The sequence below is a fragment of the Chenopodium album genome, chromosome 10 (genome assembly GCF_948465745.1).
Source record: "Chenopodium album chromosome 10, dcCheAlbu1.1, whole genome shotgun sequence".
Classification (NCBI taxonomy): Eukaryota; Viridiplantae; Streptophyta; class Magnoliopsida; order Caryophyllales; family Amaranthaceae; genus Chenopodium; species Chenopodium album.
In genome coordinates, this window is record NC_137843.1 from 33,140,666 (window position 1) to 33,212,754 (window position 72,089).

The 72,089-nt window shown below is 38.5% G+C and overlaps 1 protein-coding gene, 1 long non-coding RNA gene and 2 other non-coding genes across 4 annotated transcripts; 3 read left to right on the top strand and 1 right to left on the bottom strand.

Moving 5' to 3' along the window:
• Nucleotides 1-12,643: 12,643 nt before the first annotated feature.
• LOC145565905 (small nucleolar RNA R71) lies at nt 12,644-12,749 on the top strand. Its single transcript, XR_014095261.1, has one exon. It is a non-coding gene; the product is annotated as a small nucleolar RNA R71 (small nucleolar RNA).
• A 7,066-nt stretch (nt 12,750-19,815) lies between these two features.
• On the top strand, nt 19,816-22,863 carry LOC145563889 (uncharacterized). Its single transcript, XR_014094660.1, has 5 exons — nt 19,816-20,148; nt 21,936-22,035; nt 22,166-22,205; nt 22,295-22,384; nt 22,601-22,863. It is a non-coding gene; the product is annotated as an uncharacterized LOC145563889 (long non-coding RNA).
• Nucleotides 22,864-25,199: 2,336 nt separating this feature from the next.
• On the top strand, nt 25,200-55,438 carry LOC145563890 (uncharacterized). The gene is made up of 10 exons (XM_081624289.1): nt 25,200-25,616; nt 27,088-27,144; nt 30,217-30,294; nt 33,301-33,354; nt 35,088-35,167; nt 42,050-42,149; nt 42,235-42,297; nt 54,291-54,414; nt 55,064-55,124; nt 55,341-55,438. Exons 1-8 carry the CDS (start codon nt 25,380-25,382, stop codon nt 54,312-54,314), a joined length of 693 nt encoding a protein of 230 aa, XP_081480415.1. The 5' UTR covers nt 25,200-25,379; the 3' UTR covers nt 54,315-54,414; nt 55,064-55,124; nt 55,341-55,438.
• Nucleotides 55,439-67,344: 11,906 nt separating this feature from the next.
• On the bottom strand, nt 67,345-67,451 carry LOC145565896 (small nucleolar RNA R71). The gene has a single exon (XR_014095254.1). It is a non-coding gene; the product is annotated as a small nucleolar RNA R71 (small nucleolar RNA).
• Between the last annotated feature and the right edge of the window lie 4,638 nt (nt 67,452-72,089).

Consider the following 72,089-nt stretch of genomic DNA (forward strand, 5'->3'; position numbering starts at 1 on the left):
TGCCCACTCCTGCTTGCCTCAGAAAGAAGCGGAATCGAAAGTGTTGAGGAGGAGCGCCCGCTCCTCCTAGGGTGCACACCCGCTCCCATGTTCTTCGATGAAGGGCAGATTCTACTTGTTTTGGGAGGAGCGCCCGCTCCTCCCTAGTTCAGTGTTGTGGCAGAATGTAGCTAAGTAGGGAGGAGCGCCCGCTCCAAGGAGGGTGCACACCCGCTCCTCACTGCTTCAGAAAGGAGGCAGAAAGTTGGGACATGGTTGGAGCGCCCGCTCCTGGAGAGGTGATGCCCGCTCCTACAGGAGCGGGCTCTCCGTTCTTTGCTTCTTTGCCTTGAACTTCATTTCGGGCTTTGATTATTTATCAAAGTGAGTCATAAAACCTGCAAATCATGGACTAACACAAACAAAGAGTGGGAAAGACCAAGACACAACATTTATATACAATACAGGTTAGAAAGAGGGGAAAAGACTACAAAACCGGGTTTAAATCAACACAATAAGTGGTCAAATAAACCACTTATCAAATCCCCCCAAGCTAGCCAAATGCTTGTCCTCGAGAAATTCACGTTGCCCAAAAACAAACTAAAAGATTAATTTGTTCAAAGAAAAGCACATGAATAGATAAAAGAATCCTTAAGCAATAAAACTTGAGCATGAGGTATATGCCTAAGATCAACCGCGGTCACGACTAGGCAAGGCCTAGCTAACCTTCCCGAAAATACTCAACCTAGGCCTATTTAACACATCTTACCACGTCCCCATCACAAAGTTCAAATCCCCCCTAATGGTAATGTCTCATGACTCCTCGAAGGAGCCGGAAAAACATAGATAAAGTGGGTTTTAAAACACTCCACATCACAATGAAAAAGTACCCTCTCCATATGCTTGTGAATCAACTCCCTCCACCGCTAAAGGCTTCAACTACACTTTTTAACAATACACAAAATTATGAAGGTCTTGACACCAAGTTAAGGCACAAAAGTAAACTAAAAGACCTTGTATTTGACTCCAAGCTAAAATGCAACCTATTAGGAACAACTCTAACTTTGATTTCCCGAATACAAACTTTGACTATACAAAAATACACCCCCAAGCTTGTTTATTTGCTTGGGTGATGACTAATCATCACAACTTCCTGATTTTCTTTTTTTTCTTTTTTTTTTCTTTTTGTTTTTTTACAACAAATACAAGATACAAAACCAAACAATATTTACAATGAATCAAGGAAAATACACTTGATAAAACTTAAAACCGAAAGCCTTAACTTGGACTATGCTTATACACCTTATCGATCACCCTTCATAAGTAACAAGAGTAGTTTAAGCCGCGATCTTAGGAGTTGAAACTCAAGTTCTTGATCTAGGTACTAATTCAAAGAGGATCCTTGCCACTCATTGAAAATGTTGATGGCTTGAAAACATAAAACCTTACTTTTTGGGATAAATGTGGATCAAATACTACCTTTCGAGGTTCAAATTCCTTTAAGATAGGCGACACCATCTTACCACAAACCTAGACTTTAAGTCTCGTACATTCGGTAAGGTTATTCTCACACTAGCCTAAACTAGCCAATTCTATGTTCAACCAAGGGTATCTAAACCATGCTTGAAATTTTATTACAAAAAGAAAGCAAGTATCTACCACATACAATCCAATATCATCATTGCAAACCGATCAAAGATAAAAAAAAATAAAAAAAAAAATAAAAAATTTGTTTTTCAAAGCACATTTTTCCATTTTTTTTTTTTTTTTAAGAATAAGAAAGTTGAAAATGGGGGATAAGAAAACTAATTAAAGAATTTGGATATTAGGGGTTTGGATGTTATGGATTTGGATATTAGAGGGGTAACAAGATTTGAAGAAGATAAGAAGTTTGGATATTAGGGGAAGAAACCAATATCATCAATCATCAAAGCATCATCAAATAGACCACAAGCAAGCTAATCATACCATTCATTCAACCATCACAATAGCCAATCAATAAATATACCAAAGCTAATCATAGAAAGAAGATGCTCCAAAGCACACATATAGTGGAGAAGTGAGACAAATATATCAATATGCAATCGTTCTAGCCTAGGCGTGCCATATCATCATGAATAGAACAACAACCAACCTAAAATAGGCACGCAATCTAGAACATAAAACAACATGAATCCTACAACAAGTCCCAAAGGCTAAGCTAAGTCTTTCATGCCAAACATTCCACATACAAACTCAAACTTCTCCATACATTGCACAAAAAAGGATTACATGAAAGCACAAATCCTATCAACACCGAAAACTACCCTAGACACAAGGACCTCAAGACCTCCCCCAAGCTAGACATTTGATTACCGTTCCCACAAAAAAATGGACACAATGAGAAACATCTCCCCCTCCCCCAAGCTAAAACTCGACACCGGCCTTGGTGTTACAAATGACGGGAAGGAATAGAAGGGAACGGCAAAAACAAATGTCTAATGGCTACTCCCAATCATCCTCTCTTGGCGGCGATGGCATGTAATTGGAGTTTGGGTCTACATCGCCGGAATAGGAGGGTTGATCCACGTATGGAGGGATATCATAGTTGGGGCTACTTTAGTAGTAACCGAAATCTGGTGCACTACTAGTGCCCCAACCACCATCATACCCGGGTAAAAACCCGAAGTATCCCCTTAAGAGGTGGTTATCGATCTCATCGGGAGCCATATTACCACATGTCTCGGGAACATGGTAATAAGAAGGGTCCCCCCTAAAATCACAACCCTCGGGTTGTGTATAATCGTAGGGAGGGAAGGATTATAACTCCGAAATGGAGCTTCGAGATCCTTGCCAATAAGTGTAGGTGGGTTGGTTGTTGTTCCAACCCGCAACCGACCCCTCTTGAACGGGGCGGTGAGGATAGTTGACATAGGGGAGAAAGTCTCCCCTCTCAACTTGGTTTTGATAGGAAAATTGGGAAACATAGCTTTGGTATTCATTTTCTTGTAAAATTCTTTGGTTGGAAAGATTGAGATGGTGAAAGGCCGATTCAAGGTTAAAGGATGAAGAAGAAGAGGAGGGGCCGCCCATTAAGGTAGGAATGGTAGAAATCCTATGGCGGCGAGGTTGAGATGGTTGGTCAAAGTCGGGAACATTCGCGGGGAGTGGCTCAGTTGGCACTAGCCAAGTGTTCCCCGCAGTGTTCATTTTCGCCGCATTAGGGAGAATGCAACGGTGTTTACCCTTGACCAACCAAGAGTAAGTGGTCACATTGCCACGGAGTTCCACAAGCATATGCATTGAGGAAAGTCCGGGAATGTCAAGGACATTGGACCCGTTCACCGAGGTCAATTGGTCAACCCAATTGGTAAATCCCAATGCCTTGGCAATTATTGTGATCATCCCACCACATTTTATCTCCCCTCTCAACTCTGTACTCCTCTTAATTTCAAGGCACCTATTGATAAACAAGTACCCCATATTGACATTACCCTCAAGGTACCTCTCAAATCGGGAAGCTATAAAGAGGCATTTGATCTCCTCTTTATTTAGCTTCCCAAGGTCTTGCTTCGAGAAACAAGCGTACCCCATAATTCTCATGAATATACGGAGTACGGGGTGGATAATGCGGCTAGCATGGCTAGACCGGGTGGTGAAATTAGGGTACCCCGCAATAGTGTTCCACTAATTTTGCTCCTCGTAGATAGAGAGGTAGAAACTGTCGAGGTTGTCAATTTGATTATACACGGGCCACTCAAATATTTCATTAAGGTGAGTTAAGGTTAAAGTCTTTTCTTGATTGAAAAGTTTAAACTTAATTTCGCAATCAAGAGGATCTCCTTCACCATTGATTCGACGCATGGTTAGGGTTAAAAGGAACTCGAGAATGAGCAATTCGTAGTTTAGCTCCCTCTTCTTGAGGAAGTTAAACCATCCGAAATTCTCGGCCACTCGCCGAATTCCGTCATCTATACTTAAAAGTTGGCAAGCTTCTTGGTCATAAAATCTCGTTGGAATAATTATTCGTTTTGAAAGCTCGGCGTAATAATTTTTGAATTTTTCGGGGATTTTAATGGAAAGAGGACCATTGCCTTGGTTTTGTGTTTGGTTTTGGTTTTGGTTTTTGTTTTGGTTTGCAGTGGATCGGTTTTCGGTTATTTGGATGTCGGAAGTCTTTCTCTTCTTTCCTCCAGCACCTCCAAATAATCTAAGAACCATTTTGACAAATGTGAGAAAAGGTTTAAAAAGGGTCACTCAACACACCTCACACAAACACCAAAGTTCACCACTCACAACCTCCTTAACTTCAAACCCCCGATTAAAACCAAGTACCTGCTTTAACAATTTCAAGTATATAATCCAACACAATCCACAAAGATTTCAACACAAAACTCTCAATCAACACACAAAAATTCCAATCCACAAAAATCACAATTTTCAAACACCAAACCTAGCAAATCATATTCAAATTTCCACAAGCTTCAATCAAATTTCACTTTAAATGCAATAATCCTCAAATTCTCAACAAATCATGAAGTAAACCACACAAATCATCAAAAATAACTAAGAATAATAAAATTTGAAGAAAAACCACTAGGGTTTAAGAGGGAAAGTGAAGTAAGGAAGAGAATTCTACCAACTAGAGTATGAAAATACTTTAAAACTTCCAAGTTTTGCTCGATTCTTTTTTCCTTTGCTCCAATTTCTTGAAAAATCCAAGCTTTGGATTTTCAATGGTGGTGCTCTAGGGTTTGAAATTTTCGTGCTTGAATTTGTGTAAATTTTGTGTTGTTGGAAAGAGAATTTAGGGGAGAAGAGGATTTTGTGAATTTTTAGTGAAAAATATTGAGATTTGATGATAATATTGAAGAGAGAAGTTGGAGAATATGAGGGTTTTTAAAGAGAAAAGGAGATGGGAAAGAGGATAGAGGGTATGAAAGTTTGAATGAGTGGTAAGAAATGGGAGAAAAGGGGTAAAAAGAGGTAAGAAGATTCTCTATTTTTTTTACCCGGATAGGCAGAAGCAGGCGTGCAGGGAGTGAGGAGCGCCCGCTCCTGGCCTTTGAAAACCATTCTGATTCCCAGTACCAGATAAGAGCGGGCGCGCAGGTGTTGAGGAGCTCCTGCTCCTGACCTTTCAATTAGGCTCTGCCTTGCTTTCCCACTTAGGAGCAGGCGTGCAAGTGTTGAGGAGCGCCTGCTCCTAGCTTTAACTTTCACTTTGTTTTGTGAAACCTAGGACGGAGCGGGCGGGCAGAGGTTATGGAGCGCCCTCTCTAAAATTGAGTGAAGTTTCTGCCTCTAAAATGAATTTCTAAAAGCGGGCGCACGGTGATGTAGGAGCGCCCGCTCCTAGCGTAAGCTTTGTCTTCTGTTTTGGCAGCCCGGACTGGAGCGGGCGTGTAGGTTCCCAGGAGCTCCCGCTCTAAAAATTGAATTTAGCTACAGCTTTTGCTGGAGCGGGTGTGCTTATAATTAGAGCGCCCGCTCCGAGTCATGAACTTACAACCTACTTCAAAGACTCAGGCAGGAGCGGGCGTGCAGCTCTGGTGGAGCGCCCGCTCCTAATCCCTCTGAAGTTCTTGTCTTGACTTCCCACATTTGGAGTGGGCGCACAATGCTTCTGGAGCGCCCGCTCCTTCCAATACCTGACGATTTTGTTTTTTACGGAGCAGGAGGAGCAGCATACAGGTTCTTTGGAGCTCCCGTTGATCCTTACTGACTTGAAGCTTTCTGTTTTTTACTTTAAGAATGGAGCGGGCGTGCGTAGTAGGAGGAGCGCCAGCTCCAAGCTATTGACAGCTTTAATGATTCCTTTTCTTTGCTTCTTTTTGCTCCAAATACCTATAACAAGCCACTAAAACATAAGTTCAACCAAATTTTTAGCCAAATCAGATATAACCTACTCTCTTCTCCATTTGCTCACTCACTCAAATTTTTTTTATTTCTCACTCTCTTTCTTTTCTTTTTTTTTTATTTTTTTTTTTTTTACTCGGGTTGCCTCCCGGAAGCGCTTCTTTAACATCAATAGCTTGACGACCTCCACACTCAAGAGGTAAGATTACATTATAAAGATTCAACTAAACCAACATGAGCACCCTCATAGTAGAGCTTAAGGCGATACCCATTGGCCTTAAATGATTTCAATCCGTCCAATTCCGTAATTTTCACGGCTTCATGGAGAAACACTTCTTTAACAACAAAAGGACCACTCCACCTTGATAAAAGTTTTCCGAGGAAAAATTTCATCCTAGAATTGTAGAGAAGTGCCTTTTCGCCTACAAGAAATGTTTTCTTTTCAATATTACGATCATGGCACTCTTTTGTGCGAGTCTTGTAGTTGCTAGCACACTCGTAGGCCTCCAATCGAAGCTCTTCAAGCTCATGTAAATCAAGCCATCTTTGCTCTCCTACACTAGCTAAATTGAAGTTAATCTTCTTAATGGCCCATTGAGTTCGGTGTTCAAGCTCCACCGAAAGATGACAAGATTTTTCATATACTAGGCGATATGGAGTTGTGTCTATTGGGGTTTAGTATGCCGTTCTATATGCCCATAAAGCATCATCAAGCTTTTCCAACCAATCTTTCCTATTTCTTGCAACCGTCTTCTCAAGGATTAACTTGATTTGACGGTTGGACACTTCCGCTTGTCCACTAGTTTGTGGATGGTAGGTAAGACCGAACCTTTGATGAACTCCATGTTTTCTTAGCATCTTTTAGAAAGCACTATGCACGAAATGCGAACCGTTGTCACTTACCATAGCTCTAGGAATTCCAAATCTTGGAAATATGACTTTCTTGAACAATTTCATGACTACCTTATGGTCATTTGTCGGGGAGGCAATGGCCTCAACCCATTTTGAAACGTAGTCAATCGCCACAAGTATATATTGATTCCCATAAGAAGAAGGGAATGGTCCCATAAAATCAATACCCCATACATCAAATACCTCTATCTCAAGTATCGGTTGTTGAGGCATCTCGTTCTGCTTGGATATGTTGCCGGTTTGTTAACACCAGTCACAAGTCTTCACAAACCCCCAAGCATCCTTAAAGATATGAGGCCACCACAAACCGCTATGAAAGACTTTCAAAGCTATTTTGTTTGCTCTCATATGACCTCCACAAGGATCGGAATGGCACATCTTGAGCACACTTTGCACTTCTTCATCCGGAACACACCTTTGGAGAAAAGCATCTACTCCTCTTTTGTAGAGAATGGGGTCATCCCACACATAATGCCTTGATTCCCTTTTAAGCTTCTTCCTTTGATTCCTGGAGAAATCGGGAGGAAACTCCCCACATGCCAAGTAGTTCACCAAGTCGGCAAACCAAGGAAGCTCTTTTTCATTCAAGATATAAAGCACATCATCTTAATTCATCACATATGGGAATTTCATCATCACTTGCTTGCACATTCTCTAGACGGGAAAGATGATTTTTGGCCCCTTTTTTATCATTAATTTCAACATCAAATTTTTGAAGAGAAAGGACCCAACGAAGAAGACAAGGCTTGGACTCTTTCTTTGCACAAGGTACCTAATAGCCGCATGGTCGGTGTAGGCAATAGTTTTGGAACCAATGAGATAGTTCCAAAACTTCTCAAAAGCATGTACCACGGCAAGAAACTCTTTCTCCGTTGTGGTGTAGTTCCGTTGAGCTTCATTCAAGGTCTTACATATGTAATAGGTGACGTGAAGCTTCTTGTCTATTCTTTGCCCCAACACTCCTCCAATTGCAACATCACTAGCATCGCACATAAGTTCAAACGGCAATTCCCATCTTGGCCCTTGCACAATCGGAGAAGATATCAAAGCCTCCTTCAATTTGTTGAAAGCTTAAAGACACTTTTCATCAAAAATAAAGTTGGCATCCTTTTGAAGAAGAGCATTTAGGGGTCTAGCAATGAGTGAGAAATCCTTGATGAATGATGCGTGCCATTTATGGCACTCTTAGGCTAGATTTTCTTCTTATTTTTATACTCGTTTTTAGTCTTTTATGTCGTGTTTTTAGGGAATAATGCTTGATTTGCGTGTTTGTGTGTTAGTTTAGAGAAATGCGTGCTTTTAATTGTTTTCTTATTATTTTATTCATTTCTCGACTATTTCTCTCACTTCTCCGTTTCTTTGACTTGTTTTGTAGGTGTGTCAAGTTTCCCGGGATTTAATTATCAAGGAGGAAGCTCGAGCGCATTCAAGGAGGTTGATGGAGCTAAGTTCGGGAATCCAAACATGCAATTCAAGCTAGCTCCGCAAGCACAAGGACCTTGGAAGCAATGCTTTGGCTTGGAATGTTCAAGTGCTTGGAAGATAAAGGAGCTGCCCTTCTCACGAGCATCACCTCAAGTGCACCAATGATACGGATGCTCGGGAGCACGGAGATTGCTCAAGCAAGCGAAGGAAGCAAGGCCACGAGCACCAAGCAGGGGTGCGCGTGCGCGGCATAGTGGTGCGTGCACGCAGACCAAGCTATGCGTGCGCGCGGAGTGGTGCGTGCGCGCAGACCCAGCTGTGTGCGCGCGCGGCCTGGGTGGTGCATGGGCACAGATCTTCTGTGGCCTGTTGTGCATGCGCACAAAAAGGTGGTGCGTGCGCACGGTTTGCCCTGTTTCCCCTCGCTCGTATTTAAGAGAAAGTGAGGGATTTCAATGGTGGTTTAAGAGATTGAAGATCTAATGGTGACAATTGTATTGAAAATCTTCTTAATCAATCAATTAGCATTTCTCACTCTATCTCATCCTTATTGCTTTGTTCAATTTCATGTTTGTTTGGTTTAATCTTGATGTTTGATTCTTGATAGTGTAATTGTTCTTGAAATTTTGTTGATTCTTGATTTCCTTAGTTGTTTGTTGATAGATAATGATTCTTGAGTAGTTGTTTGGCTAGGAATTGGGTGAAACTTGTATGATTGATTAATTGTGATTAATTTGGGAATTGTGTTGATTGATTGTTGAGATTAAAGTGATTAATGAAGGTTTGCATGTGTGTAATTCGATTAGGCCTTGAGAATTATGCTAGATTGCATTGTAATTGCTAATGACACAACTAATTGATTTAGGAATTGCAATTATCGATTGGTTTGGATTGTGATTCTCTTAGTTTGTTATTCATGGTGAACCCTAGCTTAACGATTAGGAAATAGCTCTTTGATTCCAATTGATAGCTCTTATCATTAGTCTTCACAACCTTTGATTGGCATGATCTTCCCAAGTTGTTGCAATTATCATGATTACTTGTTGATCCCCATTCCTAGTGTTTTATTTGTTTGATTGTTAGTTTATTAGTTGTTACTATTCCTTCTTCACCTTCGACTTTGACCTAGCTTAGGCGCATAATTGAGAGTGCTTGAACATTACCGTTCCTTTGGGTTCGACCCTTGACTTACCTCTATACTCATTTTTAGGTTTGTTAAGTGTTTATAAATTTAGTTTGACTTAGGGAGGATTAGTAAACGACCTAGTTTTCCCCTAGTCAATGAATCTCCTATAGAACCCGGCATGCCCCAAAAAGGACCTTACTCCTCGTACATTGATCGGAGGTGGCAATTTTTCAATCACTTCAATTTTTGCTTTATCAACTTCAATTCCTTTGCTTGAAATCTTGTGATCAAGGACGATTCCTTCTTCAACCATGAAGTGGCATTTCTCCCAATTTAGGACCAAGTTGACCTTCTCACATCTTGGTAAGCATTTGCCCAAATTGGAAAAACAATCTTCAAATGAGAGGCCCCCTACCGAGAAATCATCCATGAACACTTCCATCTCGGCTTCAAGCATGTCTCCAAAGATACTCATCATGCACCTTTGAAAGGTTGCCGGTGCATTACAAAGTCCGAAAGGCATCCTCCTATATGCAAAAGTACCATATAGACAAGTAAAAGTTGTCTTCTCTTGGTCATCCGGGTTTATGGGGACTTGAAAGAAACCAGAATAACCATCAAGAAAACGATAATACTTGTGATTGGTTAGTCTCTCAAGTATTTGGTCAATAAAAGGGAGGGGAAAATGATCCTTGTTAGTGGATGCATTTAGACGTGTATAGTCTATGCACATCCTCCAACCGGTCACCGTTCTAGTTGAAATGAGCTCACCATTCTCATTTCAACTACGGTCATTCCTCCCTTTTTAGGGACCACATGAACGAGGGAAACCCATCTAGAACTCGAAATAGGGAAGATGATGCCAGCATCAAGGAGTTTGGTGATTTCTTTCTTCACCACCTCCCCCATTTGAGGATTAAGTTTCCTTTGCCTCTCAATGGAAGGCGTAGCACCCTCCTCAAGTGTTATTTGGTGCATACATAAAGCAAGACTAATACCTTTGAGGTTATCAATTGTATAGCCTAAAGCACCTTGGTGGCTTCTAAACACACCACATAACATTTGAGTTTGGCACTCGTTCAAAGAGGAATTCACAATTGCCGAAAAAGTTGAATTAGGACCCAAAAACACATACCTTAGGTGTGATGGTAGAGGTTTTAGTTCTACCATTGGAACACCCTTACCTTCTCTTGTAGTAGCTATCACCAATGCATCATGACTCGTGATTCCCATGCATACTTGCTCAATGCTTCCTTCCATACTTCCTTCAAGCATTTCTTCATACAATGCCATCTCCTTGCTTTGCTCACCTATCTTTACCTTGTTCAATAGGACATTCTTAAGGGCATCGTTAGTAGTGAGCAAGTTCTCATGCATAGAACTCACGATATAATCAATAGTATCAATCATCAAACAATTATCAAAATTAGAGCTAAGATACTTCATGCTCTCATTCAAATCAAATTCTATGACCTCATCTCCTTCTTTTAGTGAAATTTTAGCACTTTTAACATCTATTAAAACACGCGAAGTAGCAAGAAAAGGTCTTCCTAGAATTATTGGAATGTTAACATCTTCATCCATCTCTAACACAACAAAATCCACCGAAATTACAAACTTTCCCACCCTAGAGGAACATCCTCTACCTTACCCTTTGGAAATTTGATAGATCGATAGGCCAATTGTAGGGTAATGTTGGTGGGTAGAAGTTCCCTATCTCAAGTCTTTGATATACCGAATATGGCATAAGGCTAACACTAGCCCCAAGGTCACATAAAACAATATCAATTTGCATTTTACATATTGCACAAGGGATAGAAAAGTTACTGGGGTCTTTCTATTTCGGTGGCATCTTGTTCATGATGATTGCACTACAATTCTCGGTGAGATTCACCGTTTCCACCAATTTACACTTTCTCCTTCCACTCAAAATGTCTTTTAAAAACCTAGCATAGTTAGGAATTTGCTTGATAGCATCGGTAAAAGGAATTGAAAGGTGAATTCGTTTCAATGTTTCAAGAAACTTTCCAAATTGCACATCTAATTTGTTTCTAACAAATTTGTGGGGATATGGTAGTTTTTGCAATTGTTTTGTTTCTCTCTCTTTTTCTCTGTTCTCTTCACTCTCTTTTTCACATTCTTTTTCTTTTTCACATTTTTTTTCTCTTTCTTTCTCATGATCTTTCTCTCCTTCTTGCTCAAAATCACTCTCAAGGGGTGGCTCACTCATGTTCACTTTCTCATTGCTTCTCTTAGGGACATTCTCTTCCAACACCTTCCCGCTTCTAGTTGATATAGAATTAACGGGTCTCTTAGGATCTAGTCCTTGGGTGGGAGTTTGGAAGTTCTAGCCCCTTCCTTTAAAGCATTGGCCAATTGAAAAATTTGTGTTTCAAGCATCTTGTTATGGGTCATGACTTCACTAAATTTCTTATCACTAGAAGCCATGAAAGTGTTGAACATTTTGGTTTGGCTTTCCATCATTTCCTCTAAGTTAGACCTACTTGGTGGTGCTTATGCATAGTAGTTATCTTGAGGAGCTCTATTACCTCTCACATTCGAATTGGAAGCATTTTGATTAGAAGAGCCTTTATTGTTATTATTGTTCCAATTTTTCCTATTATTAGAGTTCCCTCCTTGGTGATATTGGCCTTGATTCCCATAGTTCCCTTGGTTATTATGGTTATGGTTACCATAACCACCTTGTTGGTTGTAGTTACCTTGGGGATTTTGGTCCCTTTGGTTTCTATTCCCCCATTGGTTTTGGTTATGGTAATCATAATCATTTCCTCTTTGGTTATAGGAATTCCCCCCTTGTTCTCTTCGATTAGGTGGTAAGTATCTTTAATTGTCATTCCTAGGTCTATTATCATAATACAAAGCATTGACATGTTCATTTTCATTCTCATTACCATCTTCATATTTGGGTTGGGGTTGGAAATCATAATTACAAGAAGAGGTGTCATGGTCATATGACCCACAATTTTCACAAAATAAGCACCCATTTGGCATGTTATTAGATGTAGAAGTAGAAGGGTTAGAACTCATACCTCTCCCCTTAGATTGGGAGGGATGCTCTTGGTGTGAAGAGGAGGCCTCAAGCTTCGCCTTGATAGATGTCATCTCCTTCCCAAAATTTGATATTTGAGAGGACAAATTGTTGATGGCATTAAGGTGATCAATAGAGTACACCGTTGAACCACTTTTTGCCAATCCATGTGATACCTTACTACATCTTCAATTACCTCCACCACCTCGTCCTCTGTCTTGTTCATGATAGGTCCTCCAGCTCCGACATCAAGGCAAGATTTTCTTAGAGGGCTTAGACCACCATAGAAAATTTGGATGATTTGATAGGTGGGAATTCCATGATAGGGGCACTCTCTTTGGTACTCTTTATATCTCTCACATGCCTCACATAGGCTCTCATTAGCTTTTTGACGGAAACCTTGGACCAATGCCCTTGCCTCGGTCGTCTTCTTTTGAGTGTAAAATCTCCCTAAGAAACCCGTGGTGACCTCATCCCAATTTCTCAAGGAGATAGGTCTCACCTCCTTCTCAAGCCATTCAAGAGCCCTTCCTATCAAGGAGAAAGGAAATAGCTTTAGTCTCACAAACACTTAAGTGACCCCATTTACCTTGATCGTGTTGCAATACTTCTCGAACTCGTTTAAGTGTGCAAGAGGGCTCTCATGTTTCGCTCCACTAAATCGCCTCCTTCTTCAATCAAATTTATCATCGCGGGCCGAATCTCGAAATCATTGGCTTGGGTAACAGGGGGAGCAATCCCACTTGAATCTCTATAAGCTCCCGGAGTTCCCAACTCCTTCAAAGGTCTTTGAGGTAGTGGATCCGCGTCACCCATTTAATGTTGTTGCTCCTCGGAATTGAACTCTCTAGTTGGGGAAGTAGTTAACGACCTAGAACCGGCTCTCCTTCTCCTTCTATAAGTTTGCTCAATCTCGGGATCGTAAGGCACCAAAATCCTGTTATGAATTCTACACATACACTCTCAACAATTGCAATTAGTAACAAGGCTACAAGTGTAACCAAAAAGAAACAAACTCTTTTTGTATTTTTTTTTTATGGAGAACTAGACTCAAGTAATCAATTAGCAATCAACAACACCGTTCCCCGGCAACGGCGCCATTTTGATGGGCGTAAGAACGGTCGCACATTCCACACTCAATCAAACACATTTATAAACAAACATCCCACAAACCAAGCACAATGATAAGTAAGAGTTTGGTCCACAAAGAATGGGATATGATTGCTAAGGATCTTAACACTTAAGCTAATTCGAAGTCTTTAGTGATTTGAGGTTTGTCAAGTAGACAAACAAACTATAGTTCTAAATTAAGTGATTAAAGACACTAGAGAATGGGATCCACTCAACCATGGTAATTAGGCAAATTGGGAGTAAAATAGACAAGAGATAGCAAAGACTATATGTAAGATCAACCTCATGCAATTAGGAAACAACTCACACTACTAAACTTAGATTCCTCATTAGTTTAGCAATAGAATACATTATCAAATTGCAATAAGTAATGACATACTCAATTCACATTTCCATGTCAAACTAAGCATACCATGCTATCAAGCTCCTAAATCAAGGGTAGCGAATCCTATCTTGAAGAACTAACAAGCAATCTCATACAATCAATTTAATTGCAAATCAAACATCAAAACTTCTCCCAAGTTTACATAACTAACCATTAGGTTGAGCTTCACCCAACCCCTACCAAAGAGGACTACTCACAACTCATCTTAAGTGACATGCAAACAAAGGTTAGGGTTCTAACTACTTCAATAATTTGGGAAAAGTGATTAACTAATGAATAAACTATCATCCAACAAGTTATCAAGAACTAAAGAGACTTAACTAACATGCAATGACAAAGTAAAATCAGAAATTAATTAGAGAAAAGTGGAAGAAAGTTACTAATTGAAGCTCCAAATGTTGAGTACAAAGTGTTGAAATCTTGAGGATAATCCTTGAAACTAACTATTACAAATTGATTAATTTGAGGAAAACTAAGCTAAATTATCAAATTGGATTGTTTTAAACTAAGAGGAGATGCTGAAAACTATACTACTGATGTCTCTCTTCCAAATGAACTAAAGGGGAAGTACTTATACTCCCCGAATTACATAGGTTAATCTGTAAAAATAAAACGGATTTCCAGCGAGGAGCGCCCGCTCCTAAGCCAGGAGCCCCCGCTCTGTACAGCTGCGCGCCCGCTCCTGCTTACCTTAAAGAAAGGCAGAATCGAAAGTGTTGAGGAGGAGTGCCCGCTCTTCCCAGGGTGCACGCCCGCTCCCCTGTTCTTCGATGAAGGGTAGATTCTACTTGTTTAGGGAGGAGCACCTGCTCCAAGGAGGGTGCACGCCCCCTCCTCCCTGCTTTAGTGTTGTGGCATAATGTAGCTAAGCAGGGAGGAGCGCCCGCTCTAAGGACGGTGCACACCCGCTCCTCACTGCTTCAGAAAGGAGGCAGAAAGTTGGGACATGGTTGGAGCGCCCGCTCCTAGAGAGGTGCACGCCCGCTCTTACAAGAGCGGGCTCTCCCATTCTTTGCTTCCTTTCCTTGAACTTCATTCCGGGATTTGATTGTTTGTCAAAGTGAGTCATAACACCTTCAAATCATGGACAAACACAAATAAAGAGGGGGCAAGACCAATACACAACATTTATATACAAAACGGGTTAAAAAGAGGGGAAAAGACTGCAAAACTGGGTTTTAATCAACACAATAAGTGGTCAAAAAACCACTTATCAATTGGGAATTATGTGCTTACTTGCCTTTTATTACTTTTATACTCCTTCCTTTTTGAAGAAAAAAAAAAAAAGCTTGATTGCTTGATTTCTTTCTCCCATACTTGCCAAAGTCTATTATTGAGATTGGTTTTCTATGTTTAGATGGCCATGAGCGCCTTATTGAATTGACTTTTGGCATATGTGATTTTGATTGATCATGCTTTCTTGTTGCCCATTTGTATATACATTTATGAGTTTTGTTATTTTTGTGAATATTTATGGGTATAATGTCTTTCCATGGCATTCAAGACAAGGTTTCATATTTAGGCTTTAGCACCTAGAATAATTTCTTTCCTAGTTGTTAGAGGTTTTCATGCACTTGGATGTCGGTTGGTTCACATATATAACATTTCCAATGTAGTAGAACTTAAGGGATATAAGACCTTAGCTCACTTGGTTTGTGGTAAGATGGTTGTCGCTCTCTAGCTAGTTGAAGCTTTAAAGGTGATTTTTGCTATTCCACTACCGTCATTCTTGTGTGGATGTATCTATATTGTTCTAGCCTTCTACATTTCTTGCATGTGTGGCGTTTGGATCCTTGGCATTGCTAGCTCATATCGAGAATTTGGCTTGATTCTACCCGAGATCGAGACCGAACCAACCTAGGGGAAGACGAAGGCAATTAGGATATTTGTTTTGTGTTATCATTTTCTTTTTTTTTTCTCTTTCGCATTTGCTCATTTAGTACCCCAATTTGAGCCCTTTTTCCCTTCTTTGGCATAACCACATTACAAATCAATGGACCTTTGCTTTATTTTCACCTTTATTAGTTTTTGTGAAGCATTCTTGGGACTTGATTTGTATGTTTGGTTAATGAAAGTGAGAAAAAGAATGAAAAAGAAGTAAAAAACTGAAATTTTGTTACTTGTGATTATCTTTGTTATGATGAATAGTTAGAGCAAATGAGAAGAAAAGAAAAGAAAAGAAAGAAAAAGCCGCTCAAAGTTAAAAGAGGCGAGAGCAAAGAATAAAAAGAAATGAAAAAAAAAAGAGGAATAATATTGAGAAAATACAAAAACATTTGTTATTTGGTTGAAAAAGAATAAGCTTGGGGGAGGATTTGCTTTGTGATCTATTACTAGAATTTTTGATTTGAAAGTTGGTTGTTTATTGAGTTTGAATTGAGGAATGATCAACCTTGCTTCACTTCTAAGTTCACCACCAATTTCCAAGTTTATTTTCATACCCTTTACCCTAGCCTAAACGTTTCAACCCTTTTTAAGACCTTTTTACCATAGTGAGGTTTAGTTACTACCAGTGGAGGGTAATCAAGCCAAGCCTATTGAGCGAGTTATCGATGCCAAGATGTCGGGTAGCCTAAATGTTATTCATTGTTTATTTCTTATGGTTCCTTCGAGGAATCTCGAGATATCACCTTAAAAGTGGATGCAAAACTAGTGAGGACACGGAAGTTTGTTTGGAGTTAAGGAGAAATGTTAGTCCCTCTAAGTTCTCTCCTTTGCATGCTTTATGTGTGTACCAACCTTAGCTATTCTTTTTCTTGGCTACCTTTAATGTCTAGAAAAGATTGTATTCTTATGCACTTAGCCCGATGTTTGTGTTTGGTTTGAGATATCAAAACTTAAGTTTTCTTGATTTCTCCTTTGCCTTGAATGTTATGTATTGCCAAGAGTTGTGGGTTAAACCTCTTAGGAAACCCTCACGAGAGCTTACTTGTCCTCTTTGGCGACATGGGGGTTTAAAGGGCTTGATGCATACTCTAAATGCATCTGTGATTCCTATGACAATGAGTTAGTGTATATTCTTTCTTTCTTATTTTCTTTGCGTGAATACATTAGTCTTTAGTATTTTGTTCTTGTTTTGCTTGAGGACGAGCAAAATCTTAGCTTGGGGGAAGTTGATGAGTGGCATTCATGCCACGATTAAGGGCTCATTTTAACGGTTTTTCCCATGCTTGTAGCTTGTTTGTACCCTCTTTCTTTCCCTTAGTTCCCCTTTCTTTTGTTTGTCTTATTTTCTAGTTTTTACCTCCTTTATCTATTTTCTACCATGGTTTCTTTGCTTGTGTTTTCTAGGAACCGTTGTGTTGAAGAGAAGAAGACCTTGGGCTAAAGAGAGAGCATTGCGCACCCCCTTGAGAGAGCACACATGAGCTCTACGCGGGCGCGCAGCACTGTGAGAAGGCGCACAAATCGAGAACTCAAAAGGGGCTAAGGCAGACTATTTTGCGCGAACACTACACAATATCTGATAAGGCGCACACCCATGTTGTGCGGCCACGCAGCACTATGAGAACCTGCGCAGATGGAGGAAGAAAAACAGAACAAGCCCGGGAGTTTTGCGCGCCTGCTGCGTGACCCTGGCACGGGCGCACAATATCTCTGCGCGGGCGCCCAGTCTTCTATGCGGGCGTGTCTATCAGGGTCTCCTTTCTCCGTACCCACGAAGTTGCGGGCGCGCGTAAGTCTGCGCCGGCGCGCATCGCTGGGTTCTAGTCATCGATTTCTTCTTTTCCGAACACCTATATATAGTTCGTACTCTCCTTTTAATGTAATTAGATTAGCTTAGCTTAATTTTCTGATTTTTAGCTTAATCTAGAGAGAGAAACATCCTTAGTTTTGGCATTTAAGAGAGAGAAAGTGTGGATTCCTCTATTGGTGAGCTTGGATTTTGAAGAAGAAGCTTAATCAACCTCTTTGTAGAACTTCAAATTCAATGAATGAGCATTTTCTTACTCTTTTCTCTTTATTTTGCTATTTGATTTTGTTTTAGATTGCTTTTGCCTTGTTAATTACTCATTAATCATTCCTTTGCTTGTTAATTTCATGATTGACTTGTTAATTGCTATGGATAGTGAGTAGTTCTTTAGCCAAGGGTGTGAAAATGATGTAGTTGGAATTTGTTCATGGTTTTGGTTTGGAATTCAAGTAAATTGTGATTAAAGTCTTTACTTGCTTGATGTTCTTCGATCTTCTTGCAAAGTGCATGTTGTTAGTTGATTGAAGGTGAATTTATGCAAAATGAAGCGATAGTTTACTTAGCTAAGTTCATTTGTATCGATTGTTACTTGATTGCACCTCCCAATGTATGGTTCTAATGTGACAACATTGAGGCTATGTTAGGAGAAGCCAATTGATCCCGACAGGAGGCTAAATTGGATCCCTTATATCGATATTCAAGCATGTTGTTTAGTTCATGATTAAGTTGTTTCCATGTTATTGCATGTTTAAGTAAAGCCTACATCTACCCATTTCCCTTGGTGTTGTTTTTAATTATATTGTCTCTAGTTCATTTCACTCTTAGCTTTAATCTCTTAGATAATTTCGTTTTTCGTCCCAAGATAGCTTAATTGATTAATAGTGATCGCGGTGTTTAGCTCCTCCCTGTGGTTCGACCCCTTACTTGCCTTATATTCATATTAGGTTTGTCTAGGTTGTGTAAATTTTATTTGATCTAGGGATAGGCATTTGATGACGTATTTATTCCCTTGTCAAATATGCAAAGTAATAAAAAGATTATGAAAATTCGCTCGTTATTACATTTAACAACGCACAGAACCGTTAGAAAAATTCAAAATGGATCAAAATCCGGATACTAGTCTTTTAAGTGACCAGTATCTGTGCACAACTCTAGAACTCTAGAAGTCATTATACTGGTCATTTGGTTTTGAATGTGTATTGTAAACTAAATGAACAAGCAAAAACGGTTGTCTGGAACTCTACTGGAAGTCATTATATTCGCGCCTTGAATGTAATTGCGTGCAACTCTGGAACTTTGGAAGTCATTATATGTCGTCTGTACTCTTGATGTATATTTTTTGCTTTTGTTTCCCAAGCTTCAGCAAACGGAGCTGCCAGTCCAAGGGTTGGACTTGATATGCTGCCTGACCCCCGTAGAGGGCAGGTTGCTGGAGTGGTTGAGCATACGGATCGTATGATTGATGGGGCACATACGACCCCGAGCTGATCACATGAGGACCTGTCCGAACGGGCGAGCCGCTTGACAGGTGCTCCTGCTCCGAGTGGGAATACCATAACGAGGTATTCTTGATGGTGCCCGGCATAGTCGGCGTAAAGCTTTGTCGGACAATTGTTGGTTTTTCCTGTGCTCGATTATCTGTTAAGCATTAGTGTAAGTCTTCTTGCTGCCATCCGGTTCACAATGATGAATGGTATCTTTGTCGGACAATTGTTGGTTTTTCCTGGGCTTCCTTTTTGACGTTTTAGGGAGACGTATCTTTGTCCACTAAATGAAGGGTCTGACCCCGTCCTTCTACTTGGGATAAGAAGTAGGTTACCTATCCTTGACGGTCTTGGCCTTCTCAAAGTGAGAAGGCCTCTTGGCCGACTGACACATGCTTGGGCAACCGCCTGACTTTTGATGAAATTTTTCATCTCTCCTTTGAAGTCAGTTAAGAACTTCAAAAATTTAGAACGGGTGATGTGAGCAGTTGGCTTTTCACCACGAGGCTTGCCAGTTGACTTGCTCGCACCAGACTTCTTAGCATTTCGCTCCTTTTTATCCTTGAAGCGGATGCGTTTACAATAGTAGAAAATTATAATTGGGCACCGAGTAATGGCCACCGATTTTAAAAAATCGGTGGGGAAAAAATGGGCAGGATTGGAGAAAAGAGAATTGGCACCGGTTCAAACCAAACCGGTGCCAAATTACTTAAAGGGCACCGGTTCAAACCGCTGGGTTTTTTTAAGAACAAATAAACCCTTTTATAATTAAAAAACAAATAAACCCTCGTTCACTCTGATTTCTCTCTCTTGTTCTCGCCCCTCTATCTCTTTCTCTCTCTAACTCTTCTCTCTTTATCGAGTTTTCCACCGCCAGCACTTCCACCACTACACCTTCCACCGCCAGCCCACGCCATCTCTCTATTTATTTTCTTTCAATTCCTCATTCTTCTCGAATCCCCTGTCTCAAAGGCGATGATTGGTGACGGTGGTAGCGATCTGTGGTTGGATTTTTAGATTTTTCTTCTCGAATCCTCCTGATGGATAGAATTTGATGCTTCAGATCTTAGGATTCATAAGAATTGGGTCCATGGAATTCAAGTTTTCCCTCAAAAGCAGCTGCAGGTATGAAATTGATTTTTAGGGTTTTGTAATTTGGGTTTTTTTTTTTTTTTAAGATTTGATTTTAAATCTGGGTTGCTTTAAAATTATGGATTTGTTTCTGTTTAGGGTTTAATCGAGGAATTTTTAAGATTTGAATTGGCTTATATGATTTATAGATGTATATATGGTGAATTAATTTTATTTCTGAATTTTTAGCTAATTTTATTGAATTGGGTTCATGATTTGAGTATTTGATTTAATTTTAAGGGTATAACAAGGGATTGATTTTGAATTTGTAATTTGATCTATGTTATCAATTTTCATGGTTTGGCTACTTGATTTGGAATTACTCCGTAATTTGTTTAATTTTCAATATGACTTTGATTGTTTTTAATTAATGTTAAGTGTATGGTAGTGGGTTGAATTTGAAAATTCAGTATGATTTATGCTTTTGGTTCAGGGATCCTTAATTTAGATTTTCAGGTAATTGTGAAATAACGATATGATGAATTGATGATTCATGATTGTTTGCATGCTTGTTATTGGTCGAATTGTGGTAAAATTCAATTTAGAATGTTGGCATAGTACTTAGATTCAATAAAATGATTGAATATTCTACTTTTGTAAAATAAAATTGAAAAATTGAAAGAATAAAGAAGCATTGGAGGAAAAGTAGAAAACTGTTTATGCATTATATTCCTAGATCTTTTCAAACATATAAGGATCAAGGCTTTTATTCAAGTTGAAGCGAGAATATGAATTACATCAGGGGAACTTTTTCATCAGGCTATCTATATAATTTTAGCCTTCTAATTAAAATTTATTGTCTAAATCATCAATTATTTGGTCCCCATATTATTATAAGTTCATCGAAAACCTCTTGATTGAACTGTCTAATTTGTTTTTGACCTTTGATAACTTACGACTCTACGAGTATCACTTTATTATTATTATTATTATTATTTATTTATTTATTTATGGTATTAAGACTTATTTTTTGTTGCAATTTTCCAATATTGTATTGTAATTGACAATGTGGGAAGTTGGAAGTTTTTGCCCATGACAATTAAGCTTTTCTGGGTTAAAAAATTTAAAGTTGTTCGTCTTGTTGTGCATGTGAATAATTTGATTTTGTTGATCAATTATTTTTATCCGATTTATTTATGTCATTTTATAAGGGTTTTTTGTCATATGGATGTCAGCTAGCAAGGATGTTCAATTGATCTTTTTGTGTAATTGTGCCTTCTTTGGATCAAAAGAGAAGTATAATTTGCTTCTGTGTAGATTGGTTTGGTGACTTGTTATTGAGCTATTTGAATGTGGTCTGTAATGTAGCTCACATGACTCAATTTAGTATCTCAAATGTCTTTTTAGAATAGAACGATCTGACACGCACACTTTTGTACGAATTATGTAGGAGAAAGTAGATGAAGGAGTCAAGGATCAGGATATTCTATTAAACCTTAGAAGAAGAATAAATGTTGTTGTATTATGACTTTTAACATTAATAAATTTCATTGATGTGAATCTTAGCCATTTTTGTTTGGCTGTTTAGCTTGTTATTCGACAAGTCTTTATATGTGTATGTTTATGTATACAGTTAATGTCTTGGTATAGAACTATAGATGAAAGAGTCGTGTACTATATTAACAAATGGAAAGTGAAGATTTTAGCGTTGTTGTCCGTGTATCATGTAATTAGTCTTCTTTTATTTGGGTTTGTACAACAGTATATGGTTGGTTTGTACAACAGTATATGGTTGAGGTGGTTAGTAATGAAGGCTAATGTATCTTCCATATTGCTTGCAGCTGCACAGTTTTTCTTCAATGGAGGGTGTTTTATACTGCAAGCCTCACTTTGAGCAATTGTTGAAGGAGTCAGGGAACTTTAACAAGAACTTTCAGTCTCGTATGATTTTTTTTAATTCCTTAAACCTGATATTAAGATCTATATAGTTTTGACCATTTAACTGAATAATGGAGTATTTTCTTGTACTATTTAATTGATATGGGTATGTTATTTCAACAACGCCTACAAGACTACTAGCTGGAAAGTCACCTGATATAAAGCTTGAGCTGGTAAAATTATTCTCCATTATCATGGTTCTTTGATAAAAATGGGCTACCTAGTTGTTTCTCTGATATCCAATAATGCCATCTGGTCTCAGACAAAGTCACCAAGCAAAGCCGCGAGCATGTTTTCAGGGACTCAAGAAAAATGTACAACTTGTTCCAAAACTGTTTACCCTATTGAAAAGGTATTGTCTTTGTTATTAAATTTGCACTTCAATTGGTCAGGTTTAGCAATTGTTTATTTATCTCAGAGTTTGATTGTGTAACACCCCTCCTCCCTTCTCACCACAACTAAAGAGACCAGGAAGAAAAATAAAAGAGAAAGTCATCAATCTCATTTCATTGGGTTGTCATTGTTGTACTTTTTTGAAGTTTTGTATTTGAGATTAACAAACTTACAGGTGAAAAATGTCAGCCAATTTGTAAGCTGGGTAGTGAGGCCATTTCTGTTTTATTTGGACTCTCATGGAACCTACACAATCACACTGTTGCCGTGTTGCTGTTGCTTCTGTGTTGCCGTGTTACTGATTCCGTGCTCCTGTTCTGCTACTGTACAGCTGCATATTGCATGCTTTTTGTTTATAACCTTGTATTTTATTTTATTTTTTTGGACAAAAATTGTAATATTATAGCATTTTTTTATGAAAATATGTAAGTTTATATATATGTTAGTGTTCATATATCAATTTAAGTGAAAAAAATGCAAAAAAAAAAAAAAAAAAAAAATTATTGGCCATTAAGGGCACCGGTTCTAAACAGGAACCGGTGCTAATAACCCCTTAAAAAAATGTGGTAAGGTGGTGCCTAAAATAAATATTAGCACCGGTTAACCAGTGCCAAATTAAGAAATTGCCACCGGTTTTGAACCGATGGAATTTTTTGGATGAAATGGCATCCCACAAATACTCAACGGTTCAAAACCGGTGTCTTATGGGGTTTTGAACCGGTGCCAAAATACATTTTTCTACTAGTGTTAGTAATAAGGGAACCATCTTCGGCCGTATGTACTTTAACCTTTGATTCCTACTCAATATCGCGGTGAATGAACTTTTGCTCCATTCGGACATGGTACAATTTCTTCCGAAGCCATCTTAAATATACTCTCCCCACAAATGGCGCCAAATGTTTTGTGGTTTCCTAATGTGTCCTTCGGGAGAGTTACAACTCTAAGACTGGATCTTCAGGCGCTTGTATCCGCAACAAATGGAGGCTTCGTTTGTTTAGAGTTTCGCCTCCGACGATCAAGTTAGTAACTGTCGAAATTGAGTAAAATATGAAAAATAAAGTTGATCTTCTCGGATTATAAGATCTAGGAGATTTCACTGTTGTGAGTGAATAGTGTAATAATTCATAAGTGTCCATACCAAGGTAATAAATGTCCCTCTTTATAGAGCATGGGAGTGTGTGCCCTTACCTTAGGTCATTTAATCAAGGTAATTTGGCTATGTTGTTTTTACGGCTATTTCACCAAATGCCACTGAGTAATTTAAAAATTCACCAAATGCCATCGGACTTTTCAGAATTCATCAAATGTCATCCAGTTTTTTAAAAATTCACCGAGTGCCATTAATAACCAACGACCGTTAACTCCGTTAGTCATTAGGGGTTAATCATAACACATGTCATGATATAAATGGTCAATTTATCTTAATTCATTATAATTTTTTAAAAAAATAACAAAAAATTAAAATAACAAAAAAAAAAAAATAAAAAATAAAAAAACCCCAAAATTTCCCCAGCCACCCCTACCACCGCCAAACCCTAGCCCCACCCTAATCTCGCCGGAAAACGGCCGGCCACCACCTTATCCACCAAAAATCGGTCGGCCGGCCCTTTAGTGCCCACCTGACCTACCGTTGACCCCCAAAACCACCCACGCTGCCCGCCTTAACCCCAAACACCACCCACACAGTCGCCCCGACCCCAAAAACCACCAATAAAACGCCCTTCCTCCCTTCTCCCACCGTCGAAACGACCGATCGAGGGTGGGGAAAGGAAGGAGGGACGATTTTGGGGACGGAGGTAAAGGGAGGGTGATTGATTTTGCTGATTTTGGTGATGGAGGTAAGGGACTGATTTCGATAATGGTGGTTTATGGGGCCGGGGCAGTTTGTGTAGGAGGTTTTGGGGGTCGGCGGTGGGTCAGGTGGGGCGCTTAAGGGCCGCCCAGCCGATTGTTGGTGGTTAAGGTGGTGACCGGCCGTTTTTCGGCAAGATAAGGGGAGGGCCTAGGGTTTGGCGGTGGTGGGTAGGTGGCTGAGAAATTTTGGTTTTTTTTTTTTTTTTTCGTTATTTTTTTTTTGTTTTTTTTTTTAAATTATGATATATTAAGATAAATTGACCAATTATATCATGACGTGTGTCATGATTAACCCCTAATGACTAACGGAGTTAACGGCCGTTGGTCATTAATGACACTCGGTGAATTTTTAAAAAACTGGGGTGACATTTGGTGAATTCTGAAAAGTCCGATGGCATTTGGTGAGTTTTTATATTACTCAGTGGCATTTGGTGAAATAGCCGTTGTTTTTATGGCATCTCGGGATTAGAGACCATGAAGGCCGCCATTTTCCTAATGATGATGGATATGACACGTGTCTTATCCTGGTTGGCTCATTTTGGGTGCTTCCAAGGTTGACACGTGTCACGACCTGATTGACCCACATGTCTAGGGTATTTTTACTCTAACAAGTGTTCTTTTTTTTTTTTTGCCCGTGTTCTTTATACATATATGTAATGTTCTTTGCAAGTGCACCATGCGCCAAATGTACGATACCATATAAATTTCATACAAAACGGAGACAATAATCATAAAATTGGGCTATGGTGCAACACAAATTCTTATATGTGTGGCAAGCCAACATGAGGGCTACTTCGTCAGTTTTATAGGGGTTATTCGGTTCATGTTATAAGAGTTATTTCGTCAATGTTACAAGAGTTACTCACCCAATATTACAAGAGTTACTTTGTAGATGTTACAGGGTTAATTTTTTGTTTTACAAGTAGCTAGATGTGATCATACACAAGACGGGCTAATTGCACATTGATACAATTAGTTTATTCAAAACAAAGAGAAAAAATACTTTTTTAAACATGAAATTTTGAAAGTACGGCAAAACCCAAACCCTTGAACGATACTAGTATGAGTGAGCGTTTCCAGAGGCTATAGGCAGCAGAACGATGAGCTCTGTCGACTGTGGTGCTATCCAGGGAGAATCAACGTCGTCGGATAACGGCGACCAACCTCAACGGCCGCCCAAAGTCCCTAGGATCGAAGAAGAAGAACAACAAGTTGAAAGCATGAAGCCACCAAAACCTGGATTACAGCGTTATCTTGTTGCTTTTGAATATATTGGCACCCATTTTTCCGGCTCTCAGCAACAACGCGATCAGAGAACTGCTGTTGGTGTTCTTCAGGTGTCTTTCTCTCCTTCCTCATTTCACACTTTTTTTATTTTTATTTTTATTTTTAATTTTGTGAAATTATAATGATTGATGGGATTTTTGTTGTATTGAGAATTTGATTGTGATGTTAAGCATATGCCCTTTATAAATTTGCTAATGAGGCAAGTAGGCAACAAAGGTTGCCATTATGTGAACTTGAATTTGATATTCCTCCGTTGGTATTTGATTTGTACCACCAGTGTGACACACATTTAAAAAAATACTTCCTCCGTTTCTATTTAGTTGACACGTTTCTTTAGTTACATTTGCAATTGCATATATTCAACCATTAATATCTTTAACTACCGACAAGCAAAAATTATGAAAAGTTGATATTTTGAAAATATATATTGTGATGAATCTAATAAGATCCCACGTGACTATATTTTTCATTACATATAAAGCACAAAACACGATAAAAAAAGAGTGTGTAAATAGTGTTAAAGTCAAAACGTGTCAACAAATAAAAAACGGAGGTAGTATTAGACTAGGAAACTGGACAAATTTACTCAAAAAATCTTATCACTGATAGGAAAAAAGTGTTAACTTGTTACAATTTAAGTTTTATTATAATATAATTTTATACGTTTGTTTACCTTTTCTAATCTTTTCTTCAAACAACATGCTAAAAAGGTGTGTTGCAAGTATAAGATAACAAAGGAAGTATTAATTACTTTGTATATGAGATTAATCATATACTTCGTATTTGTTAATGAGGCAACAAAGTCATTGCCAATAGGGAATACTCATAAGTGGTTGATAATATTTTCGCTTATCTATGAATTTGAATTTGAGGCTAATCTACAATCTTATTAAATTTTATGCAACACAATGGTTGTATTTATCCATAAATGGTTGATGTAAATATATCTTATTTGCAAATTCAAGGTTTATGTTGGGATTTTTCTTAATTTTTTTAATAAGGGATTTTTGCTTTTTTGTATTATAATAGCCCATTTGGTAACTGTTCATAATATAGAAAATGAATTTGTATGTAAATTTGAAAAGAAAATCAATGTTCATTCCCATGATCATTCAAGATGACATCAAAATTGTCTATTTTAAATCATGAAATTTCATTCCCACTTAATACCATCTTCCAAGTGGGAATGGAAAAACATGAACAATACATTTGGGGGATGAGGATTTGTGGACGTGTTCTTATGGAGATTATTGGCTGTTTTCCATACTAAATTACACTTAAAATTTAACTCCATTACCTCAATTTAGTACCGGCTACCCAAAGGGCCAAAGATATTTATCTTGTATTTTCTATAGAGGCAACAACGTAGTTGCAATGATTCTTAAGTGGTTGATGGTTTGCTTTTTTGTGAATTCAAGGTTTGTATTCACAATTTTCTTAATTTGCTCACAAGCAGCAACATTTATAGTTAATGTTTGGTTGATGAAACTTTTTTATATATTTTTTTTGTGGTTTGTGCAGAATGCTTTTCAGAAATTTGTGGGGCAACCAGTTTCAATCTTTGGCTCTAGTAGAACGGTATGTTAACGTTTTATCGCCTTCTTCTCCTTTAATATGAAATGTGACAAATTATATGTGACACACTTTTAAGCTTAACCGCTAAGCTAAATGAAGTGAAGAATGAGCTAAAATGCATGTACCAAACTTCAGCTATAATAATAGCGTTTACCTCATCTTGCTTTATGCTTGACGAGTTGATTAACACAATATTTTATTCAATCATGATTTGTTCATTTTGGGCTGACAGCAACATCAAATAAATCTACAGATGGTTATAAGCTTAAATTTGTGTCGGTCCGTCAGGTGTTGCTGTTTAAGCCTAAAAATGGCTCTTTCAAAATCAACTGACTAGATACGTTGGAGTTATGTGCCTTCTAAGTCAGACAAAAGAGAGAAACTATGCTATCTTAGGGGTGATGTGGAGCTCATCTAGTATGTAATCACTCACCTACGACCTCTCCTCTAAAGTATAAACTGGAGTATGCCCTTTCTTGGTTTAATTAGTTTCAGTTGGTCCCTCATGCGCACAACCTTGAAAGGTGTATGTTTAGGGCCTGTTCACTTCAGCTTAATTTTAGTTCAGTTCAGCTCCTAATTTCCTTCTCTCATATAATATTCATTTCAGCTTTATTTAGTTCAGTTCCCAATTCAGCTCTAATCAGTTAAGCTCAGTCAGTAAATATGAACAGGCCCTTAGTTGAGGTATATGGGGCGAGGTATTGCAGGAGTACTTTGCTCATATTAAGTAGCCATTTTTCCCAGGTTTTGGGATTCTCAGCCAGAAGCACACTCAACTCCTAATTACATACATGTCTAATTACCTATCTCTCAGTGACATCGTGAGCATAGCCCTTTGTCCTCTTTTCCTGTAGCACATGCTATGCTAGTCTCTTTGTTTCTCCTCTCTTCTGAGTAGAAACTAGAAAGTGTAGAAACTTTGGAATTATGGTTTATAGAGGCTTGGGATTTGTTGGGAATTCAGTTCCCACATTTCCAGAACTTGGGTTGGATTGAGCTCTGCAAGTGTAAACTGGCAGCTTGGCAGCCTGCCTGAAGGATTTAGAATGGCCCATAGTCCAGTTAGATTTGACTGCTTTGATTACTCCATTCTACAGTCCACCAATCCCATTCTTTCCTCAACCCTACTAGCTAAGTCCTTGGATTGCTCCAGGTTGTATGTTTTAAGAATCTGGATCTCTGCCTTTATCTCCTCTTTCAAGCCTTTTATAAACTGCGCATGTGCTCCATCATAACACATTCCGGCACATCATGTAGTGGTGCTGTAAGCAAAATAAACTTCTGGCTACTCTTCGAGCACCTGGGTGGTGGCTAGCCACTGTTCATGAAGATTGCCAGAGCTTTTTGGTCTGAATTGACGAAGGATGCACCCTTAGATCAGCCCAATCTTTCATGGGTTGCCGGCAGTGCTCTTGTTGGAACCATCACAGTGCATCTCTCTCCATAGCCACAACTTCCGCCTCCATATTCTCCTCATTGTAAGCGCATCTCCCTGATGACTTGAATTGCAATACACTCTAACCTCACAGCAAAAATAACAGGAATGCACTAGAAGTTCTTAAAGAAAGATTGGGACTTTATGTCTAGATATAGCAAAACACAATACAAGGTAGTAGCTTTGAGAGACTACATCTTTCCCAAGATACCAGATTACACTTTTTATTTTATTTTTTTCCCTGAATGCCATTCTCACTAGCTACATTTCCCTTTTACATTGTAGTCCACAATCTTGTAATGGCATAGGTAATAAGTGTAGGTGGTCTGTCTTGATTTGTTGCAGTTAAGCTTACAAATGTTGCCTCAAGAATTAAGGTCCATATAGGTTGATTTCTCCTTAACCCTCTTTTAAATTTATGACTAGTGTGTGTGGCCTAGGCAACGCCTCGGGTTAATATTTTGTACTTGTTTAGTTTGAAATCGTGTTTGACTTTTAATTTTTCCTTAGTGTTCTGAAAATTATCTTGAAAGTTTCTTATCTTGAAAAAAGATTTTAAATTGACTTATTCGGGGTATCTTTTTGAGCAATTTTGTTCTATATTATTAGGAGAACCATGTTCAATAGTATGTTATGATATAAAGATATTCAACAACTATTGATAATTTAACCGAAAAATAAAATTATTACTTCCTATATTTCATTGAATAAAATAAAACTACAATTTTCCAAAGTTAAAGGTGCTACATTACTATGATCATTTCATAAAGGAAACAAAATAGTACAATTAGGCAGTTAGGCACTCATCATATCTGAGTTAACTATACTTTTGTTTGGTATGAAATCATAGTAATGAATAGCTAAGATGGTATACTTGTAATGTAACACTTGTTGGTCTTATGTTCAAGCCTTAGTATAAGCATTTTTTGGTTGGTTATTACATCTAATACATGTTATACTTGTCCAGGTGATGTGACATGTTTATAGTGTTTGAAACGAATGACACGTGACACACATTATTAGGAATGCTTTTTAATATATAAGTATAGATTTGTTATAACTATTTCTTCTTGAGTTATGATTATTAATTTTATATAAAGATTTTTTTTATTTTATTTTTTATTTTATTATTTTTTTGAGTCAAGGCTAATTTAGTCAACCTAATAAAGTGGGAACTTCAAGCCCTCCTTTTTAGCTGTAGTTGAAACAATCTAGAGTGAAGGCCTATAAGTTGGGGAAGATTAGAAGTGGAAGCTATCATATAAGGCCTATAAGTAATTATCTGTTATCTCAAATCAACACTGTACAAAGACTCTTTTTATCAAGTGCTATGCAAAAACTCTTTCTCACCACTGAAATTTATGTTAATTATTCAAGATTCAGTGTGCATTCACAATTTGCAGTTTATGGTCCTGCAAAGATATCAGCAGGGTATAGCAGCTAATTATGTAAAATAACATCTTGAATAATTATTTGTTTATCTATGCTTATGATAATTATCTTCTTATATTGTGAAGAAGGATAATTTGGTGGATAGTATTGTAGATTTTATGCCTTCATTTGCTTATTCCACATAAAAAACTTAAGGAATAAGTCAAAGTAAAAGGGGAATTTATAATTATGTTCCCGTTATGCAGGATGCTGGAGTTCATGCCTTGTCAAATGTATGTCATGTAGATGTTGAACGCACTAGTAAGAGGAAGCCAGGTGAAGTGGTAATACCGACTTGTCGATTTATTTCGTACATATTTCTCTCTATATATTTATCTATGTAAAGTCTTCCCAAACTTGTAATGTGTTTTTATTTGCTTGATTTTCCTCTCTTTTATCCCCCCTAACTACTTGTTCATTAAACTTTCTCAATTTTATTTTTATGATTAACTTTTGGGTTTAAATTTTACGTGGCCTTCGTTTTTTCTTACTATATTTTTTTTTGTGGTTAGTTCCTTATGATAATTCATTTTAGCCGACCCCATATCATTTTTTTTGTGGTTATTTCTTTATGTAACTCATGATAGTTCCTTAAATCTCCTTAAATATGTAGATGTATATTAAGAATGGGAAGTTTGACATGCTTAAGTTGCAGAAACTGTTATGGAACCTGCAGTTTCCACCACCAACCTTTTATTTCCCTAAGGCATGTGGATGGGGAAGATAGTGACTTTGAAATTAATTATTCTATAATGACATTGAGTAGTTAATTGAATTTATAAATTTTAGGTTATTTCACCAAATGCCCTTGAGTTATTTTTTTATTCACCATATACCCATGAAAAATTTCAAATTCACCATATACACTTGAGTTACACAAAAATGTCACAAAATGCCCAAATGACTAATTGACGTTAACTCCGTTAGTCATTAAAGGGTAAATTTGCCACGTGGCAACCTGTGATTGCCTAACATTTATATTCATTAAATTTTAATATAATTATTTTATTAATTATCAAAAATAAATAAAATAAAAAAAACCCCACCCACCACAGCCGAGCACCGCCACCACCTTGTCCCCACCAGTCCGCCACGCCCCGTCGGCGCGGATGTCGCCTAAATCCCCGCGACAGCGCTAGCCTGAACCCGACACTCCTCCTGCCGGTGCCTCTTTGCATCCCTTGAACCACCCACTCCCTAATCCTAAACCTCTCTCCCTCAAAACCCCTCCCCTCCCCTCCCCACCGCCGGCGTCTAAACTTCCATCCCCGTGCCGGCGAGCCAAAACCGCCGCTCCCCCCGCTATCCCTACCCCTGAACCACCACTATCTCCACCCTTGAACCACCACTCGAAAGCCCAAAATTAAAAAAAAACCTAAATTCGAAACCCTAGATTTTGATTTTAAGGGTTTCAAATTTGGGGTTTTAGGGTTTTGGGGTGGTGGTTTTTGGCTTAAGTGGCAGCGGCGACGTGGGAGGGTACCTGGACTGCTGGTGAAGGGGTATTGTGGTGGTTGCCTGACGTTCTGGTGGAAAGGTTGGGAGGGGTTTTTACGGTTTAAGAAAAGGGAGGGGATATGGTGGTTCAAGGAAATGGGCGGGCATTGGTTCTGGGTTGAGAGGAATGGCACCGCCCGGCGCGGTGAGGAGGGGGTCTAGGCGCCGGCGACAGTAGGTGGTTGGGTGGCGGTTGTGGGGCGGTGGTAGCTAAGGTGGCTGGCTAGTGGGGGGTTAGTGGTGGTGTTTTATTCTTTTTTAAAAAATTTTAAACATTTTTTTACAAGAACTAATTGATTAATTTAAACAATAACCAACATACTGCCACGTGTCATAATTAACCCTAATGACAAATGGAATTAACTGTCGTTAGTCATTAAGGGCATTTGGTGACATTTTTGTGAAACTCAAGTGTATATAGTGAATTTGAGAATTTTCATGGATATATGGTGAATAAAAAAATAACTCAGGGGCATTTGGTGAAAAATCTGTAAATTTTAGGAAATAATGTTATTGCTGGTAACGGGTTATGACTGCTTCCTGATATTGCTAGATTACTGTTTGCCTTTGGTTGTACTTTCAGTGTGAGAACACGAACTGAAAAGATTCTATATCTATGCAGTATTGCTTCTTTTGGTGTCAGAGTGAACTTAAACAGAAAAATCTTGTTTGAGTAATCGGTTTCTGTTATACCTATTAGTTAGCTATAGCATGGCAAGCAATCTTCTAAAACTACTTGCAGAGGATCTTCACAACCATATGTCATAGCTAATTATTCTGAGATTTTTGTTCCTTAAGATCCTGTCTTGGTGGCTACAATCTGTTTGCAAACAATCTTTTTATTGATTCACTTTTTTTATAAAAAAAAGACCTAATTTTCTCCTAAATTTTTGTTCCCAATAGAAATAAAAAACGTTCTTTTGGGACGAGAGGAGTATTTCCTTATTTCTATGATGCTCGTCCTCGTATGAGGTGTGCCAACATGACCAGATCCAGTTGCAAACATCAAATCCATGTCAGAACTAGGAAATAGGCCTGAAAGTTGCTGTCTGGAATGGTCTTGACTCTTGTGAAGATGATTTAGTAAATGATCATATCTATGGACTAAGGTTCAATTGGTAAACATTAAAGGTTTGCTCCACTAAATTAAGATTTCAGATGTTGGGGCTGTTTTTTTTTTTTTTTTTTTTTTTTTATTTTTTTTTTATATAAAGCCTCGGATGTAGTTCAGAATCCCCATGTTTTTTTGTTTTATTTGTTTTATTTGTTTTGTTATACATTGGGTAAATTATTAAATCAGTAGCTCTTTATTCTCAGCAACTTGATACTATATAGGATGTTGACCCCTGTTTGATAGGTTGTAAGTATTTTATTATTCCTTCAACAGCTGGTATAACATGGTCAAAGGAATCATATAGTTTAAGGTTTGGCATTTATTATATTCAACAACATGGATAGGGTTCTGTTAAATTTGAGAGTTTAAGGAGGAAGAAAAGAGAAGAGAGAGAAGGCAGCCATTGAAGTTGAGTTTGAGTTTGGAGGAAGAGAGAAAAATGAGAGTATTATTTTGTAGAATGAAATGATAGGATACAAGAGGTTTTAACCTGTTCTGTTTGGTTCTGTGCATCTTTTGTTGTCTTATTTTCCCCTTGTTGGCATGAGGCATTCCCTCCCCTCCCCTCCCATTCATCTCTTTCTCTTGACCTTTTGTTTTAACCAGTTAACTGTGTTTCAAATCTATTATAAATCCTTTTCTGATTGATATGCAAATTCTTTGTTGTTTCTTTATATAGTTGCAACCGCACGAACCTTCTGTTGTTAGAAGAGCTGTGAACCATTTTTTACAGGTAACTTCATGCTGTTCAGACTTTTTTATTATAAAGAAATTTGTGGTTTGTACATTAGTTTTATACAAAGTATATATATTTATTATTACCATTGTATTTTACTGTACAAAGGACTGTTCATGTCTTGTGGTCAACACACGATAAGCCCTCTTGCCCTTCATCTTCTTCCAGCTTTTGAATGAGATGTTAAATGGATAAACTTTCCCTCTAGCTTACAAATGTCTGCAAGCTCTTGTGGGCATTGTGTGGATTATGATACCTGAAACAACGCCAATAAGTATAATAAGGCAACAGACACTTTAGGCCCTGTATGGTTCAACTTGATTCAAATTATTTCAATCAAGACAATACATCCTCATACAAGATAAGTTCATGACACACTCATAATAAAATATAAACTTCTTTTCTTGACAATTTCAGTATTTCACACAAATAAAACTTTTTCTAACAGAATAATATTTTTTTCATAGATAACAGTGAATCGATAATATAAAGTAATATATTTCATATTGCCTAACTGAATCCAAGGCTTTTAACGAACATTTGATCAGACAAGGGATCATATGAGACCAAAATTTGTCCATGACACAGAGTTTTTATTTTGGAATTGGTTCGCTTTGTTATCTAGGTATAGAACCACTTTTTGAAAGGAGGGAAATTGAAATTGAAATTGAATTTTGTATCTTATCCTTTTCACTTTGTTTGGATAGCTAGATAAAAGGGTTAGAAAGGAGAGGGAAAGAGGAGGAAGGGGAAGGGGAGGGGGGTGTTTTTCCTCCTAATCCCTTCAATTTTAGAGGGCTGGTGTCTACTAACGAGGAATGGAAAATCCTATCCATTCCCTCTTATCTAAACAAAGTGTTAGTTTTTTTTTTTTTTTTTTTTTTTTTTTTTTTTTTTTTTTTTTGTATTTTCTTTTGCTTCCAAGATATATATATTTTTTTGTCAATTGTTTAGTGAGGAAAATGGTTGATTAACTGATTATTGAGTCTCATACAGGTCTTTTGACAATCTTATAAATTAGGAATGGTGCATCCGAATGATTCTGTTGAATGCTTATGTTACTGCTCTTACTTCACCCTTTGGATTTTCTGTAATCTACACGAGTAGGATAGTTTTAGACCATTTGTATTCAATTGATTATTGATATTATGAATTTTTCTACTCTTACACAATTTTAAGTATATTTGAATATAATGAATCAACATAGTTTTGTAATATTGATTAGGCAATCTAAAATACAAATGGTCAACATTTAATCTACTTGTATAATATATAAAAAAGAAATTATGTTTCCTAATGATTGTGCTAAAAGCGTGTATTAGTGTTCTCACTTCACCCTGAAAATACAAATTTTTTTTTTTTGGTAATCCATGGTATCTGATTGTTGATATTTCATTTCAATTGGTTAATTTAGAGGCAGAGAGAGTCTAGAGTCTAGAGTCTGAGAGAGGTGATAAGTTTCTTAGATGTTGTGTGTTGTGAATTCTGATGAGTGTCACTAATATTGTCACCTTAAATGATATACACGATGATGCAAAGAGGAATAGTCTAACAAATATTCAATAGATCACTTGCTTTGTTTTTCATAAGGTGAATTTTTTTATTTTTTTTCCTAACAGCTATTATATTAGCCACCTACTATCATTTATTTATATTCAACATTTTTTCTTCTTGCCTCTTGCTTTTATGCTCGTTCAATAGCACTGATTACATTCTACTATGTGTGGCAGAAAGAAGGTGACATAATAGTTATTGATGTACGTAGTGTTCCCTCTGATTTTCATGCCAGATATAAGGCTCAAGAGCGCACGTAGGTATTTGTTTACTCCATGCCTATCCTTTTACTCAATTTGAGTGAATTAGATTATTTTTTTAATTAATTACTCTTTTTAAAGTATGACAATATTTTGTTTCAATCCATTTATGTGTGGTGTATGTGTCTGTTTGATGCCGAGAACTATAACCTAGGAGCAATATATGGCATGTCTGTGAATATTTGGTGTCCCTCTAATATGAAGAGAGCATAGGTGGGTGTGTGTAAAGAACAAATTACGGGGAATATTTGGTGCCCCTCTAATATGAAGAGAGCATAGGTGGGTGTGTGTAAAGAACAGATTACGGGGTAAGGGGAACGAGTAAGATGGTAAAAGGTGTGTATAATAAATTAGATAAAGTAGATTGGGTAGATAAAAATAGGAATACTCATTTCAATTATGCTGGATAATTCTAGATCTACTTCAAGCTTTGTCTAAATTTTATTTTTATTTATTTATGTATTTTTCCATTTTGTAAAGAAAGAAGAAAACTAGGCCTTTCTCCAAGTAGATGTTGTTAGGTTATGATCTTTAGCCACAATCGTTCTAGGAACTTGACAATAAAAATACTTAAGGTTATTACTTATTAGAGTCATACATGATTGATATGTATCTCTAGGTTCTTAATTTCCGCTCCACGAAATTAGGATTTCGGATGGCCAACATGGCGATATTGCATTCTTAGAGCCCGTTTTAACTTCCTATCCAAGAGAGCTGCAGCTTTTGTTAATGCGTGATGAAGTATTGCCAGAAGCTTTGATCAGATATTGATTCTAGGCTCTCCATGTCTAAGGCTCACTTGATAGGGCTTCCATGTAAACAAGGAAGACGTATGGTGATAATGGGTACCCTTGTCTAAGACCCACTTGCTATTGAATTAGCCATGTTGATTCTCCATTCACCAGAATTGTATTGAATAGGAATTTGTGTACACTTTGCATTAGCCTGTTGACCCACTTTTTGGGAAGTTCATTCTCTGTTTGACTTTCTCTAAAAAAAGTCCCTTCTTACAAAGTCACAGCCGCAAAATCATTTCCGATGTTTTTTTCATGTCTAATCCATGGTTCGAAAATGCGGTTTTGGTCGCGATATCGGTAAAGATCGTGTGTCGCGGTAACAAAAATGATGTGGTTGTCGCGGAACGGGTTGCGGATGTTGTGACCAAATTTAATTTTGTAGTTTTGATAGTTTTTTCACAATCTTACTCATAAATTTTGAAAATAATATATTTTTAAACATCTTTAATAGTCAATTATAATAATTATTATTATTCTTATTGTTAGATAGACCAAATCTCCAAACAGCTTAGAGCTCCACATCAGTGAGCATTTTTTTGCTCATGAGCAAAATTAATGAGCAAAAATGGGTAAAAAGTTACTACATCAATGAGCAAAGTGGAAAATGCTCATGAGCAACTTAGAAAATGCTCATAGGATGAGCAAAATTAATTGTGAACTGTTAAAGCGTGGGCCCCACTACTCATCCAAAATGACGCCATTTTTTTGCTTCCCACACCCCAAAACGACGCGCTTTGGGAAGTGCACTCAACACCCCAACATCAAAACGCGTCGTTTTGATGGGTGAGAAGCAAAAAAAAAAAAAAATTAAAGGCAGCCGAGAGGGGCGTGTGTCAACCCAACACAATTTTTTTTTCTCTATAAATAGAGATCCGTTTTGACATAATTTGGTATAGCTTCAAAAATCACAAAAATTCTCTATATTATTTTTACACCCAATTCTAGTAAGATTTAAATTATATTTTCTAATATTAAGTTCAAAAAGGTTATTTTTTTGTGTTTAGAAAATTTATTTTTTAGTACTTTAATATTTTTTAAAACATTATTAACAATATTTTAATTATAATATTGGTGCTTTTTAAGTATTTATTATTGTTGTTATTTTATCATACAATTTAATAGATCCCAACAACCCTAATTACTATCAACTTGCTCAACATTTTTCTGATTTAGGTGATGATTTCATCATTAGTCCCAATTTTCAACTATTCCTAAAAAGATTAGGAAACCTGTCTTCGCAAAATTCTGATCATCAACAAACGCCTCCACAAATTCCTAATGGAAACACTTATATTGAGCAACAAACTCCTCCCATTACTGTAGGGAGCAACTCTTAGTATGACGTGAGCCAAGAAGAAGTTGTTCTGGAGACACCAAAATCCCTCCACCACCTCCAAGGATTCCGATCAACCAACCAGTCGCTAAAGCGAGTCGCATTTGGTTATACCTAAAGCGAGTCGCATTTGGTTATACCTAAAGCGAGTCGCATTTGGTCGGTTGCTGTGGATGAAGCTCTAATTAGGTTATACCTAGAAATAAGTGATGATGCGCTTCGTGGTACGAACCAAAAGGCATCCGAACTTTGGCGAAAAGTTCATGTAGCTTACTGTAAAGTTGAAGCGGAGAAACCGCATATACTCCCGCCAAGACCTATGAAGAATTTGGAGACACATTGGAGAAGAATGTGGACTAGTTGCTATGAGGATGCTGGCAAACTTCCTGGAAGTGGAAGTGGTTACAACGAAGCTGATTGAATTAAAAATGCATCCAAATTGTTTTATATCTCCTCTAATCCACAACATAATTTTGCATTTCCCTATGGAGTGGAAATGATTAATAAAGACCCGAAGTGGAGGACAAAACTAAGATGGGGTCTGTCAAAGGAGGAACGAAAGGGTTGTGGTGCCAATGATGAGGAAGATAGTAGTGGAAGTGGGAAGAGGTCTAGGGCGGAGAGCGATAATGAATTCCGTATTGATGGATTTATGTCCGGAGGTCTACCACGACCTCACGGTGTCAAAAAAACGAAGGCTAAGCGTAAGGGCAAAGCAGTTGCTTCCGATAGTGCAATTTTGAGCATCAGTGAATAGATAAAGGCGTGTACTGAGGCACATTTAAGACAACAACGGTTGGAACTTGATAGAGAAAAGGAAAACAGGAAGCAAAAACAAGTTGGTTTAGCAAAGAAGAAGATGAATTTTGATATGTTGCAATCTCTTTTAGGAAGGACAACACCACTCACTCCGGCTGAAGAGGCCCACAAGGAAGAGTTACTTCAACTAGTTTACGATAGAAAATGATTGTATGTTTTTAAGTGTTATGATATAATTCTATATTTAAGTATTAACTAAAATTTAGGTTGTATTTTAGTGGTGTGAAGTTTTTTTTTAATTAGTTGTATTGTGAGGTTAGATTTTTCTAATTTATGTGATGAAGTTGAATTGTTGTAAGCAAAGACTAGTCATAATCACTGGTTTGTATTAACATGCATTGAATAGTCATGTCCTATTTATGTGAAACTTGACAAAAGTGGTCATGTCTCATTTATGTCCCTTGTCTTACTGTATTTTGAGTAGTCATGTGTCATTCATGTCAATTGTCTTGTTGTATTTTGAAAAGTCATTTTTCTTTTTTGTCAAAAAGTTTCTTTAATCACTCATCGAATTGTCATTCATATTTTTGACCTCCCATTGAGCGTTCATGCTTATAAATACTACTGAAACCATCTACACAAACACAATATAATCCAACTGCTCAAAATTATCAAAAATATCATAAGTATCACACAAACACAATGTTTTCCATTAGCTTAACCTCCGGCTCATCTGATTCTGATCAATACGTAGAATTTGATCATTTAGTTGACGAATTTGTCACAACCCATCTACCAACTTTGTTGTATAACCAAACACAAGCCCAACTCGTATTTAAAGTTGAATGTGATCCGGAGCGTAGAGGGGATACAAATAGAAGAGATAGGGAAAAGGGGCATGTACAGTTATTTAAAGATTACTTTGTGAGTAATTCAGTTTATAGCGACAAACAATTTCGGCGTAGGTTTCGAATGCAACGACCTTTGTTTTGTAGGATTATGAACAAGGTGGTCGAGGGGGATCAATTCTTCCAGCAGCGTAGGAATGCAGCTAGAAGGCTTGGGTTATCACCGTTGTAGAAATGTACCATTGCGATTAGAATGTTGGCGTACGGTACCTCTCCGGATGCTGTGGATGAAATTCTGTGCATGGCGAAACAACCTCCCGGAAGGCATTGCAACATTTTTGTCAAGGGGTTATTACACATTTTGAAGCTGAATATCTCAAAAGTCCCACAGTCGAAGATTTAAGGAGAATCTTGAATCAAAATGAAATGCGAGGTTTTCCCGGTATGATAGGTAGCATTGACTGCATGCATTAGGAGTGGAAGAATTGTCCTATGGCTTGGAAAGCGCAATATGCAGGCCGGAATAAAAATGCAACCCTCATTTTGGAAGTCGTTGCAGATCAAGATTTATGGATTTGGCATGCATTCTTTGGAATTCCTGGATCTTGTAATGATCTTAATGTCCTTTACCGTTCTCCGGTATTTGATGATGTTCTTCATGGCCGGGCACCCCAATTCATTTTTCCGTGAACGACGATGAATACAAGTTGGGTTATTACTTAGTTGACGACATTTACCCAAAATGGGCTACTTTTATTCAAGGTATAACATTTCCTCAACTTCAGAAGGATAAATTATTTGCTGATAAAGGACGTTGAACGAGCTTTTGGGGTTTTATAGGCTAGGTTTGCCATTCTACGACAACCCTCCCTTGTGTTTAACGAAGACATTTTGTGTGACATAATGAAAGCTTGTATCATTATGCACAACATGATTGTCGAAGATGAACGACACAACTATACTTGGGCCGAAGTTTCAAGAAGGTACGATGAACAAGATTGTCCACAAATTACAAGACCAACTACAAGTGCTATAGTTAACAACAACGAGCCTTTTGAGTTCAATGTTGGCCAACTGCTTAACGTTGATTTCGAGAAGAATGTCCGTATGTGATAGAGACACTCATGTTCAATTAAAAGCAGATTTAGTGGAACACATTTGGCAAAAATACGGTTCTATTAATGAGTAAAAAGTTCAATTGTCGTATAATAACATTTTAATATAGTCTAATGTAATCGTACGTTAATAATCTAATTTCATTAATTATCTTGGTTTGTAGTATGTATTAAATGTAATCGTACGCTACAAATTTAGCTTATGTAATGTAATGTAGTCGTACAATAATGATTTTTCGGCGTTAAAAATTTCTATATTATTAATTAATATTTAATAATTGTATTAAGTTAAATAATAGTATAATTGTAATTAGTAGCACTAAACTTCATTAACCAAAACATATTTAATAAATAATATGGTGATGTGTAAGAGAGAGAAATGTTGAGGTATGTGAAAAAGTAGGAGAGAGAATGATGAGCATTTTTTTTTTTATCACTAGTGGGATAAAATATGCTCATAAAAAATGCTCATGAGCAAATTAAGGTGGGAAGAGAGAGAAAGTGGCTAGAGAGAGAATGAACAAATTTTTTTTGCTCATTGATGTGAGTGCTCTTACTGATTTCTAAAGCCCAAAAAATAAATCCATGAAAAAGTAAAAAGTTTCTCTAGTTGCTACGTGTCTAGAGAATTTAAATTTTACTGGTCAACAATTGTAACCAGCTGTCAACAATTTCAAGGTAGTCAAGTGCATGTGACTGTGAGGAGATATAAAAAAATAAAGGAAAAGAAAAGTAGTTGCTGTCAGCTAGAGGAGAGAGAAACTTTGAAATTTGAAACACTCATCTTCCACTTCGCACCTCACATTTGAAGATACCAGCCACTGCAAAAAAGAAAAATAAAGGGAAAAACGCTAAAACTCGGCCGCATCAGGAATGTACTGGCCGAATCGCTCATAAATGCGCTGTATTTTAACAAGGCGCTACACATCAGATAATCTCGGTTTGGTAAAATTCAAAACCGCATCATCTCGGCCGATACGTTACAATGCGGCCGCATTTTTATACCCTGGTCTAATCCAGTCCACCAGTTCATAAGCTAACGAGTAGTTTTCAGCCATGAGTCTACCCTGCTGGACAAAAGCATTTTGAAATTTTCTTACAATCTCCCTAATGATTAGCATCATTCTGTGAACAAGGATCTTAAATTTCTTTTTAAACTGTATTGCACAATTCAATAGGTCGGAACTGCTTCACTTTACTGGCATTGCGTTTCTTAGAATTAAAAGTGATGAACGTTCTACTCTTCTCCTTCCAAAAGATGAACTCCATTAAAGAAGCTGTTTACCGCATCACAGTTGTCTGATTGAATCAGGTTCCAGTTTTTCTGAATGGAAATTTCATTTAAAGTGATCTTAACTTGCCAATTTCCAACTAGTCCAATTTTTTTTTTTTTGGGAGATCATAGCAAAATAGACTAGAGTGAACCATAAACTCAAACTTTTTTAATTGAGAAAACTATTACCCAAAGACAATAATCGTGTCTATGGCATGAGTTATCTAAACACCAAGTTTCCAATAGACCTAACATTACACCCATATCAGCAATACGCTCACAAAAGACCTTTGGTGTTAATCTCTTTTTCAGGGAATCCACAACCATAGAGTTTGTTCGCATATGTTCCATAGACACCTTTTCTTCTCTAAACTCTTTTCTTTAACATGGAACTTAATTTCAATATGTTTGTCTTTGATGAGCGCTTGTTGTTATTAAACAGTAGCACTGTATGTATGTTGTCGCTTAATTTCTGTAGAGGTCTTTCAATACCATCTACAATTCATAATGGCAACTTTCTGCAACTATAATGCATGATTAGATTCTTCAAACATGCTATGAACTGTGCCTCTATAGTAAAGGTTGCTTTAGGTTCCTGTTTAGCATTCTTCCAGGGCTTTTCCTGCAAGCAGATAAACATTGAAGAAGATCTAAAGCTATCATGGCATTCAACGTAATTGGGTTTCATTATTTGAAGACTTGTAATGTTCTGTGTGAAATTGTAAATCTGAGTTTTTCTAATTTTGTATGTAGGTATTATTATCGCTTGCTATCAGGTCCAGAATCACTGTCAACATTTGAGAGAGATCGGGCGTGGCATGTTCCTGAGGAACTAAACCTTCAAACTATGCAGGTCGGTTTGAACTTTGAAGTGGTTGTCTTTTTATTAATATTAATGTTTTAGGGTGCTTTAATTGTGATATCTTCTTTTTCCATAGGAAGCATGCAAGGTTCTTGTTGGACACCATGATTTCAGTTCATTCAGGGCTGCTGGTTGTCAGGTTCATTCTCCCTTCTTGACACTTGATAGTTCAAAGTCATGCATTGGGTTTTAGGGCAATACGTATCTGTTAAAAAATTATCTATTTATGCCCCCACAGAACAATTACAACCTTGAATAATCACTAATTTCACGGTTCTCATTCTCATTAGTGTATTTAACAGATCGGTAATTTTTCTGATAAATTTCCTGTAATGTTTTCCTGGGATTGCCCAGATGTTCTAAGTAATGTACAAATTCATCAACATTATGGACATAGGTTTGACTTGGTTAACTTTTGCTAGAATGGATGCTCAACTGAACCTGAATGTCTTGGTTTGCTTCATGTAGTTGCTTTTTTCTGACTGTCATCTATTGCAATTTAGCTTCATTGTTTATACTTTGAGGTGAATGTAGATTGTACACACTTCACCTCAAGCATATTAGTGAACTGAGCGTTTTTCTGTTAACACAATTTTTTTTTTTTTTTTTTTTTTTCTTTCTATAATTTATAGTGTAGAAGCAAGGAACTGGTGTTGGTCATTTTTGTATGAATTAAATTAAACCTATTATCATTAACCAGCTTCAGGAACCCTTCCCTCAAAAAGCTAGATCATATTGCTCATGTCAAACTTGTTATGTTTTGACTAGTATTTAGATAAAATTTCCCAAAACAAAAATTCTACAGCATGTTTCACCTGCATTTATTGACTGAATAAGCAGAATAGTACAGATTGTACAAGGATACCATATACTTCCTCTGTCTCTTTATTAAGTGTCAAACTTACTAAAAGCGGCCATTTTTGACGAACTATATTTTAATACTTCCTCCCTTTTTTAGTGCACCATTTTCCTTTTTTGGAAGTTGCATATTAATTGCACCATTTCTATTTTGGGTATGCTTTTATACACTTTTTGTTTATGTTCACACACCAAATACCCATCTTATTCTTATTCACATGTGGTATTTACCTACTCTCGTTTTGTTTGTAGTCACATGGGCATTTTTGTGATTTTATTTTATCCTTATTCTTTGCGCCCAACCTAAATGGTACAATTTAAAAAAAATGGAGAAAGTATTATATTTCTCTCCTCTCACGGTCCCCACTCAAACTCGCTACTTTTTTTTTTTCTCATTATTTTTTTCATACATTTCTTTTCAATAAATTATTAACACCACTATTTTCTTTTACAATTTTTTAATACCTTTTCTGCCCTACTCTCATCTTTGGAAAATTTGTCAAAAAAAATCTTTTAAAAGCACCATTTTGCAAAAGAAAACCCGAATGTGAATATTTTTGTTTAAGACAACCTAATCCCTCTAATTCACTTCATTAACCTCTAATTTTTTTTAATTACCCTTTAACTCTCACTTAACCATTTAATAATTAAGTTAATTTATTAAAAAAAAAAAAAAAACAAAAATCACCACCTTTACCACCAGCTAGCAGCCAACCTCCCTTTCTCCCTCCCCTAACAACAATTAGGATACTGCCGCACCATTCAACACCTTTGCACCTCCATCGCAGCAGCCTCCACTGCCCCATCTCCAACCCAACAATACCTCGCCACCATCCCTGCCCGTAGCTCCCTCTCTTCTCACTTAAACCCCAACAGCACAGCTGCCGCATACTACTGCCACCACCTCTCGCCAGCAACCGCATAGCAGCAATTCCTCCCTCAACCAACCTAGCAGCCCAATTCGCCATCTAATCCAGCTCTGTTCGCGCCCCAATCGACCACCAACGACCACAATTCTCCATAATTAATATTTAACAATGGTGAAAAATTGAGGAGAGAGAAAACAGGGATTGTTTTATGGTGGTGGAAGGGAAGGGGGAGGGCTGTCCATGTTAGGGAAGGGGAAGGGTAGTCCGGCTTCGAATCTCAAATAATCAGCTCTCTCGGGAGATTCCCGCTGGAATATTTAACTTGCCGAGTTGGCCAAGGTTGATCTTAATGATAATGAATTTTCGGGTGAGCTTCCGGCGGAGATGACTAATGGTTGCATCGGCGAGCTTGACTTGTTAGTAATAGGTTCACCGGGAAAGTACCTGACGTGGGGAAAACTAGGCCGTTGAACTAATCCTCCCTACGGTCAAACAAATTTATAATCACTCAACTACCTAAATACAAGTATAGAGGTAAGTCAAGGGTCGAACCACTAGGAACGGTTATGTTCAAGTATTTCTAATTTACGCCTAAGCTAGGTCGAAGTCTAAGGTGAAAGGTAGTGCTATTCTACTTCCTAAACCAAGCAAACAAATGAAACACTAGGGAGTGGGGATCAACATGCATTCATGATAATCAAGCTAATTAGGGAGTCAAGCAATGCAAAGACAAATAGTAGGAGCAATTAGGAGCATTCAACTAATCATCTTCATACTTTCTAACATAGATTTCTCTAGTGTTAAACAATAGGAAGAAACATAATCAAATACTCAACCAATTATGATCAAATCAATATCAAGTGGCCATGTCAATCAATTCAATCATGCAATCAATGCTAGCAATCATGGTTAGCTATTCCAATTAACTAAGCAACATGCAAACCTCTATGAATCAATTTAATCACAACACAAGAACTACTCAAATTCCCAAATCAACCTCAATCCATCAATCACACATGTTTACCCAAACCCTAGCAAGTAAACTACTCAAGAAACATGATCAAAACTACTATCAACTATAGAGAACAAGAATCAACAAAATATCAAGAATAATTACTCTAATCAAACATCAAATATCAAAATCAAACCAAACAAACATCAAATTAAACAAAGCAATTGAATGAGATAGAGTTTAGAAATGCTCATTGATAGTTAGGAAGATCTCCAACACAATTGTCACACTTGCATCTTCAATCTCTCAATCACCATTGAAATTCTTCACTTTCTCTCTCTAAAACTACTCCTAATCTAGAGAGAGAAGCTCTCAACCTAAGAGAGAGAAAACTATTCTAAAACTAAAGAATTACATGAATGAAGAATAAAGGAAACCAAAAACTATATAAACAAAAGGAGAAAAGAAGCTTAAAATCGTAAAAGACCCAGAAACCCGCGCCCGCGGAGAAATCGGCCGCGCCCGCGGAGAAGAACGGACACCCCGATAGCCGCGCCCGCGGCCCAAGCCCGCGCCCGCGGGGCCAAGGCCCGCGCCCTCGGGGAGCCCTCGGGACAACCGCGGGTGCTTACTGCCCAAAACCGGCAGTTTTGGAGCTGCAGCAACCCCGCGCCCGCGGCAGAATTTCAGGGCTAACTTCGGAAGGCTGTAACTCTCAATCTATGAATCGTATGAGGGCGTGCGACCTATCATTGGAAAGCTCTTTAAGTCTAGTTTCCAACCCAACTTGAATCACATCAATCCGATCTGTAGAACTTGAGATATGGCTGAAACAATGCACAAAGGTCCTATTTGATATTTTGCAATCCTTCGTTTTCCTTTGTTTCAAACCCAAATTCAATTCCGAAAAGTGGATATTGATGCTAGTGGGAGCTATTTTCAAATTCCATGCATATAGCCCGCGACGTACCTACAAAACAACACAAAGAAACATAGAAGCAAGAGAAATAGCCGAGAAATGAATAAAATGATAAGAAAACCATTAAAAGCATGCATTTCTCTAAACTAACACAAAAACACGCGAATCGAGCATTATTCTCTAAAAACATGACATAAACGACTACAAAGGAGCATAGAAATATAAGGAAAACATAGCCTAAAGGTGCCATAAATGGCACGGATCAAATTCCCCCAAGCTAAACTTTTGCTCGTCCTCGAGCAAAACAAAATCCAACCCAAGGGAAAAATGATGACATTATTCAAGCAAATAAAGAAGCAAGAGAACTAGAGAAGATGGGAATATACACTAACTCACTTTCGTAGGAATCACGGTCAATTTTAGCAACCAAAGACAAGCCATTTAAACCCCTAGATCGCCCTAGAGGACGAGTGATGCTCTCGTAAGGGTATCCTAAGAGTTTACCCATAACTCTCATAATAATACAAATAAGGCAAAGCATGAAAAAGAAAACAAAATACAAGAAAAGCAAACAAATGTTCATGAAAGGACTTTTGCAAATGTACAAGCACAAGTGAATGCAAATCTTTCTAAACAAGTAAGGGAGTGCACGCTATAAGATACCTAAGGTTGATTGAAACATAAATATGCTAAGCATAGGAACTAGTTATCACACTCCACTTTCATCCCAAATAGTCTTACCGCGTTCCCCCTACTAATCTCATATCTCCCCTTAGTGAGCATCTCATAGATTCCGCGAAGGAACCGGAAAAAAAAAAATAAATTTTTGGCTACTCGACATCTTGACTTCGCATCCCCTTTCCTTAGGCAATGACCCATGATTCCCTCCCCCGAATAGTGACTCAACTTTCTAGGTCGAAAGGTCTTTCCCAAAGGTTGTAACGTAAGGCATAAAGGGGTAAAGGTAGGCTAAAATTTAAAATTTGGTGGTTTTCCTAAAAAGAGTGAAGCAAAAGGGTGATCAATCCTTAACAACACGATTAAGAAATCACCAAACAAATGAAAAGCAACACCCCCAAGCTTATTTGAAGCTATACTCACAAGAAATATATACAAAAAGCGTAAACGCTTCTCCCCCAAGCTTAAATGAAGCATTGTCCTCAATGCTTAGAAGGAGAAAAGAATACATCAAAATATTTTTGAATTTTCACTTTTTCAATTAATTTTTTTTTCTTTTTTTTTTACTTAAACTTGCAATGTCCTCGCCTTTTGCTAAATTCGGACGGCTTTTTCTATAATGCAATTTATTAGTCCATGCCTTTTATGATTAAGGACGGCTTTTACTCAAACACTTGCCATTATTCACAAAGAAAACTTAACACAATCTTGCACTCATAAAAACCAAACATCCAACTTATTCAACACAAACTCCATCATACATGATCAATTTGCTTCACAAAAAAAAACAAGAATAGAAAGAAAATGAAACAAAAGGCCAAAGAACTAAAGATGTGGCTTGAAAAGAAAGAAATAGGCTCAAATGGTTGCAAGAAGGCAAATGGAAACCCAAAAACAAATATGAATCAAACTAACCTAAAAATGAAAAATATCACCCCGAAAAAGGTGCCTTTGTCCTCCCTAGATAGCTCGGTCTCGGGTTTAAGAATCATACATCAAGCTTTATAGATTAGGCTTGCAAAGTCAAGGACCCCATGCCGCTCATGCAAGAATATGATGAAAGCTTGAACAATTATAAATCTCACATGGTTGTAGCAAAAACTCACTAAGGTTGTCAAATCGAAGATAGGGAGCAACTACCAAACATGCCACAAACAAGTAGAATCCGGCTTCATGATCCCCCTAGTTCTAGACAACTACCTTAGCATGCTTTATCCTAGAATCAACCAAACGTAATCTCAAACCGTGCACACCACTACCATTTAGGAAGAAAAACATTCAATTATACAAGTCCAAATGTTATTATGTGCAAAGCAAGAACAGAACAAAACACATTGCAAATTTGCCTTGATAGAAACAAAAATCTTTTTGGAGTTTTTCAAAATATAAGAACATGGAAAAGCATATACAAAGGTTCATAGCATATATGAATCAACATCCCACCAAACATGATAGAATACCCTCCCCCAAGCTTGAATGAGACATTACACTCAAACATAAATTATATAATCCATGGGAGGGGAACACAAAGAGATCAATCCAACAAACCATCATATGTCCAACAAGTCATCATCCACTAGAGAAAGAGCAAGGAAGGATATTACCGGATATTAGGTGGGTGTAAATACCCGCAAATGACCCAATTTTACCCTTTCAAGGCTAACAACCTCTAGTGTTGAATTTGCCTTCCTTATGCTAGCAAAAATAGGAGTCAACCTTCCTTGATTCTTGATCCATATTGAAGCACCAAAGTATATCAAGTCATGTACCTAGCAAAAGGCACACAAACATTTCCATGAGATAAAATCTAATCTAAAAAGAAAATAAAATGAAAGCAATAAAACACGGGTTACTTCCCGAGAAAGGCTTGCTTAAGGTCCAAGCTTGACCGCTCTAGAAAATAATAATTCAACGCACGCAAGAGCTTGTCAAATGCACTACTACACATTTCATATGATAGAAGGTAGGCAAATGACGGGATAAGAACGTGCAACAAGATCGTTGCACGTAAGTGAGAAGGGAGATGCCAAAAGAAAGAAGAAGAGGGATCAAAAGGAAAAACAAGAAAATAAGAAGAAGAAGGGGGAATAAAAGAATGGAAAGAAAAAGAAAAAGGCAAATCCTCCTCACTAGAATATTTTTGGGTGACAATATCACCCCTTTCCTCAATCGGGGACAAATGAGCCACATAAGAACCGTCATAGACAAGAGGGTCCCCAATAGGCTCATTAACAAAGGAAGGGAGGGACATAGGAGTGTAGGGGATATGGTTGAAATTCCTCGAAAAAGGGACATGTGAGGAGGGAATAGGAGCTATGGTCTCGCAAATGAACTCTTCCTCACCACCATGCCTCAAATCACCAATTAGAGCATGAAAATCAATCATAGAATCCTCAAAAGAAGAACACTCATGATCAACATCTCCCTCAAACATCCAACTTCCAAGAGGAACTACATAATCCCCTCCATCACAACCATGGACAACAACTCCCTCAACTTCCTTAAAGCCTAAAGTCTCAAAGCCATGCATGAATGGATGTAAATTCATTTCAAACTCATCTCTCTCACATGAAGCATTCTTAATAAAATCACTCAAAAGGCTATGGGTTTTCATTTGACACTCAAAAAACATATTAGACATAACCTCAAGTGAATCCAAATACTCATGGATAGAAGAATCACAATCATGCACTAGAGACTCGTCAAAATGGGAAAGAGGGGTAGGATTTTCAAAATCAACACTCTCTTAATTCTCAACTCCTTCACCATCACTCAAATGCTCACAAATGGGATCCTCACACTCTCTTGGTTGCTCAAAATCATCATCATCATCCTCATTACACACATTAAATAGGGATTTTTCACAAATAAGCATCAAGGATGACAATTGGCCTTCTAACTCTTCTTTTCTTCTCTTTCCTTCCTCAAGACGCTCCTCACTCTTTTTCATTATCTCTAATTGACCTCTCATAGAATTAAGAATCATCTCCTTACTAGGCCCAAACTCATTATCAAGCTCAATGTGCCTAATTTGAGATTCAAATATATCAACAAGAGATTCAAAAGATGTAGAAGGTTGAGGTTCAATAAGAGGAGAAGAAATACAACCAAGATTGGAAGAATCAACATTAAGATCATGAGCATATACATCACATTGGGGAGTGGGGGCACAATCAAGAACATGAGATTCATCATCAAGGGAACGAAGCACATCACAAGAAGGCATGGTAAATAATGAAGAATATTGAAACACACCATTAGCATCAACTTGAGCATGTACTTCATCATTATGAACAAAAGGGGAAATAGAGTTGAAATCATGTATTCTAAGTTCACCAATAGGATCATGTGACAAATCATGGGAATTCATGCTAATATTAGAAGAATCAACACATTGCATATCAATATTAGGATCATGATTACCCCTACTATAGACATTCCTAGCAAACCAAACATAAAAATCCCAAGCATCATCAATAGACAATGCTTTAAATTCACCATTATGCATGCATTCAACTTCATCCCTAGTTTGCTCATTCAAACCAAAATAACAAATCTCACAAGCCTCCCAAAGACTACAACAATTATAATAAAGAAATCTCTCTAGTCTATTAAAATATTCACAAAAAGACTCATTGTCAAATTGAGGAAATGAGAGACATGCCATTTTATATAAAGCAAATAAAAAGAAATAAAAGAAAAGTATACACAAAGACCTAGACTCAAGCAATTAAAAACACTCAAACATAGACACCGTTCCCTGGCAACGGCGCCATTTTGACGTGGGGAAAACTAGGCCGTTGAACTAATCCTCCCTACGGTCAAACAAATTTATAATCACTCAACTACCTAAATACAAGTATAGAGGTAAGTCAAGGGTCGAACCACTAGGAACGGTTATGTTCAAGTATTTCTAATTTACGCCTAAGCTAGGTCGAAGTCTAAGGTGAAAGGTAGTGCTATTCTACTTCCTAAACCAAGCAAACAAATGAAACACTAGGGAGTGGGGATCAACATGCATTCATGATAATCAAGCTAATTAGGGAGTCAAGCAATGCAAAGACAAATAGTAGGAGCAATTAGGAGCATTCAACTAATCATCTTCATACTTTCTAACATAGATTTCTCTAGTGTTAAACAATAGGAAGAAACATAATCAAATACTCAACCAATTATGATCAAATCAATATCAAGTGGCCATGTCAATCAATTCAATCATGCAATCAATACTAGCAATCATGGTTAGCTATTCCAATTAACTAAGCAACATGCAAACCTCTATGAATCAATTTAATCACAACACAAGAACTACTCAAATTCCCAAATCAACCTCAATCCATCAATCACACATGTTTACCCAAACCCTAGCAAGTAAACTACTCAAGAAACATGATCAAAACTACTATCAACTATAGAGAACAAGAATCAACAAAATATCAAGAATAATTACTCTAATCAAACATCAAATATCAAAATCAAACCAAACAAACATCAAATTAAACAAAGCAATTGAATGAGATAGAGTTTAGAAATGCTCATTGATAATTAGGAAGATCTCCAACACAATTGTCACACTTGCATCTTCAATCTCTCAATCACCATTGAAATTCTTCACTTTCTCTCTCTAAAACTACTCCTAATCTAGAGAGAGAAGCTCTCAACCTAAGAGAGAGAAAACTATTCTAAAACTAAAGAATTACATGAATGAAGAATAAAGGAAACCAAAAACTATATAAACAAAAGGAGAAAAGAAGCTTAAAATCGTAAAAGACCCAGAAACCCGCGCCCGCGGAGAAATCGGCCGCGCCCGCGGAGAAGAACGGACACCCCGATAGCCGCGCCCGCGGCCCAAGCCCGCGCCCGCGGGGCCAAGGCCCGCGCCCTCGGGGAGCCCTCGGGACAACCGCGGGTGCTTACTGCCCAAAACCGGCAGTTTTGGAGCTGCAGCAACCCCGCGCCCGCGGCAGAATTTCAGGGCTAACTTCGGAAGGCTGTAACTCTCAATCTATGAATCGTATGAGGGCGTGCGACCTATCATTGGAAAGCTCTTTAAGTCTAGTTTCCAACCCAACTTGAATCACATCAATCCGATCTGTAGAACTTGAGATATGGCTGAAACAATGCACAAAGGTCCTATTTGATATTTTGCAATCCTTCGTTTTCCTTTGTTTCAAACTCAAATTCAATTCCGAAAAGTGCATATTGATGCTAGTGGGAGCTATTTTCAAATTCCATGCATATAGCCCGCGACGTACCTACAAAACAACACAAAGAAACATAGAAGCAAGAGAAATAGCCGAGAAATGAATAAAATGATAAGAAAACCATTAAAAGCATGCATTTCTCTAAACTAACACAAAAACACGCGAATCGAGCATTATTCTCTAAAAACACGACATAAACCACTACAAAGGAGCATAGAAATATAAGGAAAACATAGCCTAAAGGTGCTATAAATGGCACGGATCAGTACCGCCGGCAATTGGAAACTTGAAGATGCTTCAAAAGCTTTCTTTGCAGAATAATCAATTTTCCGGCGAGATTCCGGCGGAAATGTTTTGCTTAAGTTAGTTTCAAGGGTTGAATGTGAGTGCTAATAATCTTGAAGGTGAAATTCTAGTTAGGGTTTCGAAACCGATGGTCGCCGGCGGGGATAAGGGGGAAAGAGAGGGCCGGTCGCCGGTGGAGGTAGGACGCCGGGGTGGGGGACCTGGGTGGCGGGTTTAGATGGGGGTGGTTGGCTGGTGGTTAGGTGTGTTGGTTTTTTTTATAAATTAAATATAATTATTAAATAATTAGGTGGGTTAGAGGGTAATTAGAAGAAATTAGAGAGTAATTAAGTAAACTAGAGGGTAATTAAGTAAACAGGTTTCTTTTTTCAAAAAAAATGAACATGGTGATTTTCTTTAACTAAAAAGCTTTTAAAAGGTATTTTTTTTGCAAAATGGTGCTTTTAAAAGATTTTTTTTTTTTGACAAAATTTCCTATTATATTATAGTGAATTGATTTACCTAAAATTATGTTTCAGTGAAAGTGTATACCGTATACGCTGAAAACAAGTCTAACAATGAAAATTGAAAAAACTAAATATTCAAGATTAGGGACACTAGTAGTTTAAAAAGGAGTATTGTGTAATTAAGGGGGTATTGCAAGAAATTATGTAAGCATGTGGTGTATCTCAAGACCAACGAGCCTATTAAGTATTAGGAGATGATATTATATTTCTCCTCTTCAAGGCAATCATAAAAACCGTGAAAACAAATTTTAGGGGTTGAATTTCTTATATTTAAGTAATAATGAAAAATATTGTTTACTTTGGCACTGATTTTGATTCAATTATGGCAAAAGGGCTCTTATTACGTAACTTGTTTTAGGTTTATATGGTATCTTATTCCTGAAACTTACCATGATTTAAAGATTTAAATGGCAGTTGATATGATTGAAAATAGTCGATAGTATTAACCGTTTAATTGAACACTATGCCCCTTTTAAAACTATTGGTACCCCCTTAATTGTATATTGTATTCTTATTTAAGTAGCAAAAGATTCAAATCCCTTTAATTATATACAATACTCTTTTTTATACTACCAATAGCCCTTTATTATAGACTTAAATGTTTTGTTTATATATATACTACCTCTATATCTTATTTTGTGCAACAAAATTAATGACACAATTCCCAAGACAAAAATATAATGCTGTTTAACAAAACAAAGGTTTGTGGTTGAGGTTTAGGAGAGAGAAAATGAGGATAATTAATAAAATAAGGGCAACCACCTCCAATGTACCCTTTCACTTGCACCAGGGTGAGCGCTTAATTAGTTAATTTAGTCTGGGCGAGGCGTTTTGGGCTAGGCTTAATTAGTTAATTTAGCCCCGAAACAACAACCAACCATCCTCCCTTCTCCCTGAAATCACCACCAACCACTCGTCCTCTCCTCGAAACCACCACCACTTACCATCCATCTCCTCGGCCGAAACCACTACCACTCACCCTCCCTCTCCCCGCTCGAAACCACCACCACCTCCACTCACCCTCCCTCTCCCCTAAACCAGCCACCACTCAGCCCCTCTCTCCAAACCACCACTAACCACCCTATAGAAAAAAGATTAAAATTGGAAATTATTACCTTTCCATCATCAATTAGGGGTTTATTTGGTCAAGTTTGTCTAGAGTGTTCATGGTCAAATTTTAACAATAAAAACCTCAACCCTAAGTTTTAATTGTATTGTAGAAACAAAGAAGAAGAGAGAGGATCCCGGCAGTGACCCGATTTAATGTGGAGGGGCGGCGGTGACGACTGTTATGGGGGAGGAGGAAGAGGCAGTGATCCCATCTGATGAAGAGACAATGACCAATGGTGGTGGTGAGGGAGGGGAGAGAAAATATGGTGGTGGTGGCTGTGACAGAAGAGAGAAAAGTGGTGGAGAGGGTGGCTTGAGAAAGGAGAGAGAAAATGTTGGTGTGGGGGGTGGATGTGGTGTGAGGGAGGAGAGCTGGGTTAGAGTTTTTATTGAGGGATGATTAAGTTAGGTTAATAAGTTAATAATATATGATTTAATGTGTTGATTGAATTGATGTAAGGGTTTGCTGGTAAATTTACGTGAAAAGGGATTTATTTTTTTGTTGCAAAAAACTTGTATCATCTGTTTTGGCACTAAAAATTTATTGAAAGGAATTTCTTCTATATCGTGTTTTCAGTTTTCACTATAACACTTGTTTTATTAATTGCTGCTTTTCTTCAATATTACTGGCTAAGTCTCCCGTTAGAACATTAGATGAGCTTCATGTCACCGAATCTGTTTCTGTTCCGTATTTTCCATCCTTTGCTGAGAGGGAGCAGTGTAATATCAGTGTTCAGGATTCTCCAAACAATAATGGAGAAGAGCTCACTGAATCTTGTCAACAGTTTGGAATAAGGAGAAGACACCGTTGCTTGGTAGTTAAAGCACGTTCACGCTCCTTTCTATATCATCAGGTTGGTTTTTCTTTCAGAATATTTCGAGGGGGGATTTGGTGGGTGCATTCTCTTTTATTTCCCTTAAATATGCATTTATGTATACAACAGAAACTTTCTGGAAAGCTGCACAAATAATGTAGCTTTATGCCTAACATGAAAGCTATGACATTAATAAAAATTTATGAATGTCTTTTTATAAAGTCCTGTGTATATATGATCATTGGCAATGCAAATGTCAAAGAGAATGAGTAGCGTTACGTTATGCTGGTATCCTTTACCCCTTACCTGTGGTTTTGTGAAGACTGGTAATAGTAATGCTAATGAAAGTCATATGTAGTGTATATATGAACAAAAATTAAAATTAAAACTTCATAGGAATGAGTGAACCCAGCAGCTAGAGGGGAAGGATAGAGAGGAAATAGTATTGAAGGTTATTTGAAAAGTAGCAAGAGTTATGTGAAAACCGGACTACATTTTCTAAGTAAAATAAATTCATGAATGTGTTACCCTAAACCTCAATAAACATTTTAATATTATATTATATTCTTGGATTGAACTTTTTTAAATAAGAAAATGGCCTATGTAGACTGCTTCTACCCCATGACATAAATCTTTAATAAATTTTTTTCGTATTATTTGTGTTCATGGATATGCCTAATCTGTTCAGGTGAGGTTGCTCGTTGGTGTTCTCAAGTGTGTTGGCACAGGACAAATAACAGTTGCTGATGGTGTGTTTTTTGTATTTAGTTATACATTTGAATCTCTTTCTCCTTAATCTTTCTTTACCTTAAACTGTTAGTTTTTTTTTTTTCTTTCATTTTTGATTCTGTGTGTGTGTCTCTGTTTGATTTACTTTAACTTGTTATTTGTTTCCTGTTTTTTTCGCTTTGTGTATGAGGCCTGTAAGGGTTAATTCTGAGACTAATGTGATAAATTATTGTCAGTGAAATGTATCCTGAATGCAAGATCCGTTACTGCTGCAAGTCCCATGGCTCCTGCTTGCGGCTTATACCTTGGACACGTTAAATATGATTTCAACTGATGGTGAATTTTTTCTGGCTGAAAAAACCGTGCTGATTTTGACGGAATTGGTTGGGGTATTCTTTTCAGATTTATGGTGCCCGTATTTTGTTTTGATCTCCTTTTGTGGGAAATCTTAATAGCAGCATATTCCAGGATACTAAGATTTTGACATTTATTCATTGTTGTTGGCTTTATATTTGTGGCATTAGGAACAAAACAATTCAATGGTATCTTACAAATTACAATGTTAATATTAACTAAAAAGTTTTCACAAATGCTCGTCATTGATCATTTCTTTACAGAGTATTTTTAATGCATGGTTGATGTGCATTGATCTTTTTCAATTACAGAAACTTTCATATATCTGCAAACATAAATGGTCATGATTCTGGTAAATACCTGTATCAAACTTGAGCAACTTTATGTTCAATGCTTCACAACGCATTTTTATTTTCTTGTTTGTACGTTTGTGCCATTAGAGTTGAGTTTAAATAGATGGTAACAAACTAACAATGAACAAAATTTGTTCACTAGGATGAAGCTTTAGAATTTTATCTTAACAATGAACAAAGCAAAGTTTGTTGAAGCAATCTCTGTAGGAGCTTTCGAACGAACTTTTGTCCAGAAAAGTCGAAGTGGGGAATTTCACTTTGAAAGCATAAAATGATCAATTTGACTGATAATAATCAAAACTATTGTCGAAAGGCCAAAAAATAGTGCAGCTCGTTTGCCCAATTAACATGGGACTTATTGCTAGGACTGCGCAATGGTCCAAAAAGGAATTGGAATCCCAGAGTTTCAAGGATCGGAGGTAGGACTTGATTAATTTGATTAGGCTTTATGACTCATTAGATCAGTTTATGCTTTTTTTTTTTTTTTTTTTTTTTTTTTTTTTTTGGTACTGGTTTAATTTTTAAGTGCATCAATTTGACTTTGCATAATTTTAACTTTTAAGAAGGTGACTTGAATGGTGTAAAATATGGTGTTAGTGGGTTTGTACGGGAATACAAAATTATGGAGCAGAAATAGTGGTGTAATATTTTTATAAAACTGAACTTAAGGCAAACTACGTTTGTCAATTTGTTGAACTTAGATTTATTCCTATCATAATCTTTAGTGTGTCAACAAGTAAAATAATAAATACAAAAATCATACAATAAAGAAATTTGTATGTGTAGATTGACATTGAAATCAAGTGAAATGCATGGGAGATAATAAGAAATCTTAAGCAACAACCCGACAACACTTGAATGTGTAACCTAACCTGTTATTTAGTTAAGTTTTAGAAATTCAACAATCTTGAAATAAAGCTTTGATTTTTAACTTTCCTTGAAGAGTTATTGAAGTACAAGTGTGAAGAAATGAACCGATATTTCAAATAAGTATGACCACCTCTGTAATGATCACTTTGAATTGTCAAATTACTTAGATCACCTCTTGGAACTAAGTTTTTCGACCTATTAATCTTCACTACACATCCTTATCAGCTAAATACTACGGATACATAAAAATAGCTCATGCAAAGAGTTGTGATTGCATAACCAAAAACAAAATTTGAATTTTTTATTTCAATTATCATATTCGACCTTTACAAGGAATGTTAAAGCCGCTATTAATAATAGAGAGCCTCATTTGAAATCCTCACAAAATTAAGAAAATTTTCCCTAATTCAATATGCGAAGAAATTGGTAAATCTTCTTAGATTAGGAAACTATACAAGCCGACCTAATGGACAATTTTGGTTGATTTTGGTTTTAACCTTCGTGAACTAACCAAATTAATTGTGATTCTAGTCAAATCACTTGCATTGGTTAGATGACGTCCCGAGCTTTCAAAAAACATAAAGCATATATTTCCTTGATATTCAAGGTAGTTTTCCGCCCTTGTTTAAAGTGCTTCGAAAACTTCTAAATGTAATTTCAATTCAGTAAATCACAGCCGACTAACAAGCTCTCAAAACCTTTAAACAATAGCAAGAAAAACATAGCAAGTGCTCCTAAAAACTGAAGGCCGGAATTGTGTTATTTGATGAGTGACATTTATGTCACTCTTAGGGGTAGTGTTTAGGCCTATATTCTCTTATTTTCTTGGGTTTTTCTATTTCATTTTACTCTTGTGGCTTACTTGTGTGTTTGATGAAAGATATACTTATCTACATTTATTGTTAATGATTTTGATGTATTCTTTCATTATTCCCTCGCTTTTGTAATCTTTGTTGTCTCATTTTAGGTTCCATGGCGATCCTAAACACTCAGAGGGCTCCTTGGCCGAGCATAGAAGCATAGATGAAGACAAAGGGGCAAAGAGAAGAGAATAAGATTATACGGGAAGCCTCAAGCATGAGCTTCTACCGAACTTCTCAGTAGTTCGCCGGACCATGAGGTCCGACTGAAGTGTTGAAAAGTTCGATCAAACGGCCAAAAAGGGAATAAACTTAGGAAGTTTTCTTATATTTACAAGTTCGGTCAAACTTCTTAGAGTTCGGTCGAACTAGGTGTAGGGGAGTCTGATTGAACCTACCCACGGTTCGGTCGAACCTACCCTCTATTCAATCGAACCTTTACTTGATTTTAGCAGCAATTTCTACGTGCTATATAAGCCTTAAGTTAGAACGTTTTTGTGACTTCTTGTTAGCTTAGCTTAATCTAGAGAGAAGTGTTTTGGGTAAAATTACCCAAGACGCGTGGCCCTATCAGAAGGTGACACGTGTCAACCATGAAAGGTCTAAATGGATCAATTACTTCATGACACGTGTCTCTCCAAACAATTGGGAGAAAATGCTACCTTCCTGGCCCAAATCCCAAAAAAGCCGTAATACGGCGCAACCCACCAAACTTAGGTCAGTATGACCTAAGAAAGGGCACTTTTTCCGATGAACCTATAAATAGGAAGATTTCCCCCATTTTTGGGACAGATTCAATTATTACGACATACCTACATTCTCTAACATCAGAGAAAACACTTGATATCGAAATCCGAGAAGATCTAATTTTTACCTTTTCCGCACCTTTTCATCTTCCACGACCAATACTAACTTGATCGTCGGAGGCGGAGCTCCTACCAACGGGAGTTTTCGTGTTTTGCAGGAATAGAGTACGCCGGACCAGTCTTGGTGACGGAACTCTCCCGAGGGACCAGAAAACACCCAAAACATTTGGCGTTGTTAGTGGGGAGAGTACCTCTAAGATAGTTCAAGATTCTGTACCGCCACCTGAACCCAACCGGCCTGGAGCCAAGGGGGTGGTCTATTCAGACCATGATACAAACAACGACTGTGAAGTCGAAACCCATGTGGCCCCTGATGGGTCACTAATCTCTAAGCGCATCCGTTCCAAGGATAAACTAGAACAGAGCAACGCTGAAGCTAGTCCCATTAAATCTACTGGACCACCACCTAGGGAAACCTAGACGGCAAGGGGTCAGGCTCCAGTCACCCGAGACAAACTCAAGAAATTCATGACCTGTTTCAAGGGTGAAATCAAGGACCTGATCAATAAAAGGACGGCTGGCTCTAGCAAGGGTTAGTTGGCCAAGAAGACTCCTCAAGCTGAGAGGAGAAAGCCAATCAGAGACAGGCAGCCTACTCCACATCCAAAGGAGAAGGCCACCCCTGTCATTGACTGGTCTAAGATCCTTCTGCCTCAGACGGGCAAAAGGAAGGTCATCCGGGCAGTTCAGCCGGATGGCAGCACGAAGACTTTCTCCGATGCTCGACACATCATCGAGCGTAATCGGAGCCAGCAGCTATATGAGTCAGCCTCTACATCAAGCTTTCCAGACAGCTTCAAAAACACTTCAGCAAGGAATTCTCAATCCTTGCATGAGAGCCATACAGGCGGCAAGTCCGTCCACACTAGTCCTCAAATGATTGGGTCAGCCCCGTATGTGCCTCAGATGCCATAAGGGAAATACACCCCTCCTTTCATGCAGTCGGCCCTCTTTGGAGGACATGCGACATATAACGTCCAACCCTTGGACTAGAAGCTCCGTCTGCTCAAACTTGGTGAACAAACTTCTTCGTTCACCAAGGAGATAACCGAGGCGGCACAACCGATCAAGGGTAAGCATGTGTTGGTTGGTGCCTATGATGGTACCACCAACCCTGAAGATCACCTCATGGCCTATACCAACCTCATGCACATGCAGGGGTTGGAGGATGCCATATGGTGCAGATGCTTCCCGGCTATATTGAAGGGCATAGCCCAACAATGGTTTGACAACTTGCCAGCCGGATGTATTGATAGCTTCAAGAGGGTTTCCTTCTTGTTTTCTTCAAACTTCTCAATGAACATCCCTTCCAAGAAAATAAGTCTCGACTTGAGCACCATTCGGCAGGGGGAGAGATAAGGACTCTGTTCTTACGTCAGGCGGCACAATCTGGTAAGAATCCAGATTCAAGGAGTGTCTGACGAAGTTGCCTATATAGACTTCTTCAAGGGTCTGAAGGACGGGTCAACTTTTAAGTTTGACCCTGTCAGAAAGAGGGTTTTCACCCTTCAAGAGGCGTTGAGAGAGACGGAAAGCTTTATACAAGCAACTGACCTCTGCACGTCCAACAATCAGTCAAACTCTAAGAAGTCCGACAAACAAAAGGAGAGCCGATCTGCTCAGCCGACTCCCAAAGCTGATCAGAGGAAAAAGAGAAAAGAGATCTGGGCGGTTGACAATTCTAATCAGCCGTCCCAGAAGAAAAAGAAGGAATTGAAACCTTACGTTCCTAGGTACGAGTTTAATAAAGACTTCTACTCCATCCTCATGGAGATAAAGGACCAAGTGACTATTGTGAAACCCGCGGCCATGAAGGGTTTCGCAAAAAATCGGAAAAAAAATAAATACTGCCGTTTCCGTGAGGACATCGGCCATGACACCAATGACTGCTACAGCCTCAAGCAGTTGTTGGATCGTCTGGCTGATTAGGGGGTGTTGAAGTCATACATCCAAGGTCACCCCAAAGACAAACCAGGGGCAGTCATCCAAAAAGGCTCCCCAACCTACTAGAAGCTCGGACACCGATAAAGATCCGATCTACACCATAGCAAGCGGTTTTGCTGGAAGGGGCCCTACCATCCAAGGCACCAAGGACCATTTGAGGAAAACGGATGTTAATTAAGCTGAGGAAAGTCAGGCGTCCACCAGCACATTCCCAGAGGTCGTCATCATTGAAAGGGATCGGGGCAAAGTCCGCCGGCCGTACGATGACCCTGTGATCATTGAATGCAAAGTGGCCAACCAACTGGTTGGCCGCATCTTAATTGACACTGGTAGCTCGTCTGACATCATCAGATATAAGTGCCTGTCCAAGCTCAAGTACAAGGTGGACAACATGCACAATGTCTCCCACCCTCTTGTTGGTTTTGGGGGAGGAGTTGTGCACCTAGTCGGACGGATAGATCTGCCTATCCGGCTGGGAGAGAAGGGCAAAGGGCGGCACATGACCGTTCGGTTTCTGGTGGTTGAAGAGTTGACCGCCTATAACCTCATTCTAGGCCGACCCACTTTGAGCGAGTGCAAGGCCGTCATCATCCCATCTATCATGCTGCTTAAGTATGAAAGGGATGATGGCTCTGTGGGCCCCCTTAACGGGGATCAGAAGACGGTTAGAGAGTGCTATCTCTCATACGTTAAACCCAAGGCCACAGCAGTCGCATAGGGGTCGGAGCCAATAGACCTACCAGTCGCTAAGAAAAGAAAACTTGCTCAGCTGGTGGAGGTGAAGAAGGAAAAGAAATAGCAATCACTGACCGGGGAACGGTCTGATGAACTCTGTCCCCAGCCGGTTGGTGACCACCTTGACATTCTTCTGGATGACAGCCGTCCGGAGCGAACTGTTAAGGTGGGGACGGTTGCTCTTGAAAAGTTGAGTGCAGACTTGCGCCTTCTGCTGAAGGAATTCAAAGATATTTTTGCCTTTGAAGTGGAAGAGATGCCAGGCATCAGCCCGAATCTCGCTGTCCACAAACTCGCCGTTGCTCCAAAAAAGAAGCCCATCCGGCAAAAGAAACGAAATACGGAGAGGATAGAAGTCAGGCGGCATATGTCGAGGTCAAAAAGCTGTTAGACAATGGGTTCATTCGGTCATGTAACTTCCCTAATTGGGTTACAAACGTTGTGCTTGTGAAGAAGCCAAATGATGCCTGGCGCATGTGTGTAAATTACACTGACTTGAACAAGGCATGTCCAAAGGACAGTTACCAGCTTCCAAAGATCGACAGCCTGGTCGACTCTACAGCCGGGCATGCCTTGATGAGTTTTATGGATGCCTACTCTGGTTTCCATCAGATTCCCCTGTGGAAAAAAGATCAAGAGAAGACGAACTTTGTCACTGATTAGGGGTTATTCTATTATACTGTGATGCCGTTTGGCTTGAAGAATGCGCATGCTACTTTCTAACGGATGATTAATAATGTCTTCATAAATCAGATTGGGAGGAATGTAGAGGCGTACATTGATGACATGATAGTTAAGTCCAAGCCATAGACAGATCATCTTGCTGACCTCTGAGAAACCTTCACCACACTCAGGCGGCACAAGGTCATGTTCAATCCCAAGAAGTGTGTCTTTTGTGTTGAGTCTGGGAAGTTTCTCGGATTTTTAATTGATCAAAGGGGGATAGAGGCTAACCTACAAAAGATACAGGCGGTGATTGACATGAAGTCACCCCGTACTGTAAGGGAAGTTCAAAAACTTACCGGTGGTCTGGCGGCTTTGGGGAGATTCCTCAGCCGGTCAGGTGACAAGTGCCTTTATTTCTTCCAAGCGATCAGAAAGAAGACAAGGTTTGAATGGGAGGATGATGCTGAGGCGGCCTTTTGGAAATTGAAAGAACATCTACACTCTTTGCCAAAGCTTGTTAGCCTTCTGCCCAAAGAGACGCTTTACATGTACTTAGCCATCTCAGATCATGCCCTCAGTGCCGTTCTCCTTACTGAGAGAGACGGCATTTAGCTCCCAGTCTATGTCATTAGCCATGTGCTCAGAAACGCTGAACTACGATACCCTATGGTTGAAAAATTTAGCCTTACTCATTACATGGCTGTCAAGAAGTTGAAACCTTACTTCTTGGCACATCCTATTGTGGCCTATACAGACCAACCACTCAAGCGGCCAATGACAACCTTGGAGTCATCCGATAGAATGCTCAAATGGGCTATTGAAATGCAAAGTCTTGAAATCACTTTCAAACCAAGAAAGGCAGTGAAGGGTCAGGCGTTTGTCGACTTCATTGTTGAAATGACAAGGCCAGTTGCACCGGAAAAAACCGATCAGGTTTGGAAAGTGTATGTAGACGGGAGCTCTACCATGAACGGATAGGGTGTAGGCATAATTTGTCAGTCTCCCGAGGGGGACAAGTATGAGTATGCACTACGGTTCATGTTCCAGGCTTCAAATAAAGAGGCAGAATATGAAGCCCTGCTAGCCGGTATCCGCATGTGTAAGGTGGTAAGGGAAACCAAAATTGATGCCTGCTCTAATTCACAGTTGGTCGTTAGACAATACCATGGTGACTATGAGGCCACCCATCCGGCTATGATCAAATGCCTTCATGCGGTCAAAACTAAAGCTGGGACACTTGAAGAATTCCATATGAGTCAAGTGCTTAGGTCTGAAAACAATCAGGCGAATACGCTGTCAAAACTGGCATCCTTCGCCTCCTGTGATACGCCTCGGTCAGTCTTCTGGAAAGTCATGGAAAAACAAAGTATTTTTGAAGAATACCCCATTGGAGTACTTAACCGAAGCTCCACCTGGATGGATGGCATCCGGGCATTGATGCAAGATGGCACATTGCATGATTCACCACAGAAAGCGGTCGTCATGAAAAAGCGAGTTGCAAACTTCGAGATGAGAAATGGAGAGCTCTTCAAAGCAAGTTTCTTAAAGCCTCTACTGAAGTGTGTTACCCCAGAAAAGGGGCAGGAAGTTCTCGAGGAATTGCATGCGGGATACTGTGCCTCTCACATAGGCGACAGATCATTGGCTGTCAAGGCTAGGCAATAGGGTTATTTCTGGCCCATTCTTGAGTCAGACGCCATGGAGATGGTAAAAAAAATGCGATAAATTCCAAAGGTTTGGTAAGTTGATCCATCGTCCGACCACTAACCTGACGGCAATCCCTAGTCTTGTTTGGAAAATGGGGCATAGACATTCTGGGTCTATACACGCCTGCACCAGGCAGAAAGCGTTACATTATGGTGGCTGTGGATTATTTCACCAAGTGGGTTGAGGCAGAGGCAGTAGAAAACATCACCTGGTTTGGGGTACCTATGTCTATGGTTTTTGACAATGGACCTCAGTTTGAGACGCCTCAGCTCAAGAATTAGTTAGGAGATCAAGGGATCTCATATTGTTTTGCATCAGTTGGCTGAGCCCAAGAAAACGGACAAGTTGAAGCCTTCAACAAACTCATCTCAGACGGCATCAAAAAGAAAATTGAAAGAGCCGGTGACTTATGGGCAGAAGAATTAATTCATGTCTTATGGGCCATCCGGACAACTGAAAAGGGGGCAAATGGTGAAATCCCATTTCTCATGGTATACGGTGCTGAGGCTGTCTTGCCCATCGAACATTATGAGCCGACTCTACGAGTAATGCTATACGATGAAGAGGTAAACTAAGAAGCCATGCGGCTAACATTGGACTCACTCCCGGAGCGTAGGGGCAATGTCGCCTTGAGTAATGAGATTTACCGTATGAGAATAACCCATGCCTACAACAAAAGAGTACAAAAACGACCTTTGAAAGAGGAGGACTTTGTGCTACGAAAAATGGAGGTAACTGGTAGGGCCAATGAGCAAGCCAAACTGACGCCCAATTGGGAAGGTCTCTACTGGATCTATGAGGCAGTAAGAGACGACACCTACGGCCTAGAAACTCCAGACGGTAGGCAGCTGCCCAGAACTTGGAATGTAGACAACCTTAAAAAGTACTACTTCTAAGACTTGTAAATTTTTTGTAAATATTAAACTATTAATGAGAAATTTGCTTTTTATTTTCAAATTGTGTATTTATTTGCTGTAGACACAGACGTCCCTTAATGAGAATACCGCCTGTGCATACTACATGTGTCCAACTTTAAAAGTGAAACTAAGCTTAGAATCTTAGCAGCTAAATAATAAAGAGGCCAATGGCCGGATGACATTTATATTTATAAATTCGTTTGCTCCCATATGAGTATGACGTCCGGCGACGCCCATCTAGGTGAATTCGTCGCAGAGAGTATCTCCCATTTAGGTGGCACATTGCTCTATAAACATATACAGACGGCAAAGATTGAACGATCTAATTGGTCAACTCATAGCTATCTGACGTAAGTAATCTAAAGAGAATGCAATCGGACTTGAAATGAGGTTGTGTCTAGGAACACATCCGGAATCCACATAAAACTCTTACTTAGATTATGGCTTGTAATTATTAACCTGTATAGAGTCTTCCTAGTGGGACAGACGGATGGGTAGATAATTGGATTGCAAATACCCCGCCTGGGGGTAAGCAGTTCATCCGCTTGTATTACATTCGGGTGGCTTCGTCGTAGGAAGTTTCATTCGATTAAGATTGACTCATTGCTCCTAATATACATAGACGACCAAGACTGATTGGCCTAATTGACTCACTCATAGCCGTCTGGATTAAAAAATTTAGGTGGGACAAGTACTATTTAAGAACCCGTTTGAAACGGGGCAAGCGACGTCAATAAGATCGCCTAGAATATCTTAGCTCTATAAGGTTGTCTGTTCTTGTGGCAAAGCAAAGTAGGAGGGCGAAAGCAGATTGAACATTCTGGTTCGTGATATGTCCATTTTATATAGTTATTTACCCCCGTCCCTTGATCGTAATTAGTAGTGTTTTTGGCTCTTTCGAGCCACTTTTATTACTAATTGGTGTTTTCTAGTGTTTTCGTAGTTTTGGTTGACTTTTGTAGGAAATTGCACTTTTGGAGCATTTTCCCGGATTTTCGAGTAGCGACTACGAGCATTGGAGGTGCACGGCCACTGATTGAAGCCCAAGGTCGGTTAGAAGAAGCAAATCGGTGATTAAGGGCTCGGTATTGGAAATCCCGAGGCGTTTGGACCGAGTTCAAAGACCCAAGGAGGAAATCCGATTGGGCTTAGGAGTAAAGGCCCAATCAAAGTCCATTATTGGTGCCCAAGAGCTCCGCTCGGGGCCATAAGGCCTCGCCCGAAGGCGCGCCCGGCTGGGCAGGGCGAGCAAAGAAGAGAAGAACATCGCGCCCGGAGCACGCGCCCGACCGGGCGCGAGAGGTGATTTTAGCAACAAAAAGGCGGGCCCGGCCGGGCGGTACGGCGCTCGACTGGGCGCGAGTTTTAGGGGGTTTGTTTAGGCTCCGATTAGTTTCGTTTAGCGTAGAATTTCCTTGCTTAGTATTTTGATGTAATTTATTTAGGTAAGTTTAGGACTTCTTTTACACACTCTTACTACTTTTCTCTCTCTACTTAGATTTTCTCTCTCTAAACCTTTACTCTTTCTCTTGTGCTTAAACTTCGTTTGTAATTCCGTCGATTCGGTACGATTTCTATTTTATTAATTTCAGTATTTTTATTCCTTCAATTCCTTATGACTTGTTTAATTGCTTTGTTTAGTTTATTTCTAATCATGTCTGAGTAGTTTACTTTCTAGGGTTTATGGGGATCTAATAAATAATATGAAGGGGTAAATTATGATTGCTGATTGTTAATGCTTAATTAATTTCCTATTGATTGATTTAATGCTATGCAATTAGATTAGGCCAGATTTAATTGTATGAGTTTGGGAATATTGATTCGAGATTCGAGAGATGAGAATTAATGTTTAGGCTTAGTTTCAATAGGCAGACTAATTTATAAATGGTTAAGTTGAGATTCGAGAGATGAGATTTAATACCGGTAAATTAACTCTGTGATTGTAATACGTAGCGAAGGCCCTTTATGATCTGATTGATTGATGCGTTAATGGTTGATTATTATGCTTTACCCTAGAATGTTGTTTATTAGTGAACCTGTGCCCTAGGTCTTTTAATATTTGATTTCTCCTATTTTATTCTCCCTGCTCATATTCTTCGTAGTATAGATCTTTAATAACAACAAATTATTACTTAATAATTTAGATTACTTTTAATTAATTAGGAATAAATTGACTTGTTTCCCTGTGGTTCGACCCTTCTTCCCTATCTACTTTTGTTAGAGGATTTAGGTAATATTTTTGATTAGGGGATACGACTTTACCCTGTCAAAATTTGGCGCCGTTGCCGGAGAAACGGTTTTATTTTTATTTCTAATTGTTTTTGTAGTCTAGATTATTTTTTTTCTTTTGCCTCAAAGGACATTAGTTCTTTGAGGAAGTTCTCTTATTTGTCTTTTTAGTTCTCTATTTATGCCGAGGTGTTCCAGTTCAGGTTACATTCCATTCGATCCTGAGATCGAGCGCTCTTTCGATAGACAGAAGAATCTTTATAGACAAATCCTGGCGGGTTCTGGGAGTAACGACATTCCTAGAGATTCGCCACCTGATTCTAGTGATTCGGAAATTCCTTCAGATTCAGAATCAGAGATGACTGCACCTAAGAAGCTCAGCGATTATTCGCAACCGTCCCTGACTGATTTTCCACACCTTTCCCCCAGACCAGATATCGCGGGAGTCCAGTTCGAAATCAAGCCCCAGTTCATAACGATGATAGAAAGAAAGCAATTCAGTAGAGTTAAGGGTGAAGATCCTAATCTTCACATTGCAGATTTCTGTCAATACTGCAATACTATTCGGCAGAATGGAGTAACGCAGGACCAGATTAGGGAGATTCTCTTTCCCTTTTCTTTATGTGGAAAAGCTAAATTGTGGTTTAATGGTTTGAATAGAACTGCACTTGGTATTACTAACTGGGAGACTCTTGCTTTAAATTTTTATAACAAATATTACCCTGCAGAGAAAACAGCTTTACTAAGAAGTGCCATTCAGAACTTCGCCCAGGAGCCAGATGAAGCATTATATGAGGCTTGGGAGAGGTTCAAGGATCTGCAGAGGGAGTGTCCCCACCATAACTTGGCAAAGTGGCAGTTAATTCAAGCTTTTTACAACGGATTAGGGAATGCATCTAGAACAATTCTAGACTTCGCAGCTAGTGGTAGATTTATGAATCTTAATGTTGATGATGCAGGTCAGGTTACTGAAGATATGGCGATACATAATTCCCAATATGGGAATTCTAGACGCTATGCAAATAAGGGCAAACACCACGTTGATTCAGTATCCCTTTTGCAGGCTCAGCTTACTTCTATTTGCCAGAAATTAGATAACCTTAGTACTAATATCCCTAACTCTGTTGCTAATGTTTCTGCTGTTGCTAATAACTCTAATGATGCTTTTTGTGAAAATTGTGGAAGTGTAGGACATTATGAGCAAGATTGTAGGAGCTCGATGGAGCAAGTTAATGCTTTTCAAACCTATAAGCAGAATAACCCATACTCCAACACCTACAATCCTGGCTACCAAAATCATCCATACTTATCATATCGGAGCACCAATGTTCAAAATCCTCCACCTCCACAACAAACACCCCCTCCACAGCAGAAATAATACCACCCTCACTCTAACCAGAAAGCCCCAGGACAAACCCCTACTACATCTTTCGACCCTGCCTTGTCAGAAATTAGAGCGATGTTAACTAGTATGCAAAAGCATATGGAGAGTAGAGACCAACAGATTGACTCAATTATAGCCCATAATAAAGTCATGGACACACAAATTGTCCAATTGTCCTCTACCCTACAAGCTCGCCAGCAGGGAGCTCTACTATCGCAGGGAATTCAACCAACGGATCATGCAAATGCAATCACCCTAAGGAGTGGTTCACACTACGATGGGCCTCCTATGCCCAAGGAGGATGAACCCGATTTAATTAATATTGCTAATCCTGATTCCGTTACACCTAATGTTCCTGCAGGGCTCCAGGGTAATACTAACATTTCTGATAATTCATTGCAGGGTACAACCTCAGGGAAGGATGCACCCCAGGAGAAGAGTAGGGAAGCACAACAACCTATAATCAAACTATCATTCCCAAATCGCCAATTGAAGACTAAGTTGGATAAGCAGTTTGGTAAGTTTTTGGAGGTTGTGAAAAATTTGCAGGTAACGGTTCCTTTCACAGAACTTATTACACAGGTTCCCGCATACGCTAAATTTATGGAAGATATTTTGACTAGGAAAAGGGCCTTTAATGAAGTAGAAACTGTAGCTTTTACAGAGGAATGTAGTGCACTATTACAGAATAAATCCCCTCCTAAATTAAAGGATCCCGGTAGTTTTTCTATCCCTTGTCATATTGGTAATGTCTTCATAGATAAAGCATTGTGTGATTTGGGTGCTTTTGTTAGCGTTATGCCATCGTCTATCTGTTCTAAATTAAATATGGGTGATTTAAAAATTACTAATATTACTTTGCAAATGGCAGATCGTTCTGTTAAATATCCCCTAGGTATTTTAGAGGACGTCCCTGTTAGAGTTGGTAAATTTTTCTTGCCTGTAGATTTTGTTGTTTTAGACATGGCTGAGGATACACAAATCCCCATTATATTAGGTAGACCTTTTCTCCATACTGCAGGAGCCATTATAGATGTTAAAAATGGTAAACTAACCCTATTTGTTGGTGATGATAATATTACATTCAATTTAGGGAAAGTTTTAAAAGGTCCTATGCTAGAGGAAAATTGTTGTCTAATTGATGTCATTGATATAATGGATGATATTTGTGAAGATAGCTTAACACAGGTTCTTGCAAGGGATCCCTTGGAAGAAATTCTTTGTGGAGATTTGTCTGCAGGTGATGCGAGTATCTGGAGTAAAGAGGTGGATGTCATTGAAAAAGCTCTTGCCATAGAAGAACTTGATCCTAACGAGAATAAGAAGGTAGTAAAATTGGTTCAGGAATCAAAACCTGCAGAGGTGAAGAAACCTGAATTAAAACCTCTCCCTTCTCACTTAAAATATGTTTTTCTTGATGAGCAGGAAATGCACCCTGTGATCATTAGTACTGCACTTGATGACCCACAAACTTCCCAACTTCTAGAGGTTCTTAGAACCCAGAAAAGGGCAATAAGGTACAGTATTGATGATCTCAAGGGTATAAGCCCTGATTTTTGTATGCACATGATACACTTAGAGGACAATTACAAGCCATGTATTCAACCCTAGAGGAGGTTGAATCCAAATATGCAAGAAGTAGTCAAGAAAGAGGTTATGAAATTACTTGATGCAGGTATTATATATCCTATTTCTAACTCTAAATGGGTAAGTCCTGTACAGGTGGTTCCTAAGAAGGGTGGGATGACTGTTATAAAAAATGGTAAAAATAAATTGATTCCCACTAGAACTGTTACAGGGTGGCGTATGTGCATTGATTATCGTAGATTAAATATCGCCACTAAAAAGGACCATTTCCCTCTCCCCTTTATTGATCAAATGCTTGAGAGGTTAGCTAATCATAAGTTCTTTTGTTATCTGGATGGGTATTCGGGATTTTTCCAAATTCCGATCCACCCTGAAGATCAGGAAAAGACTACATTTACATGTCCCTATGGTACTTTTGCATATCGTAGAATGCCTTTTGGTTTATGTAATGCACCTGCTACTTTTCAACGTTGCATGATGAGTATCTTTTCTGATTTCATAGAATCTATTATGGAAGTTTTTATGGATGATTTTAGCGTGTATGGTTCTTCATTTGATGCATGTTTAGTTAATCTCGCTAAAATTTTGAAAAGATGTGAAGACTGCAATTTGGTTTTAAATTGGGAGAAATGTCACTTTATGGTGACAGAGGGAGTAGTTCTTGGCCACATTGTATCTGATAAGGGTATACATGTAGATAAGGCTAAGATTTCAGTGATTGAGCAACTACCTCCCCCAGTTAATGTTAAGGGAGTTAGGTGTTTCTTGGGTCATGCGGGGTTTTATCGCCGTTTTATCAAAGACTTTTCTAAAATTGCTAAACCACTAACTTAACTTTTGCTCAAGGATGCCCCTTTTGTTTTTACTGACGAGTGTCTTGAGGCTTTCAACAGGATTAAGCAGGCTTTGATATCGGCACCCATCATATGTGCACCCGATTGGAACCTTCCTTTCGAAATCATGTGTGATGCAAGTGACTTTGCTTTAGGAGCCGTGCTTGGACAAAGGAAGAACAAAATTTTACATGCTATTTACTATGCGAGTAAAACTTTGGATGAGGCTCAAGTCAATTATGCCACCATGGAGAAGGAGTTTCTTACTTTTATTTATGCTTTAGAAAAATTTAGATCATATCTAATTGGTTCTAAAGTTATTGTTTTTACTGACCATGCAGCTTTGAAGTACTTAATAGCCAAGGCGGAATCAAAGCCTAGGCTACTCCGATGGGTTCTCTTGCCCAGGATTTCAACATTGAAATAAGGGACAAAAAGGGTGCAGAGAACGTAGTGGCAGATCACTTGTCACGAATCAGGTATGATGAGGGTAAGGATTCTCTTCCCATAGATGATTCATTCCCCGATGACAACCTGCATGCAGTTGTAGAGCAACACCCCTGGTATGCTGACTTTGCTAATTATTTAGTGGGTGGTACTCTACCTCCTGACTTGTCCTACCAACAAAAAAAGAAATTCCTTTCTGATGTTAAACATTATTTTTGGGATGATCCTTTTTTGTTTCGTGAGTGTGCAGATGGATTATTTCACAGGTGTGTTCCTGAATGGGAGATTCATGGTGCACTTACTAGCTGTCACACTTCACCCTATGGAGGACATCATGGTCCATCTAAAATGGTGGCCAAGATAAATGATTCAGAATTTTACTAGCCCACCATGTTTAAGGATGCTAACATTTTTGTGCAAGCTTGTGACTCTTGCCAGAGGACTGGCAACATCTCGCGGCGGCATGAGATGCCTTAAACTGGGATTTTGGAAGTTGAAATTTTCGACGTTTGGGGTGTTGATTACATGGGACCTTTCCCTTCTTCAAGGGGGAATCGTTATATACTTGTCGCCGTTGACTATGTATCCAAATGGGTTGAGGCCATTGCTACTCTTACCAATGATGCCAAGGTGGTCCATAGGCTTTTCAAGAAGAGCATTTTTCCGAGATTTAAAGTACCTAGAGCCATAATTAGTGATGGAGGATCCCACTTTCATGAGCGGAAGTTAGATACCCTTCTCAAAAAGTATGGTGTCTACCATAGGACAGGTTTAGCCTACCATCCCCAAACTAGTGGCCAAGTTGAAGTTTCTAATCGTGAGATCAAGGCCATCCTAGAGAAGGTGGTAGCAAAATCGAGGAAAGATTGGAGTGATAAGTTAGATGACACCCTTTGGGCATATAGAACCGCATTTAAGACCCCAATAGGCACTACCCCATATAGACTTGTGTACGGTAAAGCATGTCATCTTCCGGTGGAATTAGAGTACAAGGCATATTGGGCTATTAAGGAGCTCAATTTGGATGCTAAGCTAGCGGGAGAAAAGAGGCTATTACAACTTAACCAACTTGATGAGTTTAGGTTGATGGCCTATGATAGTGCGCGTGTCTACAAGGAGAAGACTAAGAGATGGCACGACAAGATAATCCTCCCGAGAGAATTCAAAGAGGGTGACAAGGTGTTGTCGTTCAACTCTAGACTTAAACTTTTCCCAGGAAAGCTAAAGTCAAGG

Bases quoted from the DNA above. Each gene is read 5' to 3' on its own strand.
- LOC145563890 (XM_081624289.1), top strand. From the start codon at position 25,380: ATGAGCTCTGTCGACTGTGGTGCTATCCAGGGAGAATCAACGTCGTCG. The intron at 25,617-27,087 runs GTGTCTTTCTCT...TGGTTTGTGCAG, and splicing joins CTGCTGTTGGTGTTCTTCAG to AATGCTTTTCAGAAATTTGT. The intron at 27,145-30,216 runs GTATGTTAACGT...CCCGTTATGCAG, and splicing joins TCTTTGGCTCTAGTAGAACG to GATGCTGGAGTTCATGCCTT.